This window comes from Tetrao urogallus (assembly GCF_951394365.1).
Source record: "Tetrao urogallus genome assembly, chromosome: 18".
Classification (NCBI taxonomy): Eukaryota; Metazoa; Chordata; class Aves; order Galliformes; family Phasianidae; genus Tetrao; species Tetrao urogallus.
Genome location: NC_136831.1, coordinates 8480876 through 8551684, shown reverse-complemented (window position 1 = coordinate 8551684; position 70809 = coordinate 8480876). Strand labels below are relative to the sequence as shown.

The 70809-nt window shown below is 49.9% G+C and overlaps 2 protein-coding genes across 2 annotated transcripts; both read left to right on the top strand.

Moving 5' to 3' along the window:
• Positions 1 to 18613: 18613 nt before the first annotated feature.
• On the top strand, positions 18614 to 24438 carry TEKT3 (tektin 3; the record flags this gene model as incomplete). Its single annotated transcript, XM_079544221.1, has 7 exons — positions 18614 to 19192; positions 19702 to 19785; positions 21000 to 21070; positions 21499 to 21642; positions 22753 to 22975; positions 23131 to 23285; positions 24222 to 24438. The coding sequence occupies 7 exons, from the start codon at positions 18614 to 18616 to the stop codon at positions 24436 to 24438; spliced, it is 1473 nt and encodes a 490-aa protein (XP_079400347.1).
• A 6613-nt stretch (positions 24439 to 31051) lies between these two features.
• Positions 31052 to 42575, top strand: PMP22 (peripheral myelin protein 22; the record flags this gene model as incomplete). Its single annotated transcript, XM_079544514.1, has 4 exons — positions 31052 to 31138; positions 32090 to 32186; positions 39024 to 39164; positions 42409 to 42575. Exons 1-4 carry the CDS (start codon positions 31061 to 31063, stop codon positions 42573 to 42575), a joined length of 483 nt encoding a protein of 160 aa, XP_079400640.1. The 5' UTR covers positions 31052 to 31060.
• Between the last annotated feature and the right edge of the window lie 28234 nt (positions 42576 to 70809).

Below are 70809 nucleotides of genomic sequence, written 5' to 3'. Positions count from 1 at the left end.
TGAGCACTTTGGTTTGGGAGGGAAGGGCTGCCTGGGTGAGTGCTCCTATGGTACAGACAGGTGCTGCCCCATGGGAGCTGCTCTGGTGCATGGGAGGCTGTTTGCCTCCATGGTTTTAATTGCAAATTCCAATCGACTTGGGTACATATCTTTTTTTCTTTCTTTCTTTTTTCCCCAAGGTCCAAAGTTTCCCTGTATTAAGGGAAACAAAATCCGGGGCCTGAATTCTTTGCTTTTCCCAACAATTAGTTACATATTGACTTAACGAGCACAAAAATGCTCTTTGCAATCCAATGTAAAGTCCTGTGGAGCCAGCAGCTCCTCCACAGCGTTTCACAGTGCTGAGCTGAAGGATCATGTCCTACACGGTCCCACATCGGCTGCCCAAGTGCACAGCCCTGGGGTGCCAGGAGGGCTCAGCAGGGCTTGGTGCTGAGCCAGGCTGAGTGGTGCTCAGCACGGGGACTTTGCAAGGCAGCAGGGGCTGCTCAGGGCCACGCTGATGGCAGCTCCGTGTTTGTGCAGCATTCACAGAGAGCACCGCAGGGCGGGTGCATTACCCCGACCTTCTCACATTACGCAGCTTTTTCTTTGCTGCAAACTATAAAAAGCCTGTCGTGACCTTAAAACCGCAGAGTAGCTCTGCCTTCACTGGAGGGGCCATTTCTTTCGACACGGAGGGCAGGTTTGCAGTACGGACAGGCAGCTGTGGGGCTGCGTGCCCACGCTCCCCTCCTGCTCCCCTTCCTTAGCAAAACGTTAGGCGAGACAAATCTGGACGCATGAGTCACCTAAGAGCAAACTTCCAGCGTTGCATAAGCAGAGGCCCTCGGAGGTGCTGCTGGGCGTGTGCTCCCCAGCCACGCTCTGCTGGTCCAGATTTGCCTACGTCTGCAGATATTCATGGGCAGCCCTGGCTTCTGCCCCGTGGGAGGGTTGCCACCATTTCTGCGCAGCTTCTGCTGCCTCTCTCTTTCCCATCCCCTCCTGATGTTTGCTGGCTGTGCTGTTGATTAGCTGTGTGGGGTGATGCAGACCCTCAGGGCTCCCATGTCTGTCCATTGAGAGCCTGTGGCCACCACCAGATGGCCGTTGTTGGCCACCGTGGGTACAGCAGGAGCACTGCTGGTAGAGCAGAGCATGTGAGGAAGAGGGAGATGCAGAGTGGGGTTGGTTGGTGGAAATAGCAGTGGAAAACACAGGACTATGTATCGTGTCTTCCAAAGAACGGTGGGATGCCGTGCTGAGTCTTGTGAGTTCCCATGGCTTGGAATTGATGGCATCTCTTGGAAACAAGACAAAGAAACTGGAACTGAATTATTAAAGAGGTTTGCCGGGGCTCCTCAGCTTGGGAAATGTCACTTTCTTGAACTCCTTCTGACCTGAATACAGATCAGGATTCAGAGGAGGCCATCAAAGGGAGGAAGGTGGATGTCTGGGTGCGTGTAAGCCATGCTCCACCATGCCCACTGCTGTGAATTACACACACTGCCTTTAGGGAGGGACAGCAAGAAGGTCTGAAAAAGACAAAACTCAGAAGTCCCAGATTTCACTAGAAAAAAGCCCTAAGAACTAAGAAGAAAACCAAGCTCAGGATCCCCAGCTGGTTCCCCCGGACTGTTTCTCAAGACGCTGGAGCTGTGACACCAGAAAACAAGCCAGGCTTGGAGTCGCTGACATCCTCTCATCTCCTTGTTGCCTCCTGTTTCTCCCTGGGCTGGCAGAACATGGCAGTGCTGTGCTGAGACATCTTCTCACTTCTCCTTCACCCAGCTGTGATCCCTCTGTGGTGGCACACGTCCCTCTGTTTGCCCGCTGCCTGGAGTGTGCACTGCTTTGCCTTCAGCTCTTCCAGCCGTGTCACAGCTTCATGCCTCACCACCCCGTCGCACAGAGTGCATTTCCCTGCCACCATCTGTCACACAGGAACCTTTCAGGGGGCCTGTGGTGGCCCATTTCACCCCAGACATCCTGGCTGCAGCCCCCAACACTTCCAGGAGCCCTCGCTGCTCCTGCAGCACAGAGAGAAAAACCACACACCCAGCAGCACTGGGTTATCTGTGCATCACGTGCAGGGACAGGGCAAGCTGGGGAGGGAGATTACAGCAGAAATTGTCTTCTGGGTAAAGCAGAACATTGTGTGTCTTGTAGAGCTCGGTGCAGGATTTTACTCCAAAATAACTGCTTTTCCCAGGCTCAGCACAGTGCAAATCTCTTTCCCACAGCTCTGGAGCAAAGGCAGGATGCTGGGAAGCCATGGGAGATATCTTGTGGCTGTAATTTGCCTTAGGTTGCACTGGTAGTTTGCATTGGTTGCACCCTCTGAGCACCATCGGAGTACCAACACTGCATTGGTCAAGTGTAGGACAAGTACTGATGTTCTTCTGTACCATCATCATTGCAAACCCTGAGCCCCAGGAGGGAGCACACCCACACTCAAGTCAACATCTTTGTTTTTTCAGCCTATAAAAAAGGGGAGGAGAAGGACAAAGCACAAAGAAAGTTCATGACATTTGGTGAGGATGGAGAGAGTAGAAGATGTGTGTGAATACCAACGAGCAGTTCTTGATCTCAAGGGAAAAGTGGACACAACCCTTAGCAAATTTTGGGGTGGAGGTGATAGAAAAAAAACTTTTTTCCATAGAATCATGGAATGATTTGAGTCAGAAAGGACCCTTAAAGGCCTTGTGGTCCCACTCCCTGCACTGAACTGGGATACCCACAGCTCCATCAGTGCTCAGAGTCCTGTCCAGCCTGGCCTTGCGTGTCCAAAGATGGGACATTCATTTTCTTTATTCAAATTTTCTTTATTCAAACACCAGTGCTTTTCAGCTACAATTTAAATTTTGAAGATTTCTTTTTCAGTAATCTAACAGAAAGGACAGCTGTCTCCTGCTCTGTGGATTTCCATAGGTTGCTTGTGCTCCTGAGCCCATCCTGTTGCTGGAGAACTACAACCTCCTCTAAGATCTGCTTTTTCTCTCCCATCACTTCAAATCTCTGCTTTTGTCTGTGATGTGGCTGAACATGGGAAAGAGTATGCAGGAAGGATCTGAAGGACAGACCCTCCAAGGTTGAGATCTGCCTTTTCTACTCATCTTTTCTCATTCGTGGTACCCAATGGCCTGTTGTGCTGCTACACCCCACTAAACCTTTTAATCTAGATCCTCCTTCTTTCTTCTTACGAAACATCTTGAAGTCTCAGCTGAAAATATCCTGGCAGGATGTAGAGACTGAAGAATGCTTCAGGGGAGCTTCATTTGCCACAGTCTTGGGAGATGTTACAGCACCAGTTCCTCGGTGTGGAGCTAGGGGGAGGTACCGTCTTTCACATGAGATAAAATCAGGATCCTTGGGACCCTAAAAGATTCTAAGATGCTTTTTGCAAGAACAGAGATGTTAGGCCATTTGCATGGCTAAATGTTTGTGCAGCTTCCCAGCAATCTGTCTCCCAGCTCTGGGCATCCTGCAGCATTAGGACATCTACCTCTCCAGTGATGTCTGTGCTTTCTCTGAGCATTGCTGCAGAAGAGATACCATATCCAGAATACTTCAGCATCTGGGATGAGAGATATTAATTGCAGGCATGAACTCGGTGGGAGCTTTCCAGGGACAAGAGCAATGATTCACTGAGGAGTTCCCTTTGGTGTTGCCCACCCATGTCACAATGAGCTGTAGAAGAATCAACACTTAATCCAGTTGAAATGGAAGCGTCTCCCAGCTGGAGCTGTACTGCTCTCATAACAGCTGGACCTCAGCTAGTCTCACCAGGACTCCTGCAAGGTACTGGCTTTGATATGGGGGAGTTTCTGCACAAGGATGGCAATATGGGGAATGTGCAGTGCTGGGCAATCCTTCCTGGTGAGCAGAGTGCTGGGGCTGAAGGTGAAGGACTGGTTAGCAGAGGTGCAAGGACTCCTGCACCTCTGTATACGATGGATATTTGGAGAAAGTCTATGAGGCTTTGGGCTGGAGCACTGCTGCTGCATGTAGGAGTGATGGCAGAGGTGCCAACCATGTGGCAATGTGGGATGGGAGCCACCCAGGTCCTGGTGGCAGCCCTCAAGGGTAGAACTCCATCTGCATTCATGTGAGGACCCCTCTGACTCATTATTTTATCGCTGTTTCCTTTTGCCCTCCTAGCAAACCTCACTTTCCTCCAGGACCCCCGATTTCGACACGCAGAGATTTTAATCTCATGCACAGGAAGAAGAAAACAACCAAAGATACTCTCATTATGTGTTGCAGTCTAATTCACAGGCTCTTTCCACTGTAGGGTTGCTGCTTCACACCTAAGGCTTCTTGGCTTGGACGGTCTCTTTCATGAGGCGGTCTCAGGGGAGGAAGCTGTTGGGTAATACAACCGTTTGTTTTGGCGGATGCATGCGGGTGCCGGCCCTGCAGCCTTCCTGAATGCACACTCAGATATGAGCTGCTCGATCCAAAAGGCTGGATCTTTCACCTTAACAGAAGGCTGATTGAAATAACAATGAGCAAAGGCACCAGCTTGCTGGCGTTTGTGTGACCTGCCAGCTGGGAGATGCAGAAAAGGGAGAGGAAGGGGACACCTGTCCTCACTGCGAGTCTCTCTCCTCGAGCACTGCAGAATGAGACACCCCAGCACCTTCACAGACCTGCAGAGTTCCCATCTCACAGCTCATCACTTTTTGGGGTAGGTTCCCCACCTCCCTGCACCAGGGGCGGGGTGCCAGGGGCACCTTGCACTTGTTACCAAGGTCCATTGGTGAGGTCTGTCTCACCCGGAGTCTCCCTGAGATGCTGCATGACTAACACATTTATAACACTGCCCACACCTCAGGATGGTATTTCAGGGCCAAGGGATCTGATGAACCCGAATGAAAGGGTATAAAATACTGATGAGACACGTCCCTCCCATGCAGGTGCCGGCGTGGAGCTTGGAGGTTTCCATCATTTGCTGACCCTGCTGTGCTGTGCTGTTATCGTGCTGCCTTTGTGCTGAGATAAGAGAACTCCATTCAGCCATTCAAAGTGACTGTGCTAGCTGGAGACAAACCAGAGCTGGTTAACACTCTTCTGTCAGAGGTTTCAGCAGAATGGGTCTGATCAGATACAAGGTTTAAGTCACATGAATGCTCAGAATCCTTTCTCTGTGTTTTCTTTTTTTTTTTTTTTTTCCTTCCTGTGTGTACATGGAGGTTTTTTGAAGGTGTTTTCACTGTGTTGCACAAAACCATTCCAGCAAGCCCTGGTGCTCCAGCTGGAACGTTTGGTGCAAGGCAGGGCCCAAGGCAGACCTGCCCATCCCATCATTGGAACCTTTTCCCTTCCACGAGACCCAGGCTGCTACTCACTGACAGCCTTGGAGCTCAGCATAAAGTTGCTGATGACAGTTGGTGCAGAACACAGAGCTTTCTCTGGAACCTTTCTGTAAGGACTGTTCATTTTTTTCACCTGACTTTCAAGCAGGGAAATCCTGTTGTTACATGGCTGAATAGCTCCATGCTTGGATTCTGTTTCCCCTTTGGATTTCCCAAGCTGTACCACTGTCTGAGGTGTGTCTGCAGGGACAGCATCGTTCTTCTGTTTCCTGTACATGAGATTAGACAACCTTCTCTCCCATAAGTCAATCTGTGGCTGATGGGATGCTGTTGTGAGTGATGCCCCAACCCCAGCAGCGGTTCTGCACAAGACCTCCAGCTGTCCCAAAGCCTGAGAAGGTCCCAAGCCTTTAGAAATCACCTTCACCAGGTGGTGAGCGTGGTGGTTCAGCTCTGGTGTTGGAGATAACAGCAGTGTGTATGGCGATGTGCCCATGCAGCTGGTCAACCTGTGGGTGAGGATTCAGGGCAGCACCCGTGCCTGCAAGGAGCAAGCAGGAGAGGGCTTCTCATGTAGGATCGGCAATGCCTGGGATGGTTTCTTCCTGTGCAGCACTGAGGATGAGCTGGCACACCCCAGGTGATGTCCTCGTACATTTGGCTGAACTTGGGGCCACCACTCCCTCAGGTGGCAGAGACCTTTAGAGGCTCATTGCCCATCTCTGAGCCACGTGAATCACAGCCAGGGCATGTGCCTCTGAGCATCGCCGAGGGCCCTGCACTTGCTGTGACATCTCCTGGCTTTCTCTTTCCCCATGACACACCACAGGGATGTGTCACACACAGGATGATGTGGCTGTGAGTCAAGGTGACATCGGGGTGGGGCCGGGGGCTCCTCCCTGGGCTTCAGCTGCTGGCCCTTCTCCTGCACCTTGGAGATGCCGTTCATTGCAAAATATGTCTTCTTCTGCTGGGGAAGCAGAAATTTCTCCCTGTATAAAGTGGTAATTGTGCCACTGGTTTGGATCTGCAGAGTGGCACAGACCTAACCAGGGTCTGCATTTTTGATGGGTGGAGGTGTGTGCGTGTCTGATTACATGCAGGTCAGGGGAGAGCAGCACACAGTTTGCACCTCACAGGGAAAAAAAATCACTTTTTTGCAGTAATGCTCCAGATGAACAGAAGCCAAATGCACATCTTTTTAACCAGAGCCTCTCCGATTACATAACGAATTCAAACTTTGTAATATTTTCAACTCTGAAGTGAATTTCTACATTATTTCCATTTGGGATTCTTTGGTGCTTTGCAAAGATCTCTCTTTAGCCCCCTGAGGCTGGTCCTGCTGGGCACATGGCAGTCAATGACTGTGTGGGGTCACAGCACGATCAGGGCCCCCAGCCATGGGGACACTCACTGGGTAAATCTGTGCACTGTACCCATGGGAAGATGCTGCTTTAATGCACAGAGAGATTAATTACTTCTGATTTATCAGTCACAGAGCTGCATGTTTCATCCACTCTCTCCTCCTGGACTTGCAATATAGTTCCTGGAAAGAGACAGGCATCTCCATCCAGCTCTTTGACACGTCCATCCCCAGTGGTTTGCTCTGTCCTTGGGGCTGCTTCATCCCCAGGGTTGCTCTCCAGACTTTTGGCACCACATCCTCCCATTCCCAGCATTGTTTGGCTGGTGGGACAGCATCCCAAGCATCCCCAGCCTGTTTTTGTGATGCCATACATCATCACTCCCCCTGTCCAGGCATCCCGGTGGGAGCAGTTGGGCAGGGGCAGCAACAAGGAAAGCCCTTGGCTCTGCAGGAATGCACTAATTGCTGCTGAACAAAAGCTGCTTCTGTGCTTGAGCCTTGGCCAGCCCTGCGTGAACGCTCCCAGTGTTTTCTGTTTGGGTTTTGCACACACTCCTGATGTACTGGCAAAGGACTTTGATTTATCTTTTCTTGTGCTTTTCTATTAAATGGCATATTCTGGCCACGACAAGAACTCACCCTGGTGAGAAATAAGGAGAAATAATTTTTCCCTCTCCTTTTCAGACAGAGAGCTGCTCGCTGTGATCAACCTTGAGTGGTGCTACCAGGCAGCGCTCAGCTGCAGAGCTCGCTTTGGAAGCCTTTGGCAGCTGCCAAAGGGAGTGCTCCCCTGGTGCCTGGTATTTCTTAACAAGAAGTCCCCAGCTGATGCCTGCTGTCATGTTTACCCAACTCCTCGGCGGATGGTGACTCAGCTGCTCTTTGATTCCTGCAGCACTTTCTGCTGAGGTGGCATTATGGTCCTTATCAGCCCTGGTCCAACGGGCAGGCACAGTGCTGGCGCCTGAGAGCATCCTCTGTGTGACGCCGGGCTGCCGTGCTCCCAGCGCACCCAGAGCTGCTCCCTGCTTTACTGCAAGCATCCCCTGCACAGAGACGTGCTGCAGGGCTCTGGGTGCCAACCTCTCACCCCAGCCCTGTTACCAGTGTCCCGGCAGCAGGGGTGGACGGACGGAGTGATGGGATCGTTTGTTCCTGCATTTAAATAAAGTTGAGCCAAAGCAAGGGTGAGGCAGTGCAGTGTGAGCAGTGCTGGAAATGCTCGCTGTCATTTCTGAAGAGCAGAGAGAGAACAGCAGACTGTGCAGGAGACACAAGTGGCACCGATGCTGGCACTGCTCCGGAGTCCTCACGGTGCGTCTTTATGTACTTGGCACTTTATGAGCCGTCCAAACAAGCTGTCTCTGGCCCTGAGGACAGCTTTTATTGCAGGCGAGGCCGCCTAACAACGTCCATCAAATTTTTATTTGATTATAATCTTGACGAAGCACGGCCATTAGAGTTTACATTTTCCATGCCGTGTGCCATCTCCCTTTCTGTTCTGGAAGATTTCCAGGGATGGGTTGAGCCCCTCTTACATCTGACCATGTCTCCTTTTAAGCTCATCGCCAGGCAGGGATGGGAAATGCAGGGGAAGGGTGCAGACCAATTTCTGGCTGGCTGGTGGCAGAGCAAACCCAAGTGCGATGCATCCTGCAGCACTGCAGCACTGTGTCAAATCAGCCCTGACTTATGTAGGGAATGGGTCTTTTCTCCCTGGGATTAATACAGAAATGTCTGCCAGCAGCTGGAATAAGCTGCAGGAAACCAAACCTGTGCATGACTCCTGCAAAAGATAAAGATTTAGCTGCGGGATGAGGAGGAAGATGCTCAGTGGCTGAGGCAGAGCAGATGTGTTGGATGGATGGCAGGAAGGCACCAGCCTGGCCTGGCTTCACTCAAACTCATCCTGACAAACACAGCCTGACAGGAAAGGATAGAAAAGCAGAAGATTTGCACAGTGAGCCTGGCAGGGGATTGGTGCTTAATCAATCATATTCTGTGTAGAAGGGAGTGAGGATGGAGATCCTCTGAGCCTTCCTTCAGCCTTATCATGCCAATGTTCAGAACAGGAATACAAAGCTGGGGAAACAAAGTCTCTGCTCCTGTCCTTGCAGCATATCTGTGGGCACAGCGTTTTGACATCAGACCCCTGAATAATTGTTGTCAGAATAGAGACAGACTCTTTAGCTGGGTCAGTTGTGATGGGACAAGGGGAAATAATTTCAAGCTAAAAGAGGGGAGGTTTAGATCGGGTATAAGGAAGAAGCTTTTTACATTAAGGGCAGTGAAGCAGTGGCACAAGTTGACCAGAGAGGATGTGGTGCCTCAACCCTGCAGACAGCCAAGGTCAGGGGATGGGCTGTGAGCACTGATGGAGATGTGGGTGTCCCTGCTCAGTGCAGGGGGTGGGACCAGGTGGCCTTTGGGGGTCCCTTCCAACTCCAACCATTCTGTGTTTCCAATTTTCCCTAAGAAAAATCAGTTTAATTGAAGTTGAATGTGCTGACTCCAACAACATTTTCCAGCAGCAAAAAAGGAAGTTGCAGTGTTTTGCTTGGATGGTACTAAAACTTCAGCAGAGGGAGAATATTTCATTTCTGTTCTGTAACTTAAATTAATTTTCTGTAACGTAGGCTTTAAATTGTAATACATTGTCTTTATAGTTTGTATAATTCCATGTGCACATAGCACATAATTCACGAGATATATAGGAAGGAAAGGGATGACGAAGAGTCACATGGAAGAGAAAGGGATGGTATGGGATTGCCAGCATGGAAGAGGATGGCTTTTTGTGGTGGCTTTAAGGCCATGGCACTGAGCAAGGAGAGTGCCCAGCGTCAAACAACGGCTTCAGCACCAACTGATTGGATTTGATGGTGAGTTTATTCCATCCAGGTCCACAGGACCACAGGGTTTGGTGGCTCGGCCAGCATTTACCAACAAGGCAAGGTGAACACACATGGTTTGGGGCAGTTTTTCACAAGTCCTCTTGCCCTATAATCCTATAGCACTGTTATCTGGGAAAACCACTTAAGCTTTTGGGACACCTTTGAGTATCTACCATGCAGCCCCGGGGCTGCCTGCAGCCCTAGGGGAAGCCTTGAGAAGAAAAATGTTCTTTGCTCTCAGCATCCTAAGCACGGTTCTGAGAAGGACGAGAGCTGCAAGGCTGTGAGATGAAACCCCAGGGCAGCACAAAGCAGCTGTGGGTGCTCTCCCACCATCTGCACCATCCCAGAAACATTTAGAGGAAGAAAACACCTTTGGGTTTCTGATAACAGCCTTCTGAGTTAGCTGAACAGGTTTTGCTTTATTTTTTTTTTCTTCTCCATAAAAGGCATCATTGTGTCCCAAAGTGTTTTTCTTTTTTTTAAAAAAAAAAAAGTTTTGATGGAAAATATCTTACTAAATTGAAGTGAGGCTGATACAAAATGTTGCCAAGAAGGAGGGAATGAATAAACACGGAGCAGCGGTGCGTGGAAGGAGAAATATCACGCAGAGCCCCGGGGTGGCTGTGCCTGGGGGTGGGCACAGCACGTCCCCAGTGGGTGTCACCAACTAAATCTGCTTCGCTCAGCAGCTGGAGCGTAGGGCCTTCAGACTGAGTCTTTCTGAATATCCCTTGGCTTGTTTTCCTCAAAGGAAGGAAAGATCTTAATTCCAGCATTCCAGCCCGGGTCCCAAAATAGACAGCTCTAAGAATAGCCCTTCCCTGCTGCGTTGGGGCAGGATGTGTGGGGAGGGAAAAGGGCTGGGGAGATGCGAGGTACTGGCCCCAAATGGTCAGAGCTCTCTGCTATGTGACGGGTTTAGCTCTGACATCAGGCTGCCAGCCCTGCAGCATCCGTGGTGATGTTGGTGGGCTCGGGGCTGTGGGAGGACCTTGTGCTGTGAGGTGGCATCACCTGAGCACTTTGGGTCTTGTCAATCCCCTTTTGTGGTCGCCTTGTCATGCTTTTGTAAGCGAATAGGAGGTTTAAAAAGCAATCTTGGAGCGGGAAATGGGTTCCTGGTGTAGCCTTATGACCCCAGCAATTGTGGCTTTAAGTATTTCTCCTAAAGCCACGAAATACTTACTTTCACGGAACTCTTAATAAAGCAATAAATCTGACAGCTCATGCAGGTCCTTCCGCCCTCGTTTCCTTTCTTTCAACACTGGCAAAGGAGTGCAGTTGTCATAAGTCATACACACCCCAAAAAGCCACGAGCTCTGCATCTCCGGGCCAAGTTCATGGACAAGTCCCTGTGGGGGACAGCCTGGCTCACCCAAGGGTGAAGGCGTAGAGCAAGTCGGCAGAATCAATCCCTGCCATGAAATGCCCAAATGAGCAAATGAGCAGCCTCTCCTTTTGCAGTCCAATGTCACAACGGTGGAGATTTATGCATTCAGTCAGGTTTGAAAAATGTTGGCCCAACACCATGCAAAACTCCCTGGGTTTGGCCATCGCTCATTCTGTACTTTGGGCTTTCCTCAAGTAAAACCCAGGGTGGGTGTAGCAAAAGCACACAGCCCCACATCTGAAGGACGGCTTGCACATGGAAGGCCCCCAGGAGTTGAACTGCATGCATTAGAAAGAGGGAAAAATAATGATGTGGAAAGATATGAGCTTCACCAGGCTGCAAACCTGAGACCCTTTGGAGCTGAGGGTGGGATAATCAGGCTGGATAGTCAAGATGGTGCCAAAATTTCAGCCCTGGAAGATTTGTCCAACCAGGCTGCCTCCTACCTGCACTGCTGGAACTTGTGGAGCAAGGAGATACTGGGGGAATTGGAGCAGTCAAAGGGTTTCAGCCTGCGGTGCTCCTGCCCTTATTTTCAGCCTCAGCTGCACAGTGTGCTTGGGAAAAGAAGGATGTGGAAGTGCCATGTCCCACCGTACTCTCTTGCCAGCCCTGCACAAAGCAGAGCTGTGAGCAAGGCGACTGCTAAATCCCTTAATCCACTGGTGTGTATTTCATGATGTGCTGCAGATATTTTCTGGGCATTTTTTCCTTTGGCATCCTGCATCTGGTTTTATCTATTTGCATTGTTCTATGGTGGAACCTGAGCACTTTGCAGGGCTGGCAGGAGAATGTCTGTGTGCTTGGCCTTACCAGCGCTTGGAGGTGGATGTGTTCCTGTTAGTGCTCTGCATCTGCAGTCAGAAAGCATTTATGTGTTCTGTGCCAACGCACATCGGGTGAAACATCCTCAGGGTTCAGGAAGAACCTTTGGGATTTAGAGCCCATCGGTTCAGCCCTGCAGCAGATAGTGCACACTGTGAGTGGACCTCGATGTCCCAAGGATAAAAATTGCATGTAATGTGAGATGAGGCATCAGGCAAAATATTTACATAATGAAATCTGAATGATGGTGCTGAAGGTCTGCGGTGGGACAGGCAGCAAGGGAATGCTCCTCTTGCTGCATATAGGAGCAGATAGGTAATAAAACTGCAGAGATAGGTAATAAAGCTACAGAGAAAACGGTGTTTCTATTAGGAATTAAAGATTCCAGCTCCAGTTCCAGCCCAGTGCTGGCTGCACTGGTGCCCTTACCCAGCAGCTAGACTGGGTAACACCAGCCAGCTAGATCAGCTCCTGTCACACATCACACATCGGAATGGCTTTGAAGTACCCATGCTTAATGCTTATCAGAGCTTTCAGTGCCCAAATCTGATAAAAGGAAATTTCCTCTGGAGATAGACAATCCCTTCCCCTAGCAGGAGATACTGCACAATAACAGCTGTGTGGAATCACTGCTTCGTTGCAGCAGAACTCACTACAGGTGAGCTCTGCAGAAGCGCTAAAATCAGCCCTGCTCAGGCACAGGCTGCAGGGTGGGTGGAAAATCCAAGTAACAGCAACTCGTGTCTGCATTGCTGAGCTCTGTCTACAGCTGTGGGAGGTCCCAGGGTGGGGTGTGCAGATGGCAAAGGGCAGGCAGCCCCTGTGAATTTGTCATCTCTGCAGCCAAGTGCACCCAGAGCCCAGAGAGGCAGAGTGCATGGGATGGGGGATGCGGTGCGGGTTGGCAGAACCCTTCTTTGCTGCCTGCACACAGCCTCAGCACTGGGTATTGCTGCTGGAGGAGTAGAGCTTCCTGGCCACTTCCATAGTGGGATTGCCTTCAGCTCTCGCCATTTCCTGAGCAGACAGAACCCAAGGTTGCTCCCATCAGCTCTGGAGACTCTGTGATCCTTTCCCTGTTAAACAGGAGCCTGAATATGACGACAGAAAAAGAAATACAAAAATTCTCCCTCCCCTTTCCAATCCAAAGCCTTGCCAAAGCAATAAAAAGCTTTAAACAATAGCCAATGACATGAGCCAGTCCTTGAACAGCCTGCCAAGGTTCACCTTAAGAAAGTAGGTCCGAAAATAAACACGAACCTATAAAAAGCCCCACAGGCTTAAAGATAGCCTTCCCATTGTGCTAATTGCTTTCACATCTGGCTCAGAAATGAAGAGTGTGTATGAGCATGGAGAGGCCACCAATAATTCACTGCAGCTAAGCACAAAAGCATGTGCCCAGCATTAATCACACCAACCATCTATTTCCACTCAGCAGATCTCAGATGCTCGGGCTTAATTTTAGGTTTGTGTTTAAATCGTGCTGAAATGTTGGGGCTGGCGGCGATTTTAATGAACAGCACATGGTAAATGGGTGGGATGCTTCAAGGCAAATGCAGAGAAGGAGAACTCTTCTCAGTTCCTCACCCTCCATTAGTTGCACAGCCGTGGTGAGGTTGGTGCTCAGTGGTTTCTGCCTGGTTTCTTCAAAACAAACCAGCCCTGGGGTGCTGGGAGATGCAACCTGGGCAAATCCAGGGCTGCTCATTGGCACGGGATGCACGAAAGGAATCTGTGTGGTATGTCACTCCCTGTGTGCCAAGGAGGTGGCCGAACGGCCAACTCAAAATGTGACCTCCTGCAAATATTCCCCTTTTATTTCCTACAGCAACTGTTGAGAGCATCCCCATTAAATGGAACTGTTAGGTTTTACGAGAGGAAGGGCTGCGAGGATGTGAATTATCTGCACCCCAACCTTGCGGGAAAGGAGTTGCAGTTCAGTGGTTGTGACTCATCCCAAGAGCTCAGAGAGGGATCTGTAATGATTTATTCATGCCACTGTTATTGTTTGGGAAGCTCACTTGTGCTGCTACGGTTAAACTAAATAATTCATCGACCAGTCTACTTTCTAATCTCGATCGGCTGCTCTCGTTATGAAAAGCCTCGAGGTGCAGATCACAAAAGAGGCAATTTTTTATGCTTGATACCTTCAGAAAGCAGAACTTGGAGGTTAGCTTCCAGCAGGCCTGGCCTTGTTGAAGGCCTAAGGATAGAAATAGCGTTCATCTGGGAGAGTGGTGTTCATCCGCCGTGCCTCAGCTAGCTGTCTGATTCTCGTACCACTTTGGGGATATGGGAGAAATGCGCCTTCCTTGCACCTCTAACCCTTAATAAGCACCAAGGCAGTTCAAATGGTGGCTCTGAAGATGTCTCTTTCTTCCCACCAAGCATACGGGAAAATGTTGCAAGACTTAGGTGAGATGCCTCCTGCTCAGCATGCCCCCATGGGTCAAGCTGGGAGAAAGGAGCTGTTGTTGTACATGTCACTTCATCCCCAGTGGCATTAGGATCTCCACAGAGTGTGTCTTGCTGATGTAACTCATTCATTTCTTGTGCCTTTGACAAATGACTTGTCTTCCAGCAGGGCTGATCCAACAGCACTGGGGCAAGGCTGCAGATGGGACATGGTCACCCCAATGGGACGAGGGCACGAGGAGGTGGGCATGGACGATCCAGCCTTTGCAACAGGACAACTGGAGGACAATCAGCAAGGCAGGGCAGGACCTGAAGTTTTGTTTTGGGCCCTCAACACAGCCTGCCCTTGTTCAGTTGTGGTTGGTGCAGAGGTACAGCTTGAGTTTCTTGATAGGAATGTCAGGGCTTTGCTAAGCTGAAAGTCAGGGTGGAAAAGCAGACAGGAACTCTGGCAGAAAATGTAAGTACCCTTCTGAAATGTGACAAAGTGCACACACAGTGCATAGATAAATGATTCTCTCACATCATTGCCACTGATTTGTGCAAAATATTTGGTTTATTGCTCACGCCTCTGTCAAAGCAGCAAGGTATGTGCTGCAGGCTTCCACCTCAGAGCAAGAAAAGATTTCACAACACATGTTTTTAGCAGTTTTTCTATGAATAGCTCCTGTGTGAGAACGTGGGATGGGTCTGCACGTACACATGTTTTCTCAAGGCTTCCCTATGAGGGTCACCTGCACTGCAGCATTAACAGGTTTGCTATTGTTGCAGAGTTCATCTCACTTTAAAATAGACCAAGGGAGAGGACTCTGGTCCTGTTGGGACCACATTTTTGTAGCTGTTTAAGGAAACCAAGGAAGTGACTAAAAGGAGCTGCAGTTAGCCACAAATTTGAATTTGGCATCACCCCTTATTTAGGGGAGGACATTTGCCTTACTGGGGCTCACCCTCCACCTGCAGAGAGCAGAGATGTTTTTCCACGTGTGGGGGAAGGACACGAGCTTCCCTGGTAGAAGAAGGGCAATGAGCCCCAGATGTTCTCCAGCGGCTGTGCAAGTCCAAAGCCGTCTTTCTCCCTGCTCAGCTGCTCAGCCTCCCTTCTATATCCTTCAGGTGTCCAACCTGCAGCCCTCCTCCTGCAGGTCCCACCTCTGGCACAGCAGTGAGAGGTTTGGCAATGACCAGAACCCTAATTTCCCAACAGCCATGTGCAGAGAGCAAAGAATTCCAGGTCTCATCTCAAGAGCCCTTGGCTCTCCATCTTGGCTCAGCCACACTTGCCACTGGAGCTGAATCCCAGCAGAATCCTGGGAAGTGTCTCCTATTTCCCAGACAGATGGAGGCAAGAGCAGGAGCTGTGGGCTGCTGCTTGTCCTTAGGAGCCAGCCTTGCTTTCACAAATAGATCAGATCTTGAAACCTGTTGGGATCCTGAAATAGCCCTGGGCCAGGGGAGCATCCCTTCAGCATGACAGCACAGCACACACCACACCTGCTCTATTTATTTCTTAATTCTTCGTGAACTGATGTGTCTTTGATAAAGTATTCGTACAGAGTAGGTCTCTTTCAGGCAGACACAGGGAAGGAGAGAGAGGAACACCCAAAGCAATGCAAAACATTGGGCAATGCTATGTAGCCTCTGACAGATGCTATAAGAAATCTGGATGTGGATATTCTCAGAAGGGTGGCTTCTGATCCCAGCCTAGTGCTATATTGATTTGCATTCAGAATGTAGAACTCTGGCAGAAAGATTGCCAGCTTTTGGCAGTAGGTTTTTGTACTTGGGCATCTAAACCCAGCTCACAGCAGGGATTTGGTGCTCAAAGATCTTCAAGGTCCCTTCCAATCTAAGCCATTCTACTTTATTATTATTCTAAAATGTGTTCCCTGTAATTCCAGCTCACTCAGGTTGATCCTGTGCTGGGACCACTGCTCAGCACCAGCCTCACATTTCCACCCTTGTTTTCTGTTTTGGTTCTGAGCTAAAATGGTCACAGCTTTGGGACAAATGATGCTCTCATATGTCCATCAAAACTGGGGGTGCCCCATGAGAACCTGCAACGGTGGCTTGGCGATTTTCACCAATTTGTTGTTCTCTAGGAATCTCCTGCATGCTTCACCATCTAATTACAACACCATCTAATTATTACTGCTCAGTTTCAGTAAATGCCCCAGAGGCAGCGCAGAGCCCCACAGAAACGAATGGCATCCTGCAGTGATTCACTGCAGGGCGTGCCATGGGGATGGATGTGGGGCTGTTCTGGGCTGTGTGTGTCCCTGCTGAGCCAAAGGAGCCTTGCTTGGGGTTACTCAATCTGGTGTAGATGTAGAAAAGCAGCTTTTGTGCTCAGCTTTTATTTCAGTTTGATGAAATAAACTCGGCTAAAGCAAGACGTGTGTTTAAAGTGAAATCAAAGCGTGCTGAACTTTGTATACACAAAGCATTTGGATGGAATTATTTATGACGTCAGGTCTTTGGCAAAGCTTTCAGCTCACGAGAAGTCATAAAGCATTCTGGTATAGTTCCTGTCTGATGCTGAGATTGGTGGGAAAGTGAAAAAAAAAGGAGAAGGACAAAAGCTTCAGCCTGAATATTTGGTGAACCATCCACCTTGCTGACAGTTTGTCAAAGCAGTGATGAGGAGCAGCAGAAAATGATTCCTCTGATAAAAGCATGACACAGGGCTGGCCCAGGAGCACCAGCACTGGCATTGTGTTGTCCAATGAGGGCACCAGGTTGCCCGGGAGTGACAGTGGGCAATCCTGGGGTGGCACTAGGATGCCAAAGACAGCACTGGGTTATAAACTGTGAGCAATTGTTGCCCAGTGGTGGGATCAAGTTGCCCAGCAAAGTTACTACATTGCCCAGGGCTGACACTGGGGTGTCCATCAAGGGCACTTGGCTTGTCCAGTGGCTGTTCTGATCTGCCCATGGCCAGCACCAAGTAGCCCAGAGCCAGTAGTAAGTGTTTCAAGTCCAGTGCCAAGCTGCCCAGCTGCCCAGTGACAGCAGTAGGTTGCCCAAGGCAGGCACTAGGTTGCCCATCCAGAGCACTGGGTTGCCCAATGGTTATTTGTCCAGTAACCAAACGGCCCAGTGATGACAGTGCGTTGCCCTGGGCAGGCATTACGGTGCCCATCCAGAGCACTGGGTTGCCCAGTGTCATCACTGGGTCGCCATAGCAACTGCATGAGGTTGCCGAGGCAGAATTTAGTTGTGGGGATCCCAGTTCCCATAGCAACGTTCTCCTGGTGCTGTGCCACTGGGGCAGCTGGGTGCTGGGGGTCCTGCACACCCAGTGCTGCTGCCACTGAGTCTGACAGCACAGCAGGGAGGCACAGCTCACAGGCACCTCCTGAGCACCCACCCAGGCTGCTGAGGGTGAGCATACGCTTTAACTCAGAGGGGCGGGGTGCTAGAGGGCAGATACTTCTCGTAATCCCTCACGATATGGATGATATCTCTTGTACTCAAAAGGACGTGCTCAGGTGGTGGGAGAACAGGATCTGATGTCCCTATGTCTCCTATCCTCCTCTTTTTAAGCTTTTGGGTAGGAAACCATGAGTTGTTGCTGGCACTGCCCTTTGTAGAGGTGCTCTTTGTTGCAAAGGTGACTAAAAGTGAAAAACTATTTCCTAGAGATGTTATGATTTTAAATACAAGCAGCCTCTCAGCTTGCCTACAGAACCAAACTGCTTAGGGCAGCCCAAGAGGAACAACTAACCCTTCAGATGACTTCTTGCATCAATGCTTTGTTCTAGGATAAAAGCAAGTTCACTGCACAAGAACTGTCCCCTTTCTTCCTTTGCAAGTCAAAGGAGATAGCTCTTCTTTTAGGTGAAATAGGTGGTTTTTTGTTTTTCAAATCTGGGTGTAGTCCTGCACAGCTCAGCTCACCTGCAGGTCCTTGCTTAAGCATTTCATGCCAGTGAAGGTGCAGGGATGAGAATGTAGCCCCTTGCCCATAGATCACACTGGGTTGGGGTTGGTACAGTTGTATGTCCATAGGGATGCAGATATTGGGCTGGCAATGGAACTTTTAAAGAGAAAATCACATCTGGAGCACTGTAAGATCTGCTGGCCAAAAGAAACAAAGGAACAGCAGAGAATCCAATTTCATTGGAATGACAGGCTGAATGAAAATGAAGGCATAGTATCTGTCATTCTCCTTAGTGCCATGATTTGTTTCTCTCTCCTTCTCAAGTCCTGACACTCAATATTAACAACAAAGCCAAATCCCAGTATATACAAATGCTTGGGACGCTGTCTGAAGGGATTTGCTTTGGAGAAGTCGAAGCCTGTGTGGGCAGTGTGTGGGTGCTGTGTGTGTGGCTGTTTGTATTACAAGTTGCACATCTTGCTGCAAGAAGTGAGATTTTTTTCCTCTGCCTCCTTGCTGTGCAGGACCCGAATTGTGGTGCCCATGGAGCTCGTTGGCTCATCCTTATCGGCGGCCCGTGCCCACGTGCGATCGACCCCCACCAACCTCCTGCCTGCCATCAGCACCATGACTTCCAGCTACAAGAACCGTTTCCCCTATTATCCCTTGCCCCAGACACTCAGCCTGCCCTGGCTGCCCAGCTCCTACTACAGGACGGCTACCAACCACCCCATGTTGGCTCCTTTCTCCAGCGGCTCCCAGGGGCTGACTCCCAGCAAGATGCTCCCGTTCGTGTCCAACAGGACGTCCCTCTTCACCCGTTACACCCCGGACGACTGGTACCGCTCCAACCTGACCAACTATAGGGAGTCGGAGACCTCACGGCACAACTCGGAGAGCCTCAGGGTCGACACCTCCCGCCTGATCCAGGACAAGCACCAGCAGACGAAGAAAACCCAAATGGAGAGCACCAAGAATCTGGGAGAACGTGTCAATGACATTGAGTTCTGGAAGTCGGAGCTCTGCCATGAGCTGGATGAGATGATCGGGGAGACCAACGCGCTCACAGACATGAAGAAGCGACTGGAAAGAGCCTTGGCAGAGACAGAGGCCCCTCTGCAGGTGAGCCCTGAGCTGCTGGAACATCTGCAGCCATTCAAACGTCTCATTAAGTTTTATTGGAGCTCTGTAACGTCTAGAAAGCTTTTACTAAGAGACCATTAGTTAAGTCAGCAATAAACAAGCCCCTCGCCATCTGCTTGCAGCTCCTATCAGCGCATGCTGAGCGCATCAGAACACTATTTGCTAACCCAAATATTTTTATAAGCTGTACATCCAAAATCTCACATTGGGATGGGAAAGCCCATGTCTTGCTATGAGAATCGGGTGAGGTTGGCATTCAGCTCGACAGAGGTCCCCATATCCAGCTGTGGGTACGCAGGGCCATGCGTGCTCCCTCATAGGATTCATTGCTGACATTGCAGCTTGGCCACTCATTGCCAGCCAAGCCCTGCCTTGGACACATTTTTCTTCTCTGTCCTCGCCTGTAATTTCTCTTCTCTTATATGACTTAAAGTGGGGGCCACCCCTCTAGGGAGCCCCACTCACGCAGTTTGCTGTGTCCCCAACAGGTTGCTCAGGAGTGCTTGCTTCACCGGGACAAGAGGATGGGCATTGACCTAGTCCATGACAACGTGGAGAAACAGCTCTTCACAGTGAGTCTGGCTAAAGCTCCTTCTGCCTAAACTGCCCTAAGCAGGTTTTCCAGCCCTGTCCCATATCCGGATCTTGGGCACAAAATGCTTCAAACCCCAGGCTAGGAGATGGCATTTCCGTCAGCAGCACAACCACATTCTGGGGCAAGATTTTCCCTTTTATCTGAAGACCCTGTGTGGCATATAGCAGGGCCCTTGGCCCCTTCAAGCAGCAGTGTGTGCCCAGCATCGTTTGCTTTTCCCAACCCATTAGTCAGTTTAAGAAAAGATATTACATCTACCCTCAGCTTTGCTTTGCTTGACTGCAGTTGGACTGCCACTCTGTGTACTTAGGCAGTGCATTTTATAGAAATCATAAAAACGTGCCCTCCTCCCTGCCTTTACATAGTCTGCTTGCAATTATGAATAAAAAGCAAACAAGATGAGAGCTGGCCCAGAAGACAGGATTCTAACCCAGGGTACAGCAAAATGCAATCACTGCAAGGGCCTTGTGAAGCTGGGAAGGAAGTGGCAGCCCCTGGGACTGTGAAGCCCAATTAGAAGATTTTTTCTTATGAGTCAGGCCTTAAAAAAGCAGATTGCCTTAAAGGTCATGAGATTTTAAGGAAAAAAATTCAGAGTTGGTATCTTCATAATGGCAGCCTGGATTGCAAGTGCTCTGAGGATAAGTTTAGGCCATGATTTTCAGATGGTTATTGGAGAAAGAAGGTGTAAATATGAGTGGTTTGGAAGCACTGATCACTGCTTACAGTAATTAGGGCTGCACAAACATGGTGGAGGTGTGCTGAGGTCAATACGTGTCTTCCTCCAGCCTCATTCTTAGGAATGGCTGGGAATTCACTCCGAAGCAAAGTCTCTGTTTTCTTACCCTGTTTGTATGGGATTTCTCCTGGGGAAGAAAATATTTAGGGAACAAAAATGTCAGGACCTAACTGGGGGTGGAGGTGTGTGGTTCAGCCAAGTCACCACTCAGAGCAGGTCGGGATCTGGCCTTGCTGCCATACAGTGGCACTAACCATCACTTGGCATAGGTGTCAAGATGAAAAAATGCTTGGTCACTCCGTGCAAGTCTGTGCACAGGCTGTGCCTGTGGCCATGGCATGGTCCTGTCTCTGCTCTGGGTCACTGCACTCAGATTGGAGGCCCAAGGGGATGCGTGTGACTGGGACCAATGGGTGAGGACACTGATGGAGTCATGCTTTGTCCCTGTCCAGGAGGTGGATGTGATCAGATCGTGCCAGGAGAGGATGCAGCGCTACCTGGACAGAGCCAAAGCCCAGCTTGCGTAAGGAGCCCCCAGCCCAACCATAGGGCTGAAGTCATAGCATCATAAAATCATTAGGGCTGGAAAAGATCTCTACGGTCATCAAGTCCTTCTAAAGTCATTAAGTCCAGCCCCAACCTCCCCCCACTCTGCCCATCAACACATCCCTCAGTGCTACATCTCCTACATCTCCACAGTTCTTGAACACCTCCAGGGACAGTGACTCCCCCCACCTCCCTGTGCAGCCTGTGCCAATGCATCACCACTCTTCCAGAGACTAAATTTTTCCTAATATCCAACATGAGTCACTTTGTAACATGAACTCACAGCAGACCTCTGTCCTCTGCCTACCCTGCAGCTACGAAAACCACCTAGGCTCCCAGGGAGCATCCCCAGGGAAGGCATGCCTCCCCAACAGTCCCACTGACAGCTGCCGTGCCGTGCTGCAGGTCTAACAGAGCAGCCCAGCACGAGGTGGAAAGGGACCTGGCTGACAAGCAGACAGCCCACCGCATCGACGGCAAGTGCCACCACCTGCGGAACACCTCCGATGGCATCAGCTACTACCGCGGCGTGGAGCGGGTGGATGCCACGTGAGTGCCTGGGGAGAGGTGGCACAGCACTGCCTGTCCCCATCCTGATGGCCATGGCATGGCACATCCATCCCACCCCAAGCAGCACATTCAGTGGGACAACGAAGGGGGCAAAAGCATAACACAGTGGGTTCTGCCTAATTAAATGTCATATCAGGGTTCAGAGATTAGCCTGACAGTTCAGCTCAGCACCTCGACACAGCCCATTAGGTCCATGCATATTTTGGGAGATGTGTCAGTGCTTGCCCGAGCGCTCCACATTGACGTAAGGTCTGGGGGCTCACCCTGCCTGCAGAGTGCTGGCAGGGAGCCCGGATGGCCTTGAAGATAAAAGAAGAGAGCATGGTGCTGGGATGGAGTTCAGCTGCTCTTGGGTGCCAGGAATTCGGCTTTGGCTCTGCAATAAATGGACGATGACCGAAAGCAGAGATATGCTGCAAGCAGCAAAGGGCACGGGGAATAAATCTGCTCCACACACAGACCCATGTGGTTCATAGAGGGCATGGAGTGATTCAGTTTTTCTTGTGTTTGAATCATTCTTCAAAATGAAGCTCAGACATTTCAACAGGCAAATGAGTGGCAACGGATTGATGCTGAAATTCAGAGGGAGCAAAATGTGTAGAGGATCAGCATGTTTTACGTGAAGCTTATGTGGTATTTGAGGCTTTTGTTGACCTTGTTCTGGACGCTGCATGGGGTGAACTCCATCCTGAGCGCACAGACAGGGAATCAGTGTTATGTAATGTTGGCTTTTGTGTGAAATTGGGATAAGTTACAAGCAAAATGCATTGGCTGCAGTCTGCATGTTGTCATAGAGCTGTGAATGACTCTGCACTTGAATGCTGTTAACACGTAAATATGAGGTCTGATTAGAATCTCGATTTTTCAGTGGGAATCTATTGTTTGTGTGAGCCTTCATAATTGTCGCAATTGTTGCCGTGGATGTGTCAGCATCTGATAAGTTGTACTGCATAAATGGTGTCCAGATGTTTTGCTTTCAAGTGGTCAAAGAGCGTGGATGCCAGGAAGGCTGTGTTTAAGCCAACCTGGTCGGATGCACGTCTGCCCATGGCAGTGTGTGGCTATCTCTGCCTGTCTTCTCTACGGCAGCATCTCAGTGCCAGACTCGTGGGCCAAGTTCACGGATGACAACATCCTGCGCTCCCAGAGCGAGCGGGCAGCCTCAGCCAAGCTGCGGGAGGACATCGAGAACCTGCTGGTGGTGACTGCCAATGAGATGTGGAACCAGTTCAACGCCGTCAACGTCGCCTTCACCAACCGCATCGCCGAGACTGCCGACGCCAAGAGCAAGATCCAGACACACCTGGCCAAGGTAGCCCCAGCCCTCCCCTTTTGGTGCTAAACTGAATGATGACTCCCAGCAAAGAGAGAGCCTCCCTGCAGAGCTCGCCCAGGGCTGAAGAAACGGGGCATGACGCTGTTATTGATGAATATAATTTTTAATTTACAAACTCGCTTCTATTGCAGACACTGCAGGAAATCTTCCAGATCGAGATGAGCATAGAAAGCATCCGTAAAGCCATCAGGGACAAAGTGCCTCCACTGAAAGTGGCTCAGACCAGGCTGGATGAACGCACGCGGAGACCCAACGTGGAGCTGTGCCGGGACAGTGCCCAGCTGCGGTGAGCAGGAGTGCAGCCACTGCGTGGGCACTCGGAGCACTACTGGGTGACAAAACTGACGGTGGCCCTTTTTGCTAGATAGCCCTTCCTTGAGTGCATCGGTATGTTGGAAAGCACTGAGCATGCATCCCAGCGGCGTGCTGGGAAAGCTCTGCACCCACAGCCCAATGATGCCTGACACTCTCCCAGCGGCTGGATGTGCCCATTGTGGAAGGATGAACCCTTTGATCTCCCATAGCATCACCCTGAGAGCTCCTTCCCTTTGAGGGAAGAAGGGCATCCTTGCAGCAGGTAGCTGTATAGGCTGTCTTCACTCGCCCTGAGGACATGGGGAAACACAAACCCCTCAACTGCAGGAGCAGGGGAGACCTCTGGCAGGCTGGGGCAGTTGGCTGGGCTGCTCCTTGGCATTCCTTCAAGACCTTATCTGCCTCATCAGCAGAAGAGCCTTGGCCAGGGCTTCCATCCAAGCCTCCTCCTCCACCCGTCAGCCTTCTCATGGTACCGAGTGCTTTGGCAGGAAGGAAAGGCAAAACCAGCAGCTTCCAGAGAGGCAGCAGTGGGGATGTGTCTCAGATAACGGAACTGCCTCCCTGACTCTTGGGGGTGACCTTGCTGCTGTAGTAGGCGTGAATGGAACAGCAAACCAAAACTGGCCAATTTGTTGGGTGGGAGGTTTGTGAATATGGAGAGGTCTTGCCTTTTTTCAACAGAAAATGGGAAACCTCAGCTGCTTCCTAATGTCTTGGTGTCAGCTTCACTCTCCTCTTGTTAGTATCACCTGCAGGAGGAGAAGCCAGGATTAGAGTGTCCCCAGAAGCTGCTCCAATGCAGCAAGGAGAGACTGAGCTCCCACCCTCAGCTTCCAGAAACTGGGAGCTCAGTAAACCAGACCTTCCGCTTCTGTACTTGACGGGGTTCCTTGCTGTTTCCCAGCCTCGTCAACGAGGTCCATGATCTTGATGAGACCATCCAGAGCCTGCAGCAGCGGCTGAGGGATGCTGAGGACACGCTGCAGACACTGGTACGGGCCAAGGCTGTCCTGGAGCACGACCTGGCTGTCAAAGCCAACTCTCTCTTCATCGACCAGGAGAAGTGCATGGGGATGCGCAGGACCTTCCCCTGCACTGCACGGCTGGTGGGCTTCGTCTAGGCTGGGAGCTGCCCCAGAACATCTGCGGGAGATGTTCTCAGCTTTCATAGGATGACTCAAAAATCCACGACAAATCTTCCTGATGAAAGTCCTGAGTAGAAATTAAACGTTTGCTTTGTGTCTTATGTGGTCCGCTGGATTGTTTTTCTCCCCTCCTTTCATTCTCGGATTTTGGGAGAAACAAACTCAGGTCTTCCTCCTTCTGAGTCTGTTTGTGGAAAAGCACAGGGGGAAGTGACGCTGTCATCAGGTGTTGACACCCATAAAGTATTTTTAACAGTGCATCAGAAGCACAAACCATCCTGAGAAGCACTGCAGTATGTTCTCTTCATAAACAGGAAAAGTTGTGCTTTGTGCTGTTTTCTAATGATAATTTATTCTTGCTTTTGGAAATATCTAACTGTTGTCTAAAATATCAGCACTGGGATTTTAAAAGAAGGAAGTTTTTCAGCCAGGGGGTGGTGAGGCACTGGAACAGGTTGCCCAAGGAGGCTGTGGATGCCCCATCCCTGGAAGCATTCAAGGCCAGGCTGGATGTGGCTCTGGGCAGCCTGGTCTGCTGGTTGGTGACCTGCACATAGCAGGGGGTTGGAGCTGGATGAGCACTGTGGTCCTTTTCAACCCAGGCCATTCTGTGATTAGCTATGACCAGCTAATTGAGGAAAATGTGTCAGTTTTCATTTTGGTGATTACGAATTGGTTCCTAATTTAAGATTTTGCTTTTGGATTGTTGATAGGCTCACCAAAATTCCAGGTTCTGCTCGTGGCACCTTTGACTCCATAAAAACCGTTGGGTCTCAGCTCTTCATCTCCTTCAAAAAAAACTCAGGTGATCAGGTAGAAATAAAGGTTTGTCTCCAGTCCCAGCCCTGATGCTGTCTGTGTCCGTAAGGAAACGCATCCTGGGCAGACAGGAGAGAGGATTTTGGTTTGTGCACAGCTGGTGTCAGCCGGACAGGAAACAAACCACATCTCCCCCAAGTGCTGAGTGATCATCAAACATCATCAGCAGCAAGTTTGCCGGCCAAGAGTTTCTTCATCGGCACGTTTGGCAGCTTGGCCAGGGGAAAGGATTTTCTTCCAGCCTCGCTGGAGCACAAGCACCCCAGGGAAGTCCCTTGGCACAGTGCTCACACAGCACTGTGTGGCTTTGGGGCTTTATTGTAAGTAGTAGAAATAAAACAGTGGCCACAAATCAAGACCAGAGGTGGTGCTCGTGCTGGGCTGCCTCATTGCCCTAGCCATGACCCGAGAGCTTCAAAGCCCATCACTGGGGTCTGTGGTCACCTGCTGTGTCTGTATGTGCTCGGCCCTTTGCAGGTGATCTGAGTGTTTGTGTTCAGAGGTGGTGCTGCTTTCTGCATGGCAGTTTGGTTATTTGGCTCAGGTGGACTCAGAGGTGATGAAGCGGGGATGCTCCTTGGCACTTTTTGTCCTACTCTTACAAGTGATTTTCAAGGCAAAAATCCAACCATTATATGATGTACCTGATATGATGTAACTACACGATGGCCCTGGTGAGGAATTGGCACAGGCTGCCTACAGAGGTGGGGGAGTCACCATCCCTGGAGGTGTGTAAGAAACATGAAGGCGTAGCTTTGAGGAATGTAGTCTAGAAAAGTCACAGGCAAGGGCTGATGGTTCAGCTGGATGATCTTAATGATCTTTCCAACCCTAATGACTCTATGATTCTATAATCATGATGAAGGACCCAGTAGAACTAAATGATACCTTTGCATTCTGGAGTTGTTTTAAGATCTGTTGGAAAGTTGATAATGAGCAGTTGTTTTCAGGTTGTGTCTTTTCCTGCCTAACTTACCACGGGTCCTTCTGCTGGATGGTGCCTATAGACGCCTGCCATTATTCTGAAATTTCAGAAGTCACTGGCATCCCTCTTGGATAACTTAAGCAGAGCTAAATTCAGCCCATTAGGGACCAAAAAGCCGAAAGGAAAATCAGTTCAAATCCATTCTCCTGCCTCAGGAATCACAACCATGAATCTCCTGGTTCAGCAAGGAGGCCTTTGGGAGCTGAGGACACTTTTTCTCAACTCACATCTCCCAGATGGCTCCATCTCACAGCACAGAGCCAGCATGTTCTATGCACATCGCATGCCAGGAGCCAGTTCTGCCCCTAAACTCCTGTCGAATGGGTCTGTAGGGTGAATTTTTTGGGGTGAAATTCCAATGGAGTTACATTCTTGTGCATTCCCTGTGTACACACGGATGGATTTTCCTCCTTGTGAGCAGTTGCTTTTGGGGCTGCAGTCTCTCCAGTTGGTGCACATCAAGTGCGTTAAATCACTGCCCTGCCCTCCTGCATCCAAAGTCTCAGTGCCTTTACATTTGTAAAATCAAATGATTTGCTTCCACAATTCACATTTAGTTAATGCTGCCCTTCCTGTCTGCCTCTGCTGCCTTTCTGCATTGATTGGATGCTTCCTTTCTGCAAATGCCTTCAATCTGCAGGGCGACACGCCTGCTTTTATTGCTGCTTATTACCCTTTTATTGCTTGCTTTTATCAGCCAAGTTGCTGAAGAATTTGATTTGTAGAAATTCCTTTGCATCCCACAGACATATTCCCACCCTCTCTCCTATCATCCTGATAAACCCCACAGAGATGGGTTTGTAAACTAATTGTCTACTGTCTGGAGCAAAGAAAATAAAGGAATAAAACCGAGGGAGCTTTGCTCCATGCAAGCCAAGTTTTGTGCCCTTCCCAGACCCAGGGAATGGCCAAGGCTATCAAGATTCTCGAAAGGAGGCTTGGGTGCTTCTGCTGCCTAGGAAAATGAGACTCAGTGAATGGCCTGAGATGAATTAGGGTGAGAGGAAAGCTTGCCAAAAGTGGTTAGTAGTATATTGCACAACAAATGAAGAAATGCTCTAGGGAAAGAATTCCCAAAACAGCTTCAGCATTATGATAAAACAGCTCATCCCTATTGTGGGGAAAGAAAAAGAAAGAAAATTTGAGCTAAACTTTTAAAGATTTGGGAAGTGTAGGAGCACAGGAATGGCTGTGCTGGCTCAGACCAAAGTCCAAAAGCCCCGATTCAGCCTCTGCCAGATCCAACAGAAACTGCTCAGACAGAAGCACAGAAGCATCCCATAATACTTTCCCAGTCCACTTTCCCAGCTTCCAGCCACCCGTGTGTCAAGGACTTCCTGAGCTGCCAGTGCTGTCCTTGGATCCAACAGCCCCCAATGGACTTGTTTCATGTGATCTCGTTCCAGCCATTCCTTGGGCTCGTGCAGCCTCTCGGCATCTGCCAGTCCCAGCAGGGAACTGCAGGGCAGGGAGCATCACTCAAAGCATTGGCAGCCAATGCAATGGACAGCCTGGGAAAAGGGATCAGCAGTCCCAGCACTGTTGGGGACAGGAGTCAAGCTCAATAACCTCGGCAAAAAGGTGGCTTGGTTCAGACCTCTATTGGAACTACGTGATCTTTGAGTCCCTTCCAGCACAAACCATTCAGTGATATCCTCTGCAGGCTCAAGAGGAGCTCAAGGGGGCTAGCTCCTTTTGCATGTTGTCAGCATGCAACAGACAAGCACGTATCACAACTTCTAAAAGTGTCTGAGTATGTTCTGGCACACAGGCACGTCCCAGCTGGGGAGCACGGATGTGTTTCTTTCTTTTGGAGTCAGTGAGTGAATTTGGGTTTTGTTGAGGCCAACGGGAATTTCTCCAGTGCCTCTATCAGTGATGACAACTGGCTTGGAGCTGAATAAAAGAGTTGGACAAAATTGGTTTTGGGGCACGAATGCAGAGTTGGCAGGACTGAAATATTTTACAAATTCCTCTTGGTTTGGTGGAAAACAAACATCAGGAAGAGTAAGAAAACGTCTCCAAGATGTATTATATCTCCTGTTTTAGAAGATTGCTAAATGTAAATGCCTGTCTTCCCTCACATTTTTTCTTGCTTGAAATGGCTTTGTTAGAAAAAGTAAAAACCACCATTTCTTGGCACTCTCCTTGCCTGTGTTTGCCTGTCAGTGTGCATCTGTGCCTACTGCTCTCCTTATTCATCTAGTTGCTTGATAGCAGGATGCCTTTCCTCATCCCAGGGCTTGCTGAGGGCAGTGCAGATTTCTGCCCTTTCCCCTTTGCCTTTCGAATCCTCCATTGCTCGTGGTCTTAGTCAGAAGGGCAGGGAGCAGGAAGGCACTCCCTGAAATTGTGATGATGGAGCAAAGTCCTGGGATTGGAGACCTCCACCCAAGAGAAGACATCCAGAGAAAGTCTGCCCTTTTTGTGTCGCTGGAAAAGATTCCCATCCACCTGGCTGAGGCAGTGAATGAGGTGTACATATTTGCTGGGCAGATGGCAGATCCTGTGTTGTGTGGTCCTGGTGATGCCATGGATGCAGCCTGCTGAGGCTTGCACTGTGCCCAGCCTCACAGCCCCTTGCTTGCATCTGAGCCTCCTAATGTTATATGACAAACAATTTCCTTCCCAACATCTTATTACCGTACTCTAGAAGCTGAAGCATCGTAGCACTTTTAAATGATCCCATAGAAAATGTTCTGATCTTTCGTGATGGCTTCGCAGAACCCCAATCCATTTGGACGATGCACCTTTCCAAGAGCATGAGGGGGCACTGGATCAATGGGCACTTCTCTCTGGGCTCCCTCCACGGATTCTGATCTGCAACTCACAGCCAAAACAGGCTTCATTTCTCTCAAGTGGCTCCTTTCATTGATCCATAGAATTGTTGAGTTGGAAGGGACCACTAAAGGCCACCTAGTCCAACTCCCTGCAATGAGCAGGGACACCAGCACACTCCAGCAGGTGCTCAGAGCCTGGTCCAGCCAGAGCTGAGTTTCACTATTTCTCACATGCTCAGAAAGCTGCAGGCACACAGGAGTGGACATCTCAGACTAAATTCTCTCCGCACAGCTGTGAGCTGGCACTGCTGGAGCACAGCTCGGTGGCGGCAAAGCAGGGGCTGGAGCACAGTGTGAAGCCAGGGGCCACTGACCCATCTCCCCTGTGCACCTCCCCAAAGTGCTCCAAACTCCCTCTGACTGATGCGTGTGTTGGGACCCCTCACACACAGCACAGCCAAGCCTGTGCTGCAGGGAACACGCCTGCTTGCCAGCAGGAAGGAGCCAAGCACGCTTCTCTCCCTCTTTCTCCCAAGATTTACAGTTTTGGCAGCTGGATGTCAAACTCATCTGCCTCTGCAATGAGGCAGGACCAGTCTGGAGCTGATGTGTGCAGAGGGGAGAGGTGATGGGGAGGCTGGTGGTGGTGCTCCCTCTGGGTCTGTGGAGATCTGCAGCACCTGAGTGAAGCGCCCCTTCCTCTCTGAGGTCTTACACTCTCCTGTAACCAGCTCCCCAGGAGGAGGCTTCCAGGGACCAAGGCTCCCTGCCAGACAGCCAGAATCAACGGCCATCAAAGCACAGCAAGTCACAAAGGTGTCCCTTTGCCAAACACATCCCCGCTGTACAAACCAGAGATGGAATTCCCCTCGACTCCGGCACAGCCAGCTTCCAACATTCCCCAAGTCCTGTCCCGCGCATCCCTGTGCTCCCACTGCGGTGAGGGCACACAGCAGAGCCCCACTCCGAGCGCCGCATCTCCAGCCCCTCCCTTAGCGGAGCGCCGCGGGATGCCGGCTGAAGCCGGGGCTGTGTGCGGGATGCCGGGTCTGCGCACAGGGGCGGACTGAGAGCAGTGAGAACGGGACACCGGCCGACTGCCGGGAGCTGCCGTCGCACTTATAGGAGGAGCGGCCGCAGGACCCTCCCTGTCCCGCAGACGCAAGCTGGGCGGTGGCCCCGGTTAAAGGGGAAACTTGACAGCGCTGCGCCCGCTCCGCTGCGCGCTGCCCGCTCCGCTCCGCCGCTCCCGGCTCCGCGACGTGAGTACGGCCACGACCCGGGACGGGGACACGGGGGGACCTCGGGGCACTGAGGGTACCCGGGCTAGATGATTCGGGGCAGACCAGTTCCGAGGGAAAGGGTCCGAGGCAGCTCTGTGGGGAGATGGACGCGTCCCCGCCCCGGGGATCCGCGGGGGAGATGGGCGAGGGAATGCTTCCCCGGAGGAGCGGAGCCGGTGGGGGCTGCCCGGTGGTCTCATGTGGAGGTGGGCTGGGACCTCTCCACCCGGTGGAGAGGGGCAAGGAGAGAGCCCTCCCGGGGAGCACGGAGGGGAGATGGAGCGGGGAAGCACCCCCACCCATCTGCGGCAAAGCAATCGGAGCCCCCCCGGCGGAGGGGGGCTGGGGGAGCCTCCCGGCATTCCTCAGGGGAGGGGGCCGATGGATGCTCCCGGTGAGAGCACTCGTAGGAGCCCCGGGAGTTTTTGTGGGAGGTGAAGTCGAGGAACACTCCTCGAGAGGAAGAGGGCCGGAGGACCCCGAAGCACCGGATCTCGGGTGCCCGCCCCGCCGCAGGGCTCGGGAGAAGCCCCGAAGCTGTGCCCCAGCATCCCCGCCCCGGGCCGGGGCTCCCGGCGGGACGGGCGGGCTCTGCCGCCTGCGGAGCGCCTCCTGCTGCCCTCAGGGCTGCGATCCGCACACGCACACACACACATACACGTACATAGACGTCCGCATGCTCGGCAGCATCTCCCTCTCCTCGTCTAGTTGAACCCGAGACCACCGCCAGGATGCTGCTCTTGCTGCTGGGGATCATCGTGCTCCACGTCACCGTGCTGGTGCTCCTCTTCGTCTCCACTGTCGTCAGCGTAAGTACGGCACCGAGGCATCGGGAAGGACGGAAGCTGTTCGTTTTATTTGCGGTTCCTTTTCCAGCCCAGCTTTTTGCAGGAAAAGTTTATTTCCTGATGACTGCCTTGCTATCGGTGGGATTTTGAGTATGTTGCACTGAAAACTATTCTTCTTGTTGTCCCATGGGTGGAAGCTGGGTGCGGCCAGGGGTGCTCAGTGCATCCACGCTGTGTTTGAGCTCACATCACCCAAACCGCATCCATGTGGGCGAAACCGTGCTGCTAACGGGCTCAGCCTGTGGGACCAGTACAGCCAGTCAGAGCAAAACGGAGCAGAGTGGGACTGGTCGGGTACTATAGCCTCAACACCACCAGTTTTGTTCTCCAGATGTGCCCTGTTAGGGCCATGGCACAGGGACAGCATCTCCTACTCAGGATGTCCAGCTATGAGCGTAGTAAACACTAGAATAATGAGAGCTGGGTGCTGCATGGGTCTCCAAGCATTTTTCTCAGCACGGAGCCCAGTCAGGTTAAGAAGAGTTTTGACTCTGATTTAGAACACAGCAGTTTTGCGGAGCTGCAATTTTGCTTCACGACGTTCTTTCCTTTCCTTTTAAAATTCTTTTTTGGTAGTAGCAGCAGTGGAAGAACTTACAAAAACCTTCCGAGTCATTAGGAATCACGTGGCAACATTCAAATTGCCCGGCCAGGCAGCGGGACGCAGCGGGGAGGGGAGCGTGCGCCCCCCATGGGACCTGGCCTGTGTTTAAAGGGAATAAAGAGCTTCTGTTTTTGTTTTTGGGCTTTTTTTTGTTTTGTTTTGTTTTGTTTTTCTGCTGTTGAGGCCAAAGCAGCAAAAATCAAATATGAGTATTTGCTCTGCAAACCTTTTTCTAAAGAAAAGCCCGTGGTTGGGCTGGGACAAGGGGTGCACACGGCTCCTGCTCACGGGGCTGCATCTCATTGCAGCAATGGCTCGTGAACGGCGGGCAGACAGCGGACCTGTGGCAGAACTGCACCTCTGGGACCGGTGCCATCTTCCAGTGCCTGACATCATCCCCGAATGGTGAGTGCCTCCCCGGCTGTTGCTGTTGTCACTGCCCCCGGGCTCAAAATTGAGGGGGACTGGCCTTTGCAGGTGGTTTGTGGGCACATCCTGTGTGCAGGGATACAGATCAGTCCGTGCTTTAGTTTTCACAGGAGACAGGGCTGGTGTCAGTGGTGTTTGTTTTCAGTTAGCCTGGTTTCACTTTCCTTGGGAATAGATTCTTCAGTGAAACCATTGCAGCAATCCGTGGACCGTACTGGTGTCGCTGGGAGCGCAGTCACACTGCCACTGCCCAAAGGGGATGTGCACCGATGCACCGTGGTCCTGGTGTGGGCATACAAAAGGGTTTGGCAGTGAGGGGAGATGGCTGCGGCTTTGGGGGCTTATGGTTCACCCCCACCTGCAGCCTGCTGGTACCCAGGGGTGGGGGCTGATGCTCTGGGAGGGAGGAACGCACCGCGGGGCTCTGCTGACGCCTGCTGGTATCAGGGCCAGCAAGGAAAGCTGGAGCCAGGCCCAGGCTGGGAGCAATCCCACTGGATCCTGCTGGCTCCCAATGGAGCCCCAGCCTTCCCCAGCACTTGGCTGCTTCACTGCTGGGCACACTTGCTCAAAAACTGCTGAATTTCTGCTTGGAAAAGGTGGAGATTTGTACCCCGGTTCATAAAGACCTTCCCCAGATATTCTGCTCTAGCTACCTCCACTGCTTGCTCCGGGTGTTTGTGGGATCACGTGTGTTGGGAGATGGCAGTGGTGAGAGGGGTTTCTCCAAAATGGGGCTGGGATGGGGTCCCCCACCTCTAAATATCCTGGGTGGGGGAGGCTGTGTTGCGTGCCCCTCAGGGACCTTCTGGGTCCTTGCCAGTGATCTCTTATCATTAAAGCTCTTATCATTAAAGGGCCTGTAGGCAAGATGGGCCAAACGGGTTGGAGCAGTTGGGGTTTGGTTGACGAGGTGCCACGGTGAGCTGCTCTTTGCACGGAGCTGCACCGTGCTCAGGCCTTCATTTACAGCTCTCCGCCCCAGCTCTTGGTTACACTGCGCTCCTCGCGCTCTCTTTACGAGGAATCTGCTTACTTTCAAAAATATAAACTACCCTATAGCAGCTGCCACAGACCTCTCTCGTCTCAGCCTCTCAAAGCGCAGGCTGTGCGCCTTGCAGGCTGCAGAAAGCCCCAAGAATTGGTGCCTGTGCCGGTGCCAAGGACGGCGCTCAACGGTTAACGCTGCGTGCCAAAGGAGCGAGGAGCCATCGCTCGGGGCTTTGGCAGAGATCGCTCCGTGTGTGAACGCAGCTGTTTTTCCTGCGGCCAGCAGAGTGGCCGCTGCTGTGCGGTATTTCTTCTGCTGTTTTCTGGGGAAGGAGCGGTCTGAGCATAGAGCTGGAATAGGTTTGATGAGGCGGGGCTGGGCCGGCGCGTTCAACACAGACGGGGCTGTTTGGGGAGGGTCACTGCGCTGAGCCCCCACCTCCCAGATTCCTCCTCTGTGCATATCCTGATGGGAATAAGGAGGTGGGAATGTGGGTGGGGGCTGCTGCCCACTGCTCCGCTCCACCACCGCCCGCACGCTGCGTCCATTTTGTTAGATAATGACTTTTTTTTTTTTTTTTCTTTCCAAGAGGCCAAGAACTATGGAAAAAATGTTGCAATCTTTGCTTCGTTTGCACTGTCAGGCATTCCTGGAAAAGACTTATCTCAGGAATTCAGCTCTGAATCCCAGAATTGTGCTGCGCTCCAGCCCCCGGTTGCTTCATCCCAATGCGGCACGGGAGCGAGATGCTCAAGTGCTATTTAACAGATCCCACCCCCAATTTGCACCAGCAATATTCTTCCCTTCCCCCCCTTTTCCTCCCCAAAGTGGCCTTTTCTCCCTATATCTGAAGGTTTTTTTTTTAATGTGGGTGAGATTGTTTTACTGTTCTCTACTACTCTTTCTCTGCTTTTGGGAATGTCACATGCAGGGAAGCAATGGGGACCAGCAGGGACATCCTTCTGTAACATCATGGGATGATTCTCCTGTTGCCTCCTCCCAGTTTCTCGTGTTGCTGCTCTGTGGCTTTGTCAAATGCAGGCTGGTGGTTTGGGGCTTTTTCAATGGGAAAAGAAAACCCCAAACATTGGCAGAGGAGCAGCCTGCCAATCCACGTGATGACGGAGAGCCTGTGGTGCACTCCTGCATCTGCTGATGTGACAGCTGCAAGCAAAGCATGTGTGAGTCACCCAGAGCAGAGATGTTCCCATCAATGGGAAGCTCTTTTCTTTCAGCAATGTATTGATTTCTGCCATAAATGTGTTGCCTATGATATGAAAGGGATTTCCTCTGCTTAAAACCAGGCTTCTGTTGTTGCCTCACAAAGCACATCTGGTACAGAGGGTCTGGGGAGCAGTGCTGATTTCCCTGCTCTCGGCTGCGTGAGGTCAGGTGGCCTTCCCTAGAAGAGGAGCAAAAGAAAGATGGCACTGTGGGAGGAAGCCAGGGCTGTGAAACCAGAGCCCACTGCAGCATGCAGTGCTGGATGGCCCTTAACCCAACAGCTTTGGGACTTGAGACCTCTGGATGTCCACATTGCTCAATGGGTTTGCCCATCCCTGTTAACACCAGGGGCATGGACTTCAACTCAGCAGCACACAAACCCTCTGGAGGTCTCAAAATGACACGTTTACCACCTCCACTTGCTCTGAAGCACAACTGGGAGGAGGTCAGAGTCACCCCAAGGGGCTTGGAGCTAGCGTGGATGTCAAGCACCTGATGGAAGGTGGATGCAATGGTGCCAGCAGATTGCTGCTGCCTTGGCAGCACTGGGTTTTGCCTCCAGGATGTGAGCTTCAATGGCCTGACAGGATGGCTGTGGTCATTTCTGGGGCTAAGCAATGGAGATACGGTGCCAAAGAGACAATGCCTGTTTGAAATGGACAGTTCTGGAGAGCTATAGAGCCTTGGAGACTTCTTGGATGGAGCTTTAAGCCAAAAGGAAGGGTGAACAAGAGGAAAAGAGGCCAAGAGGAGAATGGAGTGCTTTGGGTGTTTCATCTCCTTCTGAAGGAATGGCAGAAGAGGACTGGAAGGAGTTGGGAGACAATTGCAGTGCTGAGTTCTTCCTGCAGCCTCAGTGATTCCCACTTGCTCATCTGCACCCCTTGCAAATACCTTGGGAGAGCTATAAAGTCCCTGTTTTTGAGGACAATTTCCAGGAATACCTCAATCCATCACACCACAGTTCTTTCTAGGGAGCAGACACATGAGGACAGGAAAGAAGTGGCTGTTGGGTGCATACCCTGCTTCTCCTAGCTGGTGCAGCTTGCAGCATGGCTGGGGAGGTTCAGCTTTGTGCTGGTGGGACTGGAGCCAAGGGAGCTGCCATTCCTTGGAGCTCAAAACCATTGCAAACCTCATCACTTGTGATGTATCCTGTCCTCCTCCTAGCCAAGGATGTGGGGTCAGTTCATGTTCTTGATCACACCTGGAAACCTGAGGGTCTGCTTTGGACAGCACAGCTTTTGCTGCCAGCCCTCAGCTGGCATCTTCGTGCTGATGGATATTCATGTCGTTCCTGATCCTGCTGATCTTCAGCTCCCAGCACTGAAGGAGCAGGTTTGCCTCGTACATGTGATTATTCATTTTAGTTTTGGAGCTATTATCCTCTACAGTGACCTCCTTAGTGGTTGTTTCCTTCCCCAGAAGTGGCTGCATTTCAAGGGTGTGACACATGTACAGCTTGTAAGAGGCAAGACAAGCTGCAGGTCTCAGCACACAGATGTTTTAATGCACAGCACTAAATTTAGCCATGCCTTGCATCAAGTGCATGAGCTGGTTGCTCAGATTAATACTCTTCCATGTGCACTTTATTCTTTCTCCTTGGACGGGTCCCAAGAGGACTGCATGTCTCTGACATTCAACTCTGGCCAACACCCATCCTTTACAACCTTCTGCTTTCAGCCAGGGGCACCTTTCTGTCCATCCCATCCTGTCTCATCCCATCAATCCTGCACCTTCATTGGGTATGAAACCTTCCTTCAAGGAGCGTGGGGATTTGCTGAGATGGGCTGTGGGCGAGCTGCTGTTCTGCTGGGGGTTTCAACTGCAATTTCTACTCTTCTAGCTTTCTTTCTTTCTTTCTTTCTTTCTTTCTTTCTTTCTTTCTTTCTTTCTTTCTTTCTTTCTTTCTTTCTTTCTTTCTTTCTTTCTTTCTTTCTCTCTTTCTCTCTTTCTCTCTTTCTCTCTTTCTCTCTTTCTCTCTTTCTCTCTTTCTTTCTCTCTTTCTCCCTTTCTCCCTTTCTCCCTTTCTCCCTTTCTTCCTTTCTTTCTTCCTTCCTTTCTTCCTTTCCTTTCTTTCTTCCTTTCCTTTCCTTTCTTTCTTCCTTTCCTTTCTTTCTTTCTTCCTTTCTTTCTTTCTTTATCTTTCCCTTCAGGATAGATAAATGCATTCTTCAGCATCTCAGGGTGAAGTCTTTTCCCAGCTGTTAGGCTGTCAGTGGCGGTGTGAGCGCATTGGGGGTTTGCAGAACTTAGGGAAATTTTAGACTTTCCTTTTTAAAAGCTTCTTGTGTAATTCCTGACTGTCTGAAGGGCTGTAGGGCTGCCCATGATGCGCTCTCAGGAAGCTCTGGGCAGGGCATTATCTGTCCTTTCCACTCTGCTCCCTTTTCTTCCTCCTCCTGAAGAGCAAAGATATAAACAAGGAGCTGAACAGACACAGCAGAAAAATGGAACAAGGAACAAGCGGGTGGTGCCTGGGGAAACCACAAATAGCAGCCTGGCAGTGCCCAGTGCTGACAGCCCCTTGTGCAGCCTGTGGCACACAGACCTCCGGGGGAACCTGCCCCAATTCAGTCCACCAGGTGGGGCACAGTGCTAATAGCGAAGGAGTTGAAAGTATTTGAGGGTGAGGAGGCAGCACTGCTAGCTGCAGTTACAGCAGTGCTTTCTAAGGAATTAACGGCAATTAGCTGTGCTAATACTGCTGACGTCTGTAGGCTTGGACTTGCTGCTCGCACCTGCAGCTCTGAGTAATGAACTGAGCATCCTGGCATGGCTCTCTTTGACAAAGGGGTTTTGCAAAGCCCATAAAATCATTTGCATTCAGAACCAAAAATGAGGCCTGGGGAGGCGGATGTAATTAAAAGGGCAGCTCAGCTTTCTGTCTAGACAGCCTCTGCCTAAAATAACCTGCAGTTGGACATCCACCTCCGAGCAGACAGGGCTCCTCTGCTAGCCTGGTCCCGTGGCCCTTGAAATGACAGAAGAACCTGTGTGGGAGCCATTCATCTGGATCATGGCAGTAGGATGGCAGTCAGCAGCTGGCTGCCCAATCTGAGCAGTCAGTTAGGACTGGATGTGAGCATCCCATCTGGTGCCCATGGAAGCATGAGGCAGGGGCTTTCCTGCCAAGCCAGCATAAGATGGATAAAATATATAGGATGTTTGGTGTGCACGTTCATGTGAAAAGTGCACGGGCATTTCCTGAAGTGATAGAATTGATAGTTCTGTCCTAACGAATTGCAGAAGCTGCTGCATGTGGAGATAAACCCAGCAGCACTGAAACAAGTGGAATGCAGCAGCTCTTCAGCAAGGCACATTGATGCTACGGAGTAATTTGGCATGGGGAGTATGGGAAGGAGGGAAGGAGAAAGGCTGTCTGCCATGAGCAGGGGCTGTGCTGGGTGGTTTCTGTCTGCTTTCGTGAGCAGGAACTGCATTTGTTCTATTGTATGAACAGCAGGAGGCCAAACGGAGAGACAAGAGGTAGGATTTATGGGCTGAAGTCAAACAAGACAGACATTACTAAATTGCACAGGATGTTCCCTGCGGGCATGGATTTGCTATTCTCTGGTGGAGCCTGCTGGAAGGGCTCAGGCGTGCGTCGTCATCGCCATCCTGGCACGAGTCTGCACTGCACTCCCCAGTGCAAATTGAGCTCCCAATGCTGCCGGTGGGGACATGGGGGGAGAGCGTGCTCACCTCTGCTGTGTACACTGCCTCATTTGCTGCACTGAATGTTGAAGGTTGCTAAGCCAATGTGTATCTGTTTTTGGAAGTCTTGCCATGTTCCAGCCATCTTTTTTACAGAAATGCTCTTTGCTGTAGCACGCTGTTCCTGGCAGAGTGCAGCCTGGGCAGTGTAACGGGTGGGAGTCAAACTGTGGCAGGAGCATGGGTCTGATTTTCCTGCTGAATGAATTGGTGTAATATCATTAAAGACCACTCACGATGTGCAGGTACGCTACAGATATCCATTATGAGCTCAACGTTTGTAAAGAAAGGCAGTGATATATGTCAGCATCTGGGCAGTGAACAGCACCGCCTCTTTCTGTCTGACTGTGGCAGTTCATGGGGTAGAGAAGCATTTTGCTTGTTTATTTATATATATATATTTTTTACACTGGAGTTACACACCCACGAGGCCTGGAAATAGCTGGGCACTGACTCACACAGGGGCTGGTTCAACTGGTCGGCTCTGGGACAGAGCTGCACTTGGCAGCTGCTGCTGGCTCCTTCCAGCAGGTTTGCCACACAAGGGCAGGGAGGTTTGCACTCGCTCTGTTTACTCTGCTTCTGAGCGTGGCTGGCTCGCTGTCTCCCACATTGCTGCACGTGGCTTTGGTGTTCCTAGTACAGCTGAAATGCACTTCTATCCTAAGTGCATTTCAGCAAGAGTGTGGCCCCATCGTTTCTTTTTCCAGCATGCTGATCCAAGCAGATGTTGTCCAAAATCCCCAGGCAACTTCACACTGAGTGTGGCCATGCTGAAGCATCACTGGAACCAAGGAGCCACGTGGGGTGGCAGGACCGTGACACAGGAATGATGCTGTGCTTGGGACTTGCTGACACTGATGTCTCTGTTTTTCCCCCAGAATGGTTGCAGTCTGTCCAAGCGATGATGATCCTCTCCGTCATCTTCAGCGTCTTGTCCCTCTTCCTGTTCTTCTGTCAGCTCTTCACACTCACTAAAGGTGGACGGTTTTACCTTACTGGGATCTTCCAAATCCTCGCTGGTAAGTGGGAGCTGATCAATGGGTCTGGGTGTGGAGATGCACTGGGGATGGGATTTCAGGCAGAGGAGAGGAAAAGCGAGCACTTTCTTGAGTACAGAAGCAGGTGGGCAGTAAAGCTGGCTCCTTGAAGGGAAGAGGCTATGCATAATGTGGATCCATAGAGCTTTTCTACCTCTACACTGGTGTCCAGCTGCCAGGGCACACTGTGCACCCAAATTTCTGGCTGTGCATCCTGGATGGCTGCTGCTCCAGCTGGGGAGATGTTGGGGGGGCAAGAGAGGTGCACTCGGGGTTCCATGGCTTGGGGTGTGCACTGCCAGTGCCAGTGTTGGGTTCCACCTTCGCTGGGCTGGGCAAATTGCAAATTTACTGCAGCTGCTGGTGTTTGGGGATGTAGTGACGATCCTGTTTTGGCCAAAGAGGACCCAAGGCTTATTTATAAACTTGCCATAAGGGGCTGGTGATTTCCCCCTCGGCGAGGAGCTGCTCGAGCATGCAGGGTGAGCCAGCTGCCTTTGAACTGTCAGCTGCTATTTTTAACTCTTAAGAAGTCAGTGCTGGAAACGAGCCACAGTTCGTGTACTACGTTGCAATTCTCCAAATATAGATGCTGCAAAAGCACTGGCTCTGTTTGTATTTCCACGTATGAAACCAGTGAAGAGGATTTTCAAGTGTTCAGGCTAGAAAAAGTAAATTGCTCAAGGAGGTTCTGGCTAACGTATGAGCCTAACACCCAGCTGTCTGGTGAGGAGACTCGCTGTCTAGGAGAGCTTTAGAGGTGCATCTGGAAACCACTGTATGTGTGCTCTGCTACAGAATCGGGGAAAAACTCACCCACTGAACTTCAGATGGAGCATCCTCTAAGGGACTGGCCACTGCAATTCAGGAACAGCTTAGAGTTAGCCTCTTTTAGCAAACACAACATGAATTCTATTATAAGAATTTCTGCTTGGCCATAAAGCAAAAAATGAGTTCATATCAGTTCATCTCTGGGAAGATAGATGTGATGAAATACATTACAGCCATGGAGACAAGGAGAGGAAATGGGCATTAATAAAGCAATTATCTGCCTGGGAACTTGTCTAGCTGAACTGGGAGAAGTCTGCTCTCTCCTAAGTGACTGCTGATGCATCCTCATTGGCAGAGGCGAAACTGGGAGCTTACCCTCCTGTCTGTGCTCTGCTTGGTGTCCTAGGGGAAGCAGCATCGGGATGCAGATCTGCTGCCTCCTTCCTTGGGTCAAATCTTTCTCCAGTCCAGTGCAGAGGTCAGGAAAAGTTAGAGTTGATCTCCACACAGATTTCCCATGGACTAGAGAGCAGTAAGCAGAGGTTTAGATGAACCACACGGAGGTGGGAACTGGTGTCCATTCTTGCTGTGATGCTGAATTTGAGGTCTGTAGGCTGTGCTCACCTTGCAGGAGGTGGAGCAGACAGAGCTAGTCAAGGAGCTGAGCTTGGTGTGGTCTTCTCACAGTTTGCTGGAAAAACCCAGAGGACTTCCCATGCCTGGGAAGGGATGAGAAAGCCACTTCTGGAGCCTTCCAGGAGGCTGCAGCCTCCTTCCTGGGGGTTGCAGCTTGGCAAAGCCAAGCATCTGGCTAGCAGCACTGCTTGGTTTCAACCAGTGGGTGATGAGGGTGGGACTGCTGGGTGCTCTCAGGTGGCAAAGCCAAGCCAGCAGTGCCCTAAGAGCAGGAGCAGAGGGCAAGGATTGGTGGCTGCTCCAACTGAGCAAAGCTGGGTAGATAGGGGCAAGAAAAGATGCACAAGGTCAGCTGGGTGTGTTGGGCAGAGCAGGATGCATCCCCAGCACTTTGTTCACACTGCTTGGGTCCATGAGAACTCTGGCTGGGTTTTCCCTGCTGGGATTTCAGCCATAAGAGGCACCTGGACAGCTCTCCCACTCTTGCTGCTTCTGTCTAGTGGATCCATCATGGTGTACTCATCTACAGCAACTTACAACAGTGGAAATCCAGGGCTTGGCCCAGCTTCTCCATCCCTCTCCCCAGCCCCAGCATCACTTGGGCAGCCAGCACTGCCCTGCAGAACAAGTTTCAGAGATTGTTTGCCCTCCTGGTGTGTCAAGGCAAGACTGGAGCGTATTCTTAAAGTCAGGCTCCAAAGTGGTGCTGCGTTTGCCATCCATCAATGCAACAGCTGACTGCAGCTGGCCTTCACTTCCTCAGCATATGCGCCAGGCCAAACTCAATGCAGATGCTGCAGATATGCAAATGCAGCCATCACCTCCAATTTTGCTGAATTCCTCCTGCAGACAATTGTCACTGTATGTTCTGCTGTCTGTAGGTGACTGGCGTGGCTGCATGCCCGCTCTCAGTCCCACCAGCATTTGCAGACAATTGTTATGTTCTCTTTGCATGGGCTGGGCAGTGGGAGTTTGCTCTCGTGCTCAGAGAATGGAAAGTGCCCCAGTGGCGCGTTAATGAAACGTATTCCCACTTCTGCACTTTCCCAGAACAAAGGAGCAGTGTCAAGTGGAATTACTGCTCAAATATCACTGTGGTTCAATGTAGGTGGTCCTGAGATCTGTGCAGGGGATGTGGTGCTGACAACAGCCCAGCGACTGTATAATAGAACTGCTGGGATGGACTGAAAGAGCTTGTTTTTGGGGAGAAATAGTGGTGGCTTTGTGTCGGCGCTGGGCAGTCCTCAGTGCTGATGAGTTGTTTTTGCAACAAAGCTAAAACACTGCCCACTGAGGCTGATGGCCTGTGGCCGGCTGAAGGTATGGGGGGCAGGGACAAATTTTGTGTTGCAGAGTAGGGTCTGCAGGGGAGGGAGGAGAGGAGCACGTTCTGCTTGTGCAGAGCCATGGCAGGGACTTGCACTTGCATAGCATGTTAACCCAAAATGATAACATGGCTTGTGTCTGCAGCAGCTCTGGTTGGATGGCTTAGGCTACAGTTAGGGTTTTCAATGGGACACTCAGGGTGTCCAGGTTGGTCTGGAGCAGCAGCCCAAGGGGTGGGTTAACCCTGGGGATACTCATACCTTGCTTGCTCCAGGGGCTGCTGCCTTGTTGCTCAGAGCCTGGCAATGATATCCCCACTCACCTGCAGCCAGGGACCACAGCCTTACCACCTTCCACATCCCAGCTTGCAAGCACGCAGCACAAAAAGCCGTTTTCCATGCCGGTGTTTGGCGTTATCCTCTCCAGCGTGTCCAGCTGTGGGTTCCCATCTGGGAGCTGCTACTCACCCCATTCCCTGTGTGCTTCCTCGCAGGGCTCTGCGTGATGAGTGGTGCAGCCATCTTCACAGTGAGGCACACGGACTGGCACGAAGCCTCGGAAAACATCTCCTACGGCTTCGCCTATATCCTGGCATGGCTGGCCTTCCCCCTGGCCCTCGCCAGTGGCATCATCTATGTCATCCTACGGAAACGGGAGTGATGCTGCAGGAAGTGCAGCCAGGGCACTGCTGACATGCATGGAGGAGATGGAGGCGGGGGAAAATAGACGAGAAAACGGAAAAGAAAATTAACCAAAAAAAAACCAAAAAAAAACCAAAAAAAAAAAAAAAAAAAAAAAAAAGGAATTAAACCCTCCCACCAAAAACCAAACCAAACCCAACCGACCCCAAAAGGAAACACTCAAAGGGTTACTTGTTAATTGAAGATGTATATAGTATCTATGGTTTAAAAAACCTATTTATAACACTTTTTACATATATGTACATAGTATTGTTCGCTTTTGTTGACCATACGCTATGTTTTAAAGCCTAAAGAAAGTGCCTAAGGAATTATTACTCCTAACAGTGTAACAAGAGCGCGGTGATTTCTCTCTCATGCAGAACCCTCATTGATCTGATCTGTCCTTCTCCATCCCAGCCTCAGTCGAGCCCTGGGACCCCCAGCTCTGGCTGCTCTTACACTGGCACAAAGCAGGGCTTCTCCACTGGAGTTTCGCCTGCTGCTGTCAGCTGGAGGCTTGGTCCCTGCTCCTCCTGCCTGCTGTGATTTGGCAGCTGGGGTGCCAGGGTTGGCGGAGGCACTTCCAAAAGGTTCGAAGGGTTTTGAAGCAAGGGATTGCCAAAAGTGCCTAAATGACTTACTGCCCAAATCCCACTGCCTTGCCACCACACCCACTGAGATTTTGGGCTTTTAAATCACTTAGGTTGAATGCAATCAAGCAGGGGCTGTGCTCCCTCCCCGTGTGTGCTGGGTGCAGCCCAAGCTTGGGTACTCCCATCATGAAATGCACATTATCTTTGTGTGGAGGTAGAGCGCTGATGAGCAGGAAGCAGACCCAGTATATCTATGAAATCAAATGCCAGATATATGAAATGGTGCTATCTATTTACCATTCCTTATATTGCTAGCAATTTAACCTTATTCACTGGAAATTCAGCTAACAATCTTGAGGTAAACAACAAAGCTAGAAATGAGAAATAATTCTGTGTAATATAAATGAGCTTACAACTGCTTTTGTACTTAGACGACTTACTATTGTTTTTAATAAAGCATTTATAACCAAGGTTCCTTTTCCCCCCATGATCAAGAGGAACAGAAGCAGCTCTGGCTGGAGCCCCGCTGGCCCAATGCCAGAGCGCGATGTCTGTCCTCTGTCTGTGTGTCAGAGACGTGTCTGGCAATGAACGGGCACCTGTGCAGACCCCAGGCTGCCTCCTGAGGACTCCAGACACTGCGTTGCTGTCGTCGTTTTTGTTTCATTTGGGTTTTTTTTTTCTTTCTTTCTTTCTTTTTTTTTTTTTTTTTTTTTTTTGCTTTGCTTTTCTGATTTTATACCGACTGTGTGTGGACTAAGAAGCAATGAAATAAAAGTCAGAATAACTCCGTTGCTTCTGTTTTTGACATTTTTGCAGGTTACAGTCAAGCTGTGCTCCACCGGCCTGCTTCTACAGCTGTCCCACCAATGGGCTCGGTGATGCCATGCGGCAGATTTTGGGCTCAGTCCTCCTGCTGAGATGGGCTGTGAGCTCGCTGGGCTGCCTGGCAGGCAGACGTGCTGTGCTGGGGGAGTGACGATTCGTTGGCATGGGCGGTGAGACCATGGCCTGAGCCCAGCACTGTGCTGATTCCTACCATCCTTCCGGTTCTGCACTAAGATGTCCCTGTGATATGGCCACCAAAGCCAGCAGAATGCACCTGAGCAGGGAGTCTCAGGTCAGCACCAGCTGCTGAAGGGCCTAGCTGGCTCTACCAGCCTGCACAAACAGCAGAAGCCTTTCACCCCTGTGCACTGAAACCCCCAGAGCCTGGAGATGCAATGAGAGCTAGAGAAACAGCACATTGTAGGCAACGTGTGCAACCTTCATGGCTGGCACAGGAACATTGGTGCTTCTGCTTGCTCATTCATTTGGCTATTAAATATCCGAGCTGATGTAGCAAGCGCTGCTGGCACAGACACAATGGCTCCTGCAGCACTGTGTGCTGAGGCTGATTGCTGACATCAAGGTCCTGAGGCTCAAAACCCAGCCACGTCCCCAGGGAGCAGCAAAAGGTGCCCTGCAGCTTCACTGCTCAGCTTCGCCTGGCAGTCCTGTGCCCAGCTTGGCCTCAGGGACCCCTGGCCATGGCTTCCAACACAGGCCATTCCCCTGGGTGATCATTTTGGGGTGCTCCGGTGATGCCCAGGAGATCCTGACTGCCCATAGGGCCCCCTTGAGATGCAGCCCTGGGCAGGTGGAGGTCCCAGGTCACACCATGCCTGGCACCGTGCTTCCAGCAAGGACACAGACATCCATTCCCAGCTCATCTGTGGAGCAGTCAGGAACACGGCTGATGATTTTTGGAAGGGAAAACAGTGCACGGGTTGGATCTCCTCTGGAAAGGACAGCTGCAGAGCGGTGTTCATGCGGGGAGGGTTCAAGGGCAGAAAGACCCCCACCAAAGCCCCTCAGGTTGGGGAGGAAAGCAGCAGAACTCAATGCTGGTCTCGAGCGGGATCTTCTGAAATTTTTGGCCTTAATTCAGCCAAGTCGGGCCTCTCCGGAGCTTCGGGGCGCGTGGAAGTGGGGAGAGATGGAGCCGGTTCCGTGCGGGCACACAGTGCGGGATGGGGCCGCCACCCGGCGGCTGCAGGCGGCACTGCCGAGGGTCTGGGTCTGGGTCTGGGTCCGGGTCTGGGTCCGGGTCTGGGTCTGGGTCTGGGTCTGGTTCTGCGTTCGGGTCTGGGTCTGGGTCCGGGTCTGGGTCTGGGTCTGCCACTGCTGCCTGGCTGGAGCCGCAGAGCTTTCTCCTACACTGAACTGTGCTGGGCTGTGTTTCAGGCTGAGCCTTGGAACTTAGAAATGCAAGCTTGTATTGATATTCCCCTCTTACTGGAGAAGCCTGAATGCCAGCCTGAGCATCCTAACATCCTGCTCTTGTTCCACCCCTGGCTTTGGTGAGCACTCCCTGATCCCCAGCACAGGTGTCTGTCCCCATGGTGGACATGGAACTACCAGTACCCGACATGGAGGTACCTCCTTCACCTCAGATGATCCATTCATAGAATTGTCATCAGAAATCCAGGAAGAAAACTCCAATGTGGTGTTAGAAAACAGCAGTCCTTTATTCCTCATGATGCCAGCTGACTTGACAAGCAAGCACACCCTGTCAGAGTTCACATTCTACATCTGATCAGTTAAGATGTACATATGCAGTATATCAATATATATTCATTCCTTTTCAAGACTCATAAATATATGCTAGTATCCCTTTGGGCATGCTCAGTATTATCTAGGGTGGTCGAGAGCCCATCTACTTCTTACCCATTTTTCAACATCAGCTTCATCATTGAGGCCTTTGGCTCACTTTCATCCACTTTGGAAAATTTCCACTGCTCATTAGGCCATAGTGAGAAACTTTTTAAAACCACATGTAGCCAAGGCAAATATCCTTGCACCTTTAGAAGCAAAAGATAAAAGTGCTCTATTATGACTGCAGTGCTTCTTGTGAGGCAAGATCATTGAGACAAAAGATAAAAGTATTCTGTTACATCCCCAGGGCAAGATTATTAAGGAAAACAAGACTACTCAACCACTAAATTTGAAATGGGACGTTTTAGAGCTGTCACTCATAGATTCCTTCTGCTAAACTAATGTATTGTTTCCTAAACTAATGTACTAATCCCTATTGATAAACAGACCAGCCTATGTCAGAATCATAGAATCATTAAGGGTGGAGAAGAGCTTTAAGATCATCAAGCCCAACCCCAGCCCATACCCAACATGCCACTGCCCATGTCAGTGCTGCATCTCCATGGTTCTGGAACACCTCCAGGGACAGAGACTCCATCACTTCTCTGGGCAGCTGTGCCACTGCATCACCACTCTTTTGGAGAAGTACTTTTTTTCTTAGGATCCAACCTGATTCATCCCTTCTGACACAGCTTGAGGCCACCAGCTCTCATCCTATCGCTGCTACCTGGGAGCAGAGGCCCACCCTCACCTCACCACAACCTCCTGTCAGGGAGCTGTAGAGGGTGATGAGCTCTGCTGGGAGCCTCCTCTTCTCCAGACTGAACAATCCCAGTTCCCTCTGCCATCCCCCGTAAGACCTGTGCTCCAGTTTCACAGCTTCTTATCTCTTCTCTGAACGCTCTCCACACACCCCACGAGGCCCTCCCAGCTCACGAAAGACATTAAAGGCACAACCCAGCATTTCTGTTCCATCAGCTGCGTGCACACTTTGAGCTAAATGAGAATCCAAAATTTCAGTGCGCTCTGGGGCTACAGCCCAATTAAAATCAAGGTAGCCCATAAAACAGCTAGCTGAACAGAACAGCAGCAATATGGGAGAAGTGGCAAAGAGGAGTGAAAAAAATACAGGAGAAGTTTCTTTATTGTGTGTTGTATCATAAAAGCAATTGTTTAAATAGCTTTTCTAGTACCCTCAGCAGTAAACACTTCTGAAAAACGCGCTGAGCAAATCTCATCTTCCTCTTTCATTGACTGCCTTGTAAATTGAAAAAATTATGGTAGGAATAATAAAAAAAAATACACGCTGCCTAAGAGCAGCCGTCTGCTTTGCAATGCAGGGATGAAGCCGGACGGTGGCACCGCGGAGCCACGGTTCCCTGAGCAGAGAGGGCTCAAAGCCAGCTGAAGATCACAGAATCACAGAACTGTAGGGGTTGGAAGGGACCTCCAGAGATCATCGAGTCCAACCCCCTGCCAAAGCAGGTTCCCTACAGCAGGTCGCACAGGTCGGCATCCAGGCAGGTCTTGAACATCTCCAGAGCAGGAGACTCCACCACCTCCCTGGGCAGCCTGTTCCAGTGCTCCGTCACCTCACTGTACAGAAGTTCCTTCGCACATTGGTGCAGAACTTCCTATGCTGCAGTTTCCGGCCGTTTCCCCTTGTCCTGTCTCCACTCACCACTGAAAACAGTCTGGCCTCACCATTCTGCCCCCCACACCTTAGATACTTATAGACCTGGATCAGGTCCCCTCTCCGTCTTCTTTTCTCAAGGCTGAACAGACCCAGTTCACTCAGCCTTTCCCCATAGCAGAGATGCTCCAGGCCCCTCACCATCTTCGTGGCCCTCCGCTGGACTCTTTCCAAGAGATCCCTGTCTTTTTTGTACTGGGGAGCCCAGAACTGGACGCAGTGCTCCAGATGAGGCCTCACCAGGGCAGAGTAGAGGGGGAGGATCACCTCCCTCGACCTGCTGGCCACGCTCTTTTAATGCACCCCAGTAAGCCATTGGCCTTTTTGGCCACGAGAGCACACTGCTGGCTCATGGCCGACCTGTCATCCACCAGGACACCCAGGTCCCTTTCCGCAGAGCTCCCCTCCAGCAGGTCATCCCCCAACCTGTACTGCTGCATGCAATTATTCCTCCCCAGATGCAAGACTCTACACTTGCTTTTGTTAAACCTCATCCGGTTTTTTTCTGCCCAGCTCTCCAGCCTATCCAGGTCTTGCTGAATGGCAACACAGCCTTCAGGCGTGTCAGCCAATCCTCCCAACTTCGTATCATCAGCAAACTTGCTGAGGGTGGTCATTATCCCCTCATCAAGGTCATTGATGAAGATGTTGAACAAGACCGGACCCAGCACAGACCCCTGAGGAACACCGCTGAAGATGCTCTGGTCCTTGGTGACCCTCTTGGCTGTGGTCTCCCAGTGAAGAAGCCAGGCACCACAAGTGGCCAGAATCTTGCAGAAACGTGCTTCAAAACAAACTCAAGGCAATTGGTAAAGTGGCCAAGTTAGTTAGCAACGTGCAATTAGTTATCCTGCACAATCTGCATTGAGGAAACGGTGTGGGCAAGTGAACCTGGCACTGCAGATCAGCACTGATACAAATCATCTTTTAATTATTATTATTATTTTTTTTTACCTTGGCTAAAGTGGTTAATTAACTAAGTGTCATGGTTTTATGTTTTTTGGTTTTCAGTGTTCCACATCAGAACCACAGCAATATAAGGCACTGGTGGATACCGGAGCTCAGTGCACTCTGATGCCCTCGAGTCATGAAGGGACAGAATCAATCCATCCCTGGTGTTGGTAGTTAAAATGGAAGGTGCCGTGCTGCAGGTAACTAATGAAGAAGTGGTCAACCACAGAAAGGCTTCAAGAAACAAGACATTCTGTATCATCAGAAAACAGTTGGTTTTGCTACCTTCATTAAAAACGTAGAGGTTAAATGAACACTGATGAAATGTCACAATTAGTACGGCTCCCTGTAACGCTGGGTTTTTTAAATGATGGTAATAATTGTCTTGTAGACATTTCGAATAAAACCAAACTGAAAGCAAAAAACATAAAACCACGACAGTGAGGTGAATCACGTCCTTTTCAATTCTCTCACTGCCATTCAGGGTGGCATTATTTTCTTGCACTGGTTGTATGTGCCACAAGTGATGTCTGATAGCCTGTTCTGGATGGGAGGGCTCGGAAGCTGCCCCCTTCAGCCCTGCTGAGGACCTGTACAAGAAGAGACTGATCACAAGCAGCTTGAGCAAATTTTGTAGCTCCTTTGTAACCAGATCAATTAAAAGGAATGCTTTAGCAACAACAGCAGCAATACTTCCAAAGACAGTTCAGCCTCAAATAAAAGCTGCCACCGCAGCCTTCCCCAGCCAAACCCTCCCCCAGCACAGGGATGGATTTTTGCCCAAGGTGCTCAAGCAGTGATGTGGTTAGGGCTGCAGCTTTGGATCCGTTCAGAACTTGGCTGGAGAAGTCACTGCTTGCTTTCAGAGCATAGCACGACTTCGTGCATCCCATTACCATCCCCAGAGACCTGCCATCCCTCCAGGCTGCCCTCCAGTCTCTCCTCCCCTCTCTGCCCTCTGGTGCTGACCCTGCAGCCTTCCTATTTTCACTCAGTCAACTTTTCCTCCTGCAATTATTTAATGCCATTATCGATGCCGTCCTGAGCTCAGCTTCTTTGTGCAGTGATATGGAGCACTTCCTCCACCACAGTTTGGGGTGCTGAGCCCTGATGCTGTGCATGCAGACACTGAAACCCCACGCAATGAAGCCAGGAGGTGCCTGAGGTCCCATGGGAGCACCCAGAAGCGTTAGCAGACCTAATCCTGATTTCAGCCAAGTAGGATCCAAGCTGAAATTATATGGCTTGTGGGATGCCCTGTGGACTGCTCCTGGTGAGGTTTTGCAGCCCTCGGTGTTGCTCCCTGCAGGGGCTGCCCAAAGCCCTTGCAGCCCCATGGCTATTTCCTTGGATTTACATTCCAGCTAAGCCTCCCAGCATTAAAAGCCACTTCTCCCTGGGCTGATGAAAGGATAAAAGTGCCCGAGTTGTGCCTGGGTTATTCACTTCCTGAGGGATAATTCAACATATTTCCCTTTCACCAAAGGACTTTTCCTGGGGAATCTTTGGCCAGCTCTTTGCAGGATGGTTTTATGGCACAGGGGGGAGACAGGCTTTATTTTAAAGTGCTTTAGCTGCTTCATTTCAGCCTTTGTTGATCGTGTTTCCTTTTATATATACTTTTTTTGGGGGCTTTCATTTCCCAGGGCTCCCTCTTATCTGCCTTTGGAGACAGCCCTTGTAAAAAAAAATAAAAATTTTAAAAAAAATCCCAAACCCAAAACACTCTCCACTCTCCCTGGGATGCTTTCAAGAGAAAGGCCCCAGCCCCTTTCAAACCTCTTTGGAGAAAAATAGCTCCCAACCCTGCACACGCCACATCCTACAAGAAAGCCTTTGAAGTAAATTAAACCAAATTAGTGTCTATAATACAGATGAGCAGAGCAGCTCCCTGCTGTGCCACCAGCCTGGCCCTTTGCATAATCTTTAACCCTGCTCCCTTACTCCCAGCTCGCCTCTAATTGACCGTGAAGCACCTGGGGGTAATCTGGAGGCGATGCCATCTGCCCTCACAGGACAGTGCTTCCTACCACCCAGCCAAGGGGATGGAGAGTATTTAATAAGCCCTGGGAAGAAACTGGGATGATAAATCATTTTTCCTTCTCATTTTCTTGGTGTTTAGCATCTAATCTTACTCTTCTTTTTTCTTTCCTCATAATAAGAGACTTTCTGAGCCTGGGGCAACCCAGCACCCAATGCACTTCATTGTGATGGTGAAGATGGAGCTGCCAGTCGACCTCTTTACAGCTCAGGAGCAGCAGAGGAACTTTCCTAATCCTAAAGGTGTCAGAGCTCTTCAGGTTGTTCTTTCCAATTAACCCCCTTTTTGGGGGTCACCCAGGATTCTAGGAACAGACCAAACTTGCCCACAGACTGGGATGAGCTATGCTGGCGTTTAGCCTAATCAAAAAGCATGTTATTTTAGTGGGGGGAGAATGAAAGCTGGGAAGATTTAACCCTCCTTTGGTCCAGTGTTGTATGTGGAAAGCAGCAGGAGGCCGTGCAAGCAGCAAGCGGGGCAGGGTTGCAGTATGCATGCAGGCTCTTGACAGATACTGGCGTCAGGAGATAACTGTGTGAGCAATTATATGCATACACGTGCAAGGAAAGTGTTGCATATGTAAATGACCTGCCAGTGCCAGGAGGTAGCTGTGTACCTAGTAACTGGGGGGCAGCTGGAGCGCTGCATGCCTCGCTGCCCTGGTGCTGGGGCTGGCTTCAGGTTCTTCTCCTAAAATTTACATCTCACCTGGGGGTCCTGAGCCATTCCCTGGCCCGACTGAGTGTCCTGGGACCCAGATGGGCTCTGAGTTGCTGAATGGACAGCAAAAGAGCCCTCTGTTTCTGCTGGCCATACTGGTTGTCCTAGTGCTTCCAGCCCTGTGAAGGCTGGGTGTGAGATGAGTCCCCGGCAGAACAGAGCGGGGTGTGAAGACTGGTCTGAGTTTTGCCAGGTTCCAGCTCGTGGTTCTTTGGGCAAGATTAGTGCCAGGGTTCAGGCTGCCTTAGGTGCTTCCTGGAATGCCAACCTCTGGCCTTTACTCATTTACAAACCTCTGCAGCAGGACCAGTTATCCCTTTTCCATAAGAGGATTGAAGCAACGCTTGGGGACACCGTTGAGGTGAGTGTCATTGTGCTGAGATGACTTCTGCTGTGTCAGTGGCCTCTGAAGAGCTCTGATGTTGGCACCAGCTGAGCTTTTTTCTGACAGAGCACGAGCAGAAGTGTCAGGACGTGGCTAATGAAAGCAAGAATGGAAACAAGTGTGAAATTTGATGTTAATACCAAAGAGCTGTGTTGGGTGCTGTCTGGCTGAATTTCCCAGCCACGGGGAGGATGATTCACAGTCCTGGGAGCATTTCTTCCAGGGCTATGTTTGCCCGGTAGCATTTGTGGCAATTATTTTGGTCCCTGAAAGTGTTCACGTGGACATAGACTTCAGAAGGGACCGCGTATTTTGTGTGACTGTAAATAAATCATGGCCAAATTAATTCATGAAGCAAAAAAACAAAACACCGCAAAGCTGACAGGCAATCAAACAAAATCTCTGATCCTTGGAAGCATGCAGAGGGCAGCAGGTTCTTCTGGCATTTTTGCCAGGCTGCAGGGGCCTGGTGGCCAATGTGACATTTTGGCACTGTGTCATGCAGACACCTGCCCTGCCTTTGCTGGTGTCATGGTGCCACAAGCCTGTTCCAGTTTTAACATCACCTTTTTTTTCCTGTTTGTCTGGATCCTGTGCGACCTGCTTCCTGCACCTTGAGTGATCTCGGAGTGCTTTCCAAAAGGCTTTTGTTAACACCTGCACTGAGCAGCCCTGCTCTGGGGCTGGCTGAATGAAGCTGAACCCAATTATTTACATCTTGCTCATTATGTGTAAGGATGCTCAGGCAGGACGAATTTTATTTCAAGACATCAACTTTTTGGCTGATATTCAATGCTAGCCAGTTCGGATTGATGCTTCACAATAAGCTCAGTGTGTGGGAATGTTTTTGGGATGTGGAATAGGTCCCTTTCCAGAGGGGTTTGGCATCCTCCCCAAACCTGGTGCTATCCCTGGGGGAACTGCACACACGATGTCTCCTGCCTCCTCCAGTCCTGGGCTCCTCTGCCTGTAAAACCAAATTGTCCCTCACTGGGGCCTTAATTCCAGACAAAAGGAAGAGCCAATAAATCTCAATGAATGTAAACAGTGTCATCTTTAACCAAGGCTGTGTAGTGGGTGAAGCTATTACCAGGGGGGCGGGCAGCTTCACGCTGTAAGGTCAGACTGGGTTATCTGATGCCTTGTGGGGCTGCAAGCAGTCTGTCTCAGCAAGTTAATAGCCCTTTCCCACCAGCCTTGTAACATCAGGCATGGTACCAGACTTCCTCTGCATGGAAATCCTGAGTTTGTACCTAGGAAAATAGAAGGAAAAGATTTGTAGCTGTGAATTGGAACAATGGCAAGGAAATTCTATTTGCTGGGTGCGGTAGGAGGCATGATTTGTTGTCTCTGTTACATCTTAAGTGGTTACTGAGAGCTACAAGTGACTGGGCAAAAGAGGTGAGGACAGAAAGAAGAAGATGAGAATAAGAAAGTGATGCTGTCACTTGGCTTTTCAGGGATTATTGAGGCATCAGGTTGATCGCTTATTTGTAGCATGTTTTGGAGCTTCATGTGAAGGTAGACTGGCTGAGCACCCTGACTGCTTTTGCCAAACCCTCCTTGTGCTTCCCACACCTGCTTGGGCCATCTCTTCCAGACCAGCCTGCTCTCAAGCCTACCTCTTACCATCAAAAACAACTAGCTCCTCCAGCCCATCCATCCCTGTGGTGAGCAGATCCCACCAGGCACCGATTCAGTCTCATCCCATCAGGTTAACAAGATTCTCCTACCCATTGCATCCCAGAGGGGAGTGGTGGGGGGGTGGGCATTCTCATGTTTGCATTTACCAGCATTCACACATTCGTGGCAGTTCTCTGGGAAGAGGAGCTTGGATCTGATATTTTCTCCCTTTGAAAGACTGATAAAAGCTTAATACGTGGTGCTCATTGGAAAAAGCATTTGCTTCAGACTTGGTCTTCCTCAGGGTCGTGCCTAGATTTGTATCCTGGGTGCTTCCTTCTACTAAAAGCCCTCAGCAGTCCCTTTAGCCCTGGGGCTGTTTTCTCACTCAGCTGAGTCCTGAAGCTGTGATTTCTGAGTTTCAGGCTGGTGTCTTCACCTCTGTTCAGTTCTCCCTCGCGGTGTCCCCTTGGTGTGCCCAGCCCTGGCAATGAGTCCCTAGAGATTTTTCACATCTATGGAAATCTGAAGTGGAAGCACGTTGGCGACGGTGGCAGAGTGGACTGTTCAGCCAGGATCCATCCTCTCCCTCATTCTTTGCTTTATGGGCTTGTAAACAATAGATGGGGCAGGCAGGGAGTGAGGTGAGAGGGTAAGCAGCTGGCCCAAGCTGGCAGTGATTTCCCAGTAAGCAGCTGTTTGAAGCACCCCATGCTCTCAGTCCCCATCCTGGGGCTGGCTGTCCCTCTCCCTGCTGCCCTGCTGGGGGTGCCCAGGTCCCAACAGCATCAAAACCTGGGCAGGGCTGTGAGGTGATGTGGAGAAACCCGGAGGGAGAGAGGGAGCGAGCCTTAAATATTCTGACTGCTCTATCTTCTGGGAGATAATACTTTTAATTTTCGGCACACAAAGAATATGTCCTGAACCAGAAGGGGTTTGCCTAATTCATCATGCTTGCTTTCCACACAATACCAGGGATGACAAGCATAACATTTTAAAATGAGAGAAGTGGACATAATTAATGCTCATGAATTGCAAACGCTTCTTTATTAAAGGGCTCTTGCTTGCCCCTGGACCATCTGCTTCATATCACCGGGCCGGGGTCCTGAGGCTATAATAACTTGCAGCTTTAATAATTTTACCTCTTAATTAAAGCTCATCTCAGAGCGCAGGAGCACAGACATGTTCCGGGTCCAGATTTGATTTTAACAGAGGAAACCTTGAGGGATGGATAATAGAATTTGCATCCTTGCCTTTGAAGAATCCCTTGGATGAGGGCCGTGGCCCTGCGTGAGACCCCCGTGTGCTGGCTGGAGGCTGTGAGACCTGCTGCTGGGGGGCTGCGCTGGCCTCAGGGTGGCCTCTGCTCCTCTGTGACCGTGCCAAGGAACTGAGGAAGTGGTGGGACGTCAGGTCTCTGCTTAGAGAACGTGACAGAGGGAGCAGAGAGGCCACGGGGGGCTGAAGCTTCATCTGCCCATTTCCGTCTGTGACCTCTGAAATTCCATTGCGGTTTCTGTCTAGGAACATCATCTCCTGTTTCCATCAGTGTCTTTCAAAAATCCGTCCTGGTTTCTATGTGGGAACTGGAAGTCTAAGCTCTGGATCTCCTGTGGTGGCCACTCTGATGCCACATACAGACAGAACTTCCCTGCCTAAGCAATAGGATGGATGATGGCAGCTTAACCTGCAAGAAGATCCCAAGCCCATTTTGCTGGTTTTGTGTTAAATAAAGCCCTGGGCTGTGCAGGGGGGAAGGTCCTGAGCTCTGCCTGGTGCCAGTGGAACCTCAGGGCTGAGCCAACCCTGAGCCCTGCTGAGAGCTGTGGTCAAGCCATCACCACCTGCGTCTGCTGTCCCTGCAGGGCGACCTTTTGGGGGGCTGAGCTCCATGCAAATGGGATGAGTTGACAGTGCATGAAATACGGTGAATTAATGAGCACTTCATTGCCACTAGACGTGGGGCCGAAGGTCGAGGGCCATTAATAGAACTAGGCATGAATTCCTGCTTCGTAATTCGCACATCCCAGGCCTTCCTACAAACGGAACATTTTATTCTGAAATGTTGTTTTAATTATTTACATCTTGATTGATTGATAGAGAAGGGAATTCACTGAAGGTACATTAATGAGGAAGTGTTTGGCTTGAGGACAGTGCTTTGATTGTCAAACACAAAAATCAATATATCTAACCTAAGATCCAGCAAGACGTCTTATATTTATTTATTTATTGCATTTTATCTTTTTTTTTTTTTCCTAGAGGCTGAAATTCTTCATGTAAGGCAGAGATGCGTTCATAGAAGCGATCCATTCAGCTTCATCAGGCTTGGAAAACCTTTTACAAGGGAGGCGAGATGGAAACTGGTCTGGGTAACGGAGAAAATACAAGGAGATTGTGTTTTCCTATTGCATCTCCCCCAGTGCAGCTGGGCTGGGGGTTCCAGAGATCCCACCTGTACCCAGCAGCAATGCAGGCACTTCCCATGCACTCAGCACTGGGTGGCTGCTCGGCAGCGTTTCAGATCCAGCATCTGCACAGTACAACAGTGGTTCACAAGAACCCAAGCACGGGAATTTCTCTGCTAGTCCAGAGCTGTTGTCCTGAGCTGTTAGCCCACCCTGCTGCATTGCTCCTGCTGAAACTGAGCTCACCTGGAGTGCAAGAGGTCTGGGGAGGTTTGTGCTGCAGCAAATCCGTTGTGTCTGCTCAGTCCTGGTGGCAATCAATCACATCAGGGCCCCTCTTTATTTTCTTGGAAGTTCAGAGCAAAACAACAAAACAACATTTACTTTAGTAGTTGCAACAGTTTCCTTTTGTTTTTGCTTTACTGACCGGAGCAGCTGGTTTTCAAACCTTTTTTTCAGGAAAAATCTTCTGGTTTTCATTACAGAAAACAAAACAAGCAGCTGCTTTTCTGTAACCAACATGTACTTTAAAGAAAATTCTTTCTTCTAGTGAAAAAATTGGAACAAATGATTAATTATGACTTTATTTTTTCCCTGGAAAAAAAAAAAAAAAAAAAGAAATGCATTTCCAGTGACGTGCCTCCAGCCAAATTCCAATGTTGATGGGATGCACACGGTGCTGCTGGGTCTCTCTGCTTGGGCTCACCCGGAGTTTGGGCAGTGCCTGGGTTTGCTCTGGGATGCTGCAGGTTGCTGGGCTCAGCACTGACCCAGGGAAGCAGGGAGCACAGGGGGAGGACTGTGCAGCATCTGACCCTTCCTGGGTTCCTTGTGGTCTTTTGGAGCTTCATGTGTGAGTGGAGCTTTGGGTTGTTGTTTTCCAGTTTCTAGGAGAGCTAAAAACGAGTTGTGTGTGTTTCTGGAAAGTGGAGGTTCTCAAGGAGTAACGCATTTAAGGAAGGTGAAGAGCACACTGGTTCGCATTGGTGTGATGAAACCACAAGTGCTGTAAAATGGGAGAAACGGGAGAGCGCTGTATGGCAGAGCCCTGGGACTGAGAGGGGGAGACGTGAATACAGACTGGGAGGATTCATTTTTAAACCAGTTCAGAATCAAACCCTGAATTCTATATCAATAAAGCATCCCTGGCCCTTAGGAAACGTCCACCCAGTTCAGCAGCCCATCCAAACAATCCGCAAGAGCAGAGCCGTGACTTCTTGAAGGCAAAGCTGCAGCCACGAGAGGGTGCTTTTGTCCTTATAGTTGAGCTCCCAGCATAAAAGCAGTGCAAAGGAATTAGTGGAAGGTACTAAGAAACACTGTGCAGCCAGGCTCTGTTTGTCCTGAGGAAATAGAGGGAAATTAAAGACTCTGAGCAGCACAGCCAACTCTTAGCACTCTGCAGAGTAAGTCAGATAATGTGCAAAAAGTCACTGCCGAAGGTTGGCTTTGGTTCTGTTTCACCTGTTTAACAGTAGTGAAACAAACAGGAAATTCTTTTGACTCCAGAAGCAGCACTGGTGTATTTGTTGTAGGAGAGCATCAGTATCACTAGGGGTATTATATTAAAAAAAAAAAAAAAAAAAAAAAAAAAAGTATCAATAACATCCACTGCTAAATGATGTAAATACTCAGTAGTAAGCAATCCCTGCTTCCTCTGGTTACCCCAGGTTGCAGGCAAACCCTGGGTGCACTGCACTGCACTGCACTGGTTCCAGTGCATGCTGACTCTGTGTTTCGCAGGCTGGGGAGCAGTTGAAGTGAAACCTTAATAACTCAAGGGACAAAGATTTGGGAAGAGAACTTAATGGAGAGACTTCGCCTGCAAGAGGCAGATTGCTGCAGGGCTGGAAGCTGTGCTGTGTGCTTTGCTTGGTCACACTGCAGAGCTGGGATCCCCCAGCTGAGGTCTGGCTCAGATCTCTGAACCCCTCAGCTCCCCAGCTGAGGAGGAGAGGAGAGCTCTGTCCTGCCTTCCCTTCCCATGCTCCTGGAACAAGTTTGGCTTTGGCATTGCAGAGTTACAGCATCATCCAGGGGCATGTAGCACAACAGTCTAGCTCAGGACCCTTTCCTCACTCCCAGCACCTTCCTGAGCCCCACAGCAGCATGGGTTAGTATACCCATATGCTTAGCCTTCGTCTGCAGCTGGATCATATCAAAGATGGGCAGCCTGCCTTTGGGAAAGAGCTGGAGAAGGGCAACTGTGCTCCTGAAACACAGAGAGAATGAAGGAGAGTGGAAACACTCTGTGTCACTGGTGGAGACACTGGTTTGGGTGAAAATATTCATTTTTTTTTGGCCAGTGGATCTGGGTCTCTTGTCTAAGAAAGAGAAGATGATGAAGTGATGCTGGGTGGATGTGGGAGACTCTCCAGGAATGGCTCCAGCCCAAGGTAGCTCCTACGTGAAATGATGATGAGCAGGGAAGGGAGGCAGATGTGCTTTGGAGGCTGCAGCTGCCCCCATGAATGCAACACAGTTCTTGGGGGGAGATTCTCAGGAGATTCCTGTTCTCAGGGCGAAGGCTCAGGGTTTTGGTGGGATGCATGTGGCAGTGGCAGTGCCACAGAGCGTGGAGCAAGGTTGGGAGGGGGCTGAGCAGTAAAGGCAGCACAGACAGGAGGTGCTTTGTGCAAAAATGGGGAGGGAGAGAGGGAAATGTTTCACCCTCCGCTTTGTAAAGAAAACTTCCAGCTTAAAAGCAAAATCCCATAATACTGTTAAAAAAAAAAAAAAAAAAAAAAAAAAAAAAAAGTATTGCCCATAGGCATGGATCTCATAAAGGCTGGAAAAAAGCACCTCTCAAAGGAGCTTTTCAGAGAAAAGACTCCAACCAGCCCACACTTACACCCCACGGGAGCACACCTTGGCAAGGGGTTTTATTTATCCAGCTGGGACACGGATCCCAAGCCTTTATGTCCAGAGCAGGATGTTTAGCCCAAGTATTTTTGGGTGACTGGAAATTTACTCCGTGCAGGGAATATATGCCCTCAAGAGGAAGGAAAAACAAACACTTTGGGCATGGTCTCAAGTGGAATATTGGCAGTATTCGTTCTACTATTTCACTGTGTACAGAGACCTGATTTAAACGTTGAGAGAAGGGACATCGAACGGGATGGGAAGCACAGAGGAATTGCAGAAGGTAAATGAATCTTCTCATTTCTCTCCAAATGAGTTATTAATCATCTCTCATTTACATATTCATTAACCATAACACACACCATGTTTTTATTAATGTGGCAAAGAAACAATTATAGGTGAAAAATGGCTTGTCTGTTTATTTTATACACAGATCTTGTTCCTCGTTTGCGTGGTTTAAAAAATGATGTTTCTTCTTGCCATGCTAAAAGGAAACTGGCTGCTCAGGATGTGTTTCAGCATGAGACTATGGAAAGGACTGTTGGGATGAGCAGCAGGGGAACAACCAGTCTTGGGTGCCTTGTTTTTCTTGCCAGGAATGGGTTACAGTAAGTCAGTCCCGGGTTGGGACAAGGGGGACCAGCCTGGTCCTGGTATTTCAGCTTGGTGGTCCTGGGGTACCTCCCAATGGTAGGGTTTCAGAGGGTACTTTGTGAAGGGACTGCAAATAAATACAGAAGTGCTCTCTATACATTTCCATTCAAGCAAGTGAAATGTGGGGAGCAGAAATAACAACATGAATATTCAAAGCCTCGTTCTGAATTGATTACGAAAGGGAACCATCAAATGGTCAATAGTTTCTTTTATTCTTAGGGAAGATTTTGGCTCAAAATGCTTGAGGAATGGTATCCCTGAGTTCCTTGAGTTCCTTCCCACTTCCTTCCCTGCAGTTTTATGAGGAATATTACAAGATTTCAATAACCTTTTGGTAAACCGGCCACGAGCCACCAGTCCAAAGGGAAAGCTTTGCTAGCCCCACAGATATTTCTTTGGTTTAGAACATTAAGTCAGAGTTAAGTGAAGAGAAGTTGCAGAGAAAAAAGAAAAAAAGAAGCTGTTGGTAATGAAAATCTTATACTGTGAGTAACTGTGGGAGAGCAGTGCAGCTGGCAGTGCTGTCTGGATGCTGCCATAACTGGACATCAAACCTGCCTTTGGGAAAGGTCCTTCCCATCCTCACCCCTTCTGATCTGACTGGCGAGTGAAATAGGAGCTGTTTGCCTCTTTCAGTAGCATGGGGAGCAACCCAGTTTCTAGGGTTCTTCCTACATAGGGATCAAGGTAGGGTTGTGTACTTGCCTGGCTTCCCTAAGGGTAGGGACTGGGTGCTGATGAACACAGGGATGCAGAGGGGGAATCTCTTTTGTCTGCCCTTCACACTCTCTTCTCAGTGTTTAAGAAAAAAGGTGATCTTCAGAACTGCCTCTGCTCTGGGAATCATTGAATCACCATAAAATGGCTTGGGTTGGAAGGAACACGGACAATCATCTAGTTCTAATTCCGTGCTGTGGGCAGGGTGGGCAGGGTTGCCACCCGCTAGACCACTTATCAATCCTGTTCTGGCTCCTCTGGATTGCATCCCTTCCATCTACTGTATCATCTGCACCTCTCAGCTTGGTGTCATCCGCAGTCTTGCTGAAGGTGCCACTCGATACCACTGTCTGTGTCACTGATAAAGACGTCACAGAGCAGAAGTCTCAAGATGAACCCCTGAGGGACACCAATCATTGCCAGCCTCCACCTGGATGTAGAGCCATTGACTGCGACTCTTTGGCTGTGATGAATTCCTCATCCACTGAGCAGTCAACTCTTCAAATCAATCTCTCTGCAATTTAGAGATAAGAATGTGGAGTGAGACCGTATCAAGCATTTTGCACAAGTCCAGGCAGACAGCACCGATTGCTCTTCCTCTGTCCACCAATGCCTCACTCCATCGTAGGAGGCCATCAGATTGGTGAGGCATGATCTACCCTTGGTGAAACCATGCTGGCTGTCTCAGATCACCTCCTCGTCTCTCATGTCCCTCAGCATCTCTTCCAGGAGGATCTGCTCCATGAGCTTCCCAACACAGAGTTGAGGCTCCCTGGTCTGTGGTTCCCCCGGTCTTCTTTTCTACCATTTGTTTGTTTTTCGGTTTTTGTTTTTTTTTTTTTAGAAAATGGGAAATTTAATAGGAATTGTCCAAAAGCAACAGGTCTTCTGTAGAGCAAAAGAAATAAGCAGAGAGACACACACTGCCATCTCCATCAGAAACCCAATTTAGCTCCTCCTCTAGAAAGCAAGGAGACACGGAGGTGTGGGCTGCAGGGAGTGAGACTGTTCAGATGCATTCAAATACAGGAGTTTTGGTGGGGAAAAAAAGATACCCAACAGCAGGAGAGCTGCAAGGTTGGTAATGCAAGGATGGCGTGCAGGGGAGGGCAGAATCCAACTGCTGCTTCTTACTCAAGTAAGGGAACTGAGGGAACTTGTACACGGTCCCATCACAAAATGCTGTTTTCAGGTAAAGAGGAATAAATTGCATTTTACCCAAAGTTTGAAGACACTGCTGACATCAAGGCACTGGGGAGCACCGTTTGCAATTCCAGCAGGGATCCTTATGACTGTCAGTGTTTCATTTGTGTGAGCAGCTACCTCGCTGAAATTTTTCTCCCTGTACAAAGGAAAGAGACTCCAGGCAGCCAGCTGGCAGAAAGACACACCTGTCCTCATTCCCCTTCTCATGCATGAATGCACTGGCTGATTTCAAGTGAATTTGACAGGAAGGTAAATATCGAAATAACAAATGTGTGTACCTGCATGGGAAGTTGGCTGAGGTTTTGGCCATCTCACATCTGCTGTAATTGCTTTGGGCTGACTCCCCAGCCGAGCCCGGGGGATGACATGCTGCAGCCAGCATCTCCTGCGAGGGGACGTGAGGGAGAACCGAGAGAGGAATGTTATGGGCACAGATAGAGACGACAGCCATCTCAGCCCTGATTCAGTTATAAAGTAAATCAAAGGAGAGGCACGTATCCACAGGAAAATAGAGTACATCATTCTGCTGTTCATGGGGCTGCCCATCTCCTCTGTATGGCTGGGAATGCAGAACACCTTTTTGTTCTTAGCAAAAACATTGAATTTATTTCTTATCTGAATCTTAAACACCAACAAAAAGATCTGAAAGGGGGAGATTCTTTCAGAGATCATCTGTGAAGTTCGGTCTGTTCTTATAGAAGTTCAGTGCAGGGAGGATTGGTAAAGTTTCATCATGAATGAGAAAGTATGGGAGTTTGCTGTAAGCACCTGGCTCAGGGCATAATTCTTCCTTCAGTGTCCTGTGATGGTTTCACACCTCCCCTTGGTGGCAGGCAGGACTTTGTGAACCCCCCACTTACTGCAAGCAGGCAAAATGCCCTGCAGTGTCTTGAGTCTGTTCAGTGTGTTTTTTCTCCTTTATTCATTATATTTTTTTTTTATCAACTTCTGTTTTGTCAGTTTTTGGCTTGCACTTCTCTCTCTTTTATTTAATGATTGTTATTACTTAGGAATGCTTTCCCAATCTTGGTGTTAATGTGTTCTGGAACTGCACTAGAAGGAGGCCCCAGTTTCTGTTCCCCAATGTCACAGAACTACCAAAACCAGATGATCTTGTATACAGATGTCTTGTGTAATAAGCAGGTCCAAAGCAATCACATCGAGGGTGCTTGGTTTAAAATCTGGGGGTGCTGAAGCTAGGAATGGATGGCTCTATGGTCCCCACATAGCTCGGATCTCCTGGCAGATAGCAAGATGCTATAACATGAGCACCTGGTCCTCTTCCAGAATGGAATGTCATGAAACACAGGCTGCAGATCAAGCTGCACTTGGTCACTAGGTTTTGCTTTGCTTAATTACAGCACAGCCATTCTACAGTTTGAACCAGCATATGCCAGTATTGCACTAACAATAACAGCAAAAACATGATTCAGTGCTTTTCAGTTACTCTTAAAAACGGATTGGTGTTGCTGTCCTAATTTTTTAAATGAGAATCTGAAGCATGAGAATGACTTGGGTAAGTGCACCCTGTTCCTACCTTGTCTCTGCCTGGTGGCACAGCCCAGCTAAAGCAGGGTGCATCTCTGTGCTGCCCCACATCTGAGCTGAGCCAGGCTGGTCCCATCCAGAACCAGGCGTTTCCCTGAGGGTTTTTGGGGACTTGTTCACCCTGCTCTCATTCCTGTCAATCCACCGCTGCTGTGAGAGGGAATGATTTTTATCTTCTTTAAAAAGTTTGAGAAGCTGCTGCCGATGATCTGCACACCATTGGGTACTTGAGCCCCAGACCTGCCCTGGAGCCTTGCTGCCTGCTTTGTGCCTTAGCATACTGTTTCTGGCTCCATACCAGGCAGCACCCATCCCTTCTCTCCGTGGGAGTATTCCCATGATCAGAAATCTGTTGTGGCAGGATCAGGCCCTGCCCTCGCAGTGCCTTCAGAGGGCTTTTGTGGAAGCAATGCCTTTAAAATGGAGCTACAAGCTGCGTTCCTCTCCCTGGGTGCTGCCTGAGGCACTCAGAGCAGAGATTTAGCAGCAGTCAGGTTGGGGGAGCCGGTTTTCAGCAGCTCCATTTCTGCTTGTGTATCGTAATCAGCCCTGTTAAAACCAAGTAATCTCCCCCAGACCGTTGCATTCATGCATTTCTTTCCTCCTTTGTTTCCAGCAGTGCTTTCCTTCTCGCCTGAGCCCTTAAACAACCTTGACCGCATCGAGTTGGTGATCTGCAGAAAAACCCATCCGTTCAATGTGAAAATATTGGTGCTTCTGCGTCATTTCATAGCACATCTGGGCTCCCTCGAGCCCGCATTCCATCACTGCCCAGCAGACCAGGCCAAGAAAAGCACAAGGAAGAAAAATAAATGTGATGACAGTTGGGCCCTTGCAAATGAGTCTTGGTCTGAAACAAGCCAGAAAAGAGTAAGCGTCTTGCACCACCTCACATGGAACGTGCAATGTTCACACCAAAGGGGCAAAGGTCTGCAATGTGAGCTTGCACCACTAATGTAGGCAGACTTCCTGCCTATTGCTGCTGCAGGAAATATTTGGGCACTTGCTGATCAGCTGTGTTGCAACGCCTGAGTGTGAATGAGGAGGAGAGAGCCTGGGTGCCGGGTTGCAAGGGGCTGCCCCTCCTCCAGCCCTGGTTTTCTGGGCACAGCTCCTGCCCACGTGAATGTCTGGGCTTTGGCAATGCTACAGGTGTGCCCTGGAGCTCCCTTGTTTTTTAGCTTGCATGCTCCAGCTTGGTTTATCTTGGCATAAAAACATCTCTGGCCAGGTGCAGAGATGTGTGCTTTGAATAGGTGCTAGGGTCCAGGGAGCTGCTGCTTGGGTGATCAACATTAGCTGTTCCCAGGGACTTAAATTCACTGTGTAGGATCTCAGGGTTAAAGAACGGACTTTTCTTGAAGGCAGAAGTTTGACTTCCTTTGCAATGAAGAGTTAACCTGAATCTGAATGGCACATTTTGGGTTTTATTGTCCTCCGATGCCGCCACACAGTTCCCTGCACTGCTTTTCCTGCCTTTATAGCTGCTCCTGTTCCCCTCTGTTCCTCACACCATGAGTCTCTGGGTGGTTTGTGCACACTTGGCTGCTGCTCAGTTCCCTGTGGTCCTCTCCATTTCTCAGCCTTGGGGCTCCAGGATGTGCACTGCATTCTGGTTAACTTCTGCTCCACCAGAAAGCTGGGAAACTTCTCCAGCAATGTCAGAAATCTCCAGCAGTTGATATTTATTAAGGATTTCGCTGCCTGCAAGAAATGTAAAAGCCAACCCAAGTGATTGATAAACCCGATCTGGATTGCTCTGTGTTTTCTTAGCCAGGTTGAAATTTGGCTTGAATGAATGAAATGTGGAAGTCTCTTCCTAACAGCAGCACAGCCAACCACAGCTTCTGGCTGGGTCGATAGCAGAGATGAAATACATGCTTAGCAGGACCCGGGCTGTAAGACATTTGCCATTGGAGCCTGTACCTGCCTTGCTTGCACAGCATCGGTCAGCTGAAGCAGTGCTCACCAACAGCCAGGAGCTGTTTAGGGCTGAGTTCTGGCACAGTCCCTATCTTGAGATACGTCTGTCCCTGCTTGTTTGGGAACAAACCATAACTCATGCTTTCAAAGCAAAGCCAAGCTGCCAAGTTTCGGTGCAGAGCCTCACGGCCATTAAATCTGGAGAAGGTTCTGTGGCTCTGCTATCCCCCCCCCTCCAAAGCCTTTGGATCACAGCTGTCCTTCCCACGAATCTGCCACAGCTGACAGTCCTCAGCCACTACAGAGCGTGTGCACCATGCTAATCCATCAGAGGCGCTCTGTGGGATGCTTTGTGCAAGTGCCCTGCAGCTCAGGACTTGCAGGGATGCCCTGCCAAGGATGTATCTTCCCAGCAAGCAGCTCGACACAAACAGTCTGGGGTGGGGTGAGATGTGGGAGCAAAAGGCAGCTTCGCGTGACAGCCAACAGAGATGCTGAATCACAGGACAGCCCTTCAGTGCTGAGGAGCAGAGAGGAGCTGCAGAGGCTGTGCTGGGCAGATGGCATTTGTTTTTGGCACGCTGGAAAGTCTCGACATGCTGGATTGTGTCTAGGCAGAAACTCTCGCTGGGAAACAAAGCTGCAGAACCACTAGATTCAAAGGTCCAACGATGTTTTCAAGACCAATACTGTATAGCTCAGTAATTTGTAAGTGTTCATTTACTCTGTCATTGCCTGGTCCATTATTCACATGCTCTCTCCTTAGGTAAATGCACTTTCTTGCTTTTTTCTTTTTTTTTTTTGCCTCAGATCTTTGCAAATTTGATTCTCCTGCTCGTATGGAGAGACATTATAAACCAGATGCAATCATTCCCCCTGAGGTGACTCATTGATATTCCTCTGCTGTTCCAGGGCCGTAAGCTGGGGTTCATGGCATGCATTTTCTACTGTGTAACTCAGGAGTGAGTTTTGGGAGATGTCTTCCTGTCTGTGCACAGGTAGCCTTGGAACGGGCACTGACAAGCTGTCCCATCTGTAGATAACAGCACTGAGATGTTATGCAGGGCAAAGCTGAAAAGAGGAGCTGTTATTGATAGCAGGCGGGAGGAAGAGGGCTGCAGGTGGGAGTAATGGGGTTTGGGTTAGGAAGTGCTTTGCTATCAATAACAGCAAGCGATAGGTGAAGGTCTTTGTCTTTCTGCTCATCAGTTCATTCAATTGTCTTAATACCCTTTACTTCCTTTGGAGGTGGAGGAGACTGGGAGCCGTGACTTTGAAACTGTGGAGCAAGAGGAAATGCTTGTTTTCCCACATACTGGAGACAAGAACTGTCAGGCCTGGAGATCCTGCTGGGAAGAAGGTGGCTGTCCCTCATCTCTCTGGTGGTGGGAAGCAGGCAGCTCTGCTCAGCCGCAGTGACATGGATGGGGCTGTGCACCAGCCTGAGTCCCCTGCCATGCAAAAGCCACCAGAGGCCCATGGAGGGAAATGGGAGGGTTGAAACAAACAGAATTTTGAAGCTGTGTCAGTGTTTGGAGGAAATCAGACATGCCTGATCGTAGTGGCCCACAGTGTTGTGACAGAAGAGAGAAATATTACCCAACTGTCTCAGTCGCAATAGACCTTTGGAGGATGAAGAGCACAAAACAACTACAGATTGCAGTTGTTACTCACATGGCTGATGGTTGCATGTGCACCTCTGGGGATGGGTTTGGCCTGTTGGTGAGGTTTTCTGCTGCTTAGTCCCAAGTTTCGGGTTTAATGCCTGCCTTGTAGGGTTTGCTCAGGAATATTGTTTCTTATCATAACCCTGTTTGCATCAAAACCAAGCAAGTGGCAGCATCTACTGCACACTGTGAATTACATGCACAGGGAGAACTGCAGATTGTGGTGCCCCTGGCACACGTCTGGATGTCAGCGGTGGAAACTCATGAAATCCAATCCATGTCCATAAATGTGCAGAGTGCTGCAGAGGCATAATGCTGCAATGAGTAACTTTGGTAGGACAACAGCTTCTTGCCTAAAGAGCTGAACAAACCGTGGTAGTCCAGTGTCTTCCTCTAGCATCTGCTGTGCTCCATGAGCAGATGATGAGAGCACAAAGCAAGGATTCACCCAGCTAGGTTGACTGTTTCTTTGCAGGTGGCTGTGGCAATGCATCCCCCAGGCTCCAGAAGATGCACATTGCTCTTCTGCTGCTGAGGACATGACCAGGCTTCCATTGAAACACAGACAAAATAACTTTTCTCTGGGCTGGACTGGGGCCCCGGGCATGGTCCTGGCTGCTGGTCTGTCCCTGGTGATGCAAGCACGGTGCAATGAGTTCTGATAAGCAAGCACAGCATCTCGGGCTGTGTTGAGCGGAAGCATTTTAATTTGCATTATTAAAATGTTCTTCATGGTGTTTAATGCTAGGGATGTAATTTGGTAAACAGCCTTGTAATTGATGCCCAAATATTACTTGGCAGGTTGGCTCCCCTGTGACAAATGGAACTGATGGGGACACAATGCCATACCTTCTTCTTGGTCCTCCCACCATCTGTCTGAATATTTGTCTGAGCACATAAAAACCAGCATTAATGTCCATAAGAACTGGCCCATCTCATCAAATTAAATATGAGCCATGTCAGAACAATTACAAGAGAACGGGCCAAAAATTGCTTAACCATATAGCACTCATCATTAATAGCTAGTTATTGGCACAACTGATGTGTATTACTATCACACACTGCACTGATCCAGTACATAAATGTTTTCTTTAGCATATTTTTAATGTTGCTAATTTATCTGTTACTGTCACACTGGGGCTGTTAGCTTTGAACAAATGACTGTTATTAATCACTGGAGAGCTATTAGACGCCACAGCCGCAGTGCTAAATCAACTCAGGAGTGGCACTTGTAGGAATATTCAAACAGCAATGTAAAATTGCCTGGGTACTGATGGTGTGGTTAACGCCTCTGGGATCAGAGCCATCAAGTGCTGCAAAGACTGCTCCTGTGTGTCAGACTCACCCGGTGGAAATTCCTTTCTCCAAAGAGTGATTGCAGCTTAAGACCTTATTTATTACAAGCTTGTTTTGGAGGGGAGTGGAAAAAAAAAGGGCAACTGTTGGAGTAGGGCAGCGTGGTGCTTGCACTCATGCTTTTCTTGTGATGGATGTGGGACTCCATCAGCAGCAATGGCTTCAATTTCCCCGTGGTTCCTGTTGAGCTGTTGGTGCTGGGGAGATCTGGGAGCTCCCCATCTTGGTGCTGTTGGGGTTAATTCTCCACACTAAGCACTGTTTTCCTAGGAAGTTGGGGCAGCCTGCACTACCTTGTTGGGCACAGGAGGTGCCTCAGATGTTTGTGGAACCTGAAGAACAAAGAGCATCTGTGCAGGTTGGGCTGCAGGAGGACTTGGCTGAAGCTTTTTCTGTTGTCAGCTCTCACAGGGGGGAGCTAAGGTGTGCTATGGAACCCAGTTGAGGTCCTGCTCTCCCGCATGAGCAGGGCATCCCTGTCTGTTCCCCTCCTTGGGGCGATGGCACACAGTGCTGAGCTGGGTGAGCTTGCAGAGCGTCGCTGTGGTTCAGCCACTTCTCAAAGCTGAACAGAAAGGAAGGACAGAGCAGAAAGCAAGAAACCTCAGCTACAGCTCTTCCAAAAGGGAGGTGTTAAAACATTTAGGGGCTCAGTGCATTTCCTAGCTCAGCTCTGATTCGTGAGAAACTTTTGATTCATGAGACTTGATGGACGTGCAGACCCATTGAGCACAAAGCTTTGCTGGCTGCTGCAGCAGCACCGCCAGAAAGCAGCTGTGAGTGGGAGATTCCTAGTGGCCGCAGATGATGCTCTGCAAATGTTCCTTTGAATGAAAAGCAATGCAATTTGGAAGAGTTTTATTGCTCTTCTGAAATGATGATGTAATTGGTTTCCTTTGTTGGTTCTAGCAGCTCAAGCAGCGCACTTTCAGAAGTGCATGTCTCGGGGGCAGGGTCCCTCTGCTAGCTCTGGCTTCTGAAGGATAGCTCTAGGAGGGCTTTGGATCCAGTGGAAAGGTGCTGTCTTGGGTTTGGTAAAGGCAGTGGGTTTGTACTGACCGCTTCTCCTGGCTTCCTCTTGTGATGATACATCTCAGAGCATCGCAGGGGAGTTATCCAGAGAAACACCACAAACGATGTGTAATTAATGGCTCTTAGATATCTGTAATGAGTATGAAGTGCACCAATTGCGAGGACCTGCTGCTCAGCTGACTGCATGAAAAGGACTTTTCGGTATGTTTTGAGCTTGCTGCAGTCTCCTCCACACTGCAGGGGCCTGGGTCAGCAGATATTTAGGAAGGCAAGCAGCCAGCTGGAAGATGGTTTGTTTCTGAGCAGCCAAAGGTGCAGAGCAAACACCTCTGGTCAACCTGAGCCCAGTGGGCAGAGCTGCATGCGGTGCCTTTATGTTGCCACTGGCTCCTGAACACTGGTCTTGCACTCTTGGTCACCAATGGAGGACATTACTGCTGGGTTCTAAAGCTGGGAATAAGACTTGTCTGATGTCCTCTGCAAGAACTCTCATAGCAAAGCCAATGGCCAAAATAGAACCTGATGCTGCTCCACTCCGACCTGTTGCATGATTCAGGCCCGTGATCCCACAGAGTGTTTGTGTGAACCTGCTGGTGCAGGACTGAACACATGTACAGAGACAGCTGAGTTTGCACTTGTTCCCAGACAGTTTTGTTTAACTTTGGTTAGCAGCCACCAAAGCTTGCTGTGATGTTGTCTGTTCATGTCACAGCTGTCTCAGGAGGTCACCTCTCAGCCTTTTCCTCGATAAGCCCAGCAAACAGAGCATCCTGAGCCTTTTGCTGTCATGGTTTCACAGCACAGAGCTTCCCACACTGGGCAGCTGACTGCTGAATCCCCACCTGGCCAAACACTTAGTGCAGTTAGACCCCAAAGGCAGCAGGCTGCATTAGGCAGCATATCCCGGGGTTCCCTGGCCATCAGTGCATCTTCCAGGCTGCTGGATCAGCATCCTGTGCAACCTTGGTCTTGTGGTGGGTCCCTGGGAGGGTGACTGTCAGTAATAATGTGAGTGGGCACCAGAAAAAGGAGCGATGTTCTCCTTAAATAAATAAACAAGCCACTACATTTTGCACCTGCAGAATTCATAGCAAAATATTTCAGAAAGTAGAGAATAATTAAAAAAAATAAATAAGTGGGGATGTGAAATGAGCCCATAGCCTCCTCTGGGACCAGCTGCTCCTCAGCACCATCACATTTGCCACCAGCACCCACACTGTGTAATGCTGATGGGTGCTTCCATCCTTTCTCTCTTCAGCACTGTGCTGCCAGCAGCTTGCAGCAGCTTTCGGATGCCAAAGTAATCTTTTCTGCCTGATGAGATGCAAAGTTGCAGGCAGGTATAATACAGACAAAACAGATTAACTGCCTCATTCCTTTACACCGAGCTCCTTTCTGGCATGTAATGGAAACCCAGAGCCTGCCTTTCTTTTAACTCAGTTCTGAACAGTAGCTGCTATAAAGTATTAGGTTGGAATATGAACTCTGTATGAAAGATGAAGGGGGAATGATGTATTTTATAAAGGATCTGAGTGGGTCCTAACTTAAAAGCATCAATATAAATTCATTGCAAGTAATATGCTCTTAATTATTCATTTTCCTTGGCACTGCTTAAAGAGCCCAGTAACTGCTTCTGTCTCTTTATATTTAGTCTATTATTGTTTGAAAAAGGCCAGGGGGAGGCCAGCGCTGTGCAGGAATGATATTCCCCTTATATACACACACATACATATTACCAGCAGTCATAGTAAAGGGGAATATAATCACCAGCAGCTGAGAGACAATGACATTTTTATGGACCTCCTGGCAGACCTGCAGTGGGAGCGAGTCTGACAATTCCTTGGCTCCCCACCGCATTCCTGCACAGCTCTGTGCTGGAGCAGGGCTGAGCTCCCAGTTATTCCCATCAGGGTCTGCTCCCATTGCCCTGCTTGCAACTGGGGGCTCCATTTGGGTCTCCCAACACTCAGTCAGCTCTGCAGCTGTGTGCTTGCAGAGTTAGCCTCTATTTCTTGCATTCTGATGGTGTTTCATGTGCTGCTTGGTCATTGGATTTTAATGGAGCCAGGCAGCAGCAGAGGGAGATTTTAGCACCCTGCAAAAGCAGGAATCCATGTCCAGTGGCATGTCAGTACTGCTCATCTGAAAATAGTCCATTTTTTCTTGCCTGCTGTTACAAACAGAGCCTTGCTGTACATAAC